Source organism: Camellia sinensis, chromosome 12 (assembly GCF_055761805.1).
Source record: "Camellia sinensis isolate YWXY chromosome 12, ASM5576180v1, whole genome shotgun sequence".
Lineage (NCBI taxonomy): Eukaryota > Viridiplantae > Streptophyta > Magnoliopsida > Ericales > Theaceae > Camellia > Camellia sinensis.
In genome coordinates this window covers 156,702,408-156,774,496 of record NC_138972.1, presented here as the reverse complement: position 1 = coordinate 156,774,496, position 72,089 = coordinate 156,702,408, and the positions used below count along the sequence as shown (strand labels likewise).

Here is a 72,089-nt window from a genome sequence, read left to right as displayed (position 1 = left end):
ATAGAGGGTTTTCCAAGGATATGTTTGTACTGTGCACCTCCTTATCATCTCAAAATATCAAAGGAGTGGCACTCTTGGATCCAAAACCACCAATCAAGCATTTTCAATGCATGATGGCCAAAGATCCAACTTTTACACTTTCAATAAATGCACAAAAACAAGACTCTAGACCACTACCTTGTCATGGATGATCAAAGGCAATGGAGACAAAGGAAATTGGCTCATTTCATCACTTTGAGTGTGACATGGACCAATCTACCTTGTGTTCAATATAACGTCCGATTGAACACATGCAATGCAAACACAACATGCTTAACTTGCTCAAGTTTTACTTGTCATGTTTTATTTACACATTTTAATTACCGATCCATGCTTTAACCGGTTAGTCCAAGATGAGTGTCCTCTAATGAGAGAGGGGTCAACCAAAGGATGATTTAAGACATGAGAGAGATCATGCCGTTGGTTAGTAGAAACTCTCAAAAGAGGATTAAAACCATTAAGCACAAGCTCTATCTCAAGCTTAAACACAACCTTAAGGTTAACCAACCCTCAAAGAAAATGGAAAAGTGAAGAAATGAGGGGGGTTGCAGATATTTCAGTGCTAAAATGATATGCAAAATGATGCTACAACATGCAAGCAAACTCATGCACAACATGTTCAAAAGCCAAAAATACCAAACTAGTGAAAAGCACTGCACTATAGGCATGCAATACAAAGCTCAAAAGGGACAAACAGTCCAAAACAGTCTTAAAACAGCTTAAAAGGAGTCCTAACACATGCTTGAAGTAAGCTAAAAAGAGCTAGAATGAGAGGCTAATACATAACACAAACTAAACTAGCAAGCACAATTGCACTACAAGCATATAAAGGAAGCCTCAAGTGACTTGACCAGCCCCAAACAGAGGTAAAACAAGTCAAAAAAGTAGCAAAAACATGTTGAGATCAAGTCATACAATGGTATAAAAACATGCTCACATGTTAGGCTATTTACACATGCAAATAAGACACAAGGAGGGGAGGCTACCCCCTCCCATTTTGGACCTCAAAACAAAGTTTTTACCACTGAAAAACCTCTGAGTTTCAGTGGTTAAAAGGCCAAAAGAGTTGGTTTGAAAGGTGATGAAAGATGGCATAAAAAGCTTCACAAGCCAAAGAGCCAAAAGGGGGGGACAGCCCCCTAACTCACAAAGGCTCAAACCACCATTTTTAGGACTGAAAAATAGAGGTTTTTATAGTTGAAAACCAGGAGAAAAACAGTTTGCAAAAGTGGCAAAACAAGTGTGCAAAACAAGCACAAAGGGAGAGAGGTATACCTCTTGAAGCACAACACAATTTTAGGGAACAAAACCAAGCAAAATCACTTTCAAGAGCTCCAAGAAGACCTTCTAGAACCTCATCTCAAAGATAACCAACCTTGGTCAAGGATGTATAGGCAAAGGAGAAGTGTATCTACACTTGTATGCACTTATGCACAAAGGTTCAAGAGAGAGAGAAATGTAGAGAGAGAGGCTCCCAAAATTTTTCTTCCTCAAATGTTCTAACCTTGAAAAAAATAGAGAAGGCTCTCTATATATAGAAGAATCAGGCTTCAGGTCGAAAATATCCCAAAATGGACAGCTGGAACACAAATATCTGTAAAAATCTGACCTTTTCCATCAATGGCCGGCAAGCCATCATTGATGGCCGGCACATGTCCATTTCTAGCCGGCAAGGGTCACTCTTGGACGGCAGGTGGCTGGCAAAGGCCATTCATGGCTGACAGATGGCCAGAAAAGCCCATCCATGGCCAGTAATGTCACGACCCCAAACCGCCCCTAGTAGTTTGGTGCCGTGATGGCTAGTAATTCGAGATTACTGAAGGCCAGTTTACAAGATTCACACACATTCAGAGTATAAGTAATTGGGGGCTCACTAGTGCGGAAGCAAAAGTTTAAAATACAAGGGGCCCGTAAGAGCTGTGCTTAAGTCAAATGAGCTAGCAACCATTTGCATAAGGGTTGTAACTTAATTACAAACAAAGCAAAGTGCAAGTTACATTTTTCGTATTAGCAAGGGCTCTACAAGCCGACATAAACAAACTGTACAAATTACAGGTCTAAGAATACAATCTGCCAGGTTGCCGACATCTTCCTTGCCGACATAACAATCATACAAAAACATATATCTTGATCAAAAGGCTTCTCAGCCGACGTGTTCGAAGCACAAATATTACAAGTCGAGAAGCATGATTTTCAAGATTGTCGTTATGAATGCAGGTTAGGCCGACATAATTAAAACCCAAAACAAGCTCCAGAAATCACATCTAGGCGTCACCGCCTTCTTGTTCATCACCTACATATATATAGAGAGGGTGAGCTTGGATACTCAGTGAATGGTATAAATAATAAAGGGGTTTACATGAATAATAGCCGAAATCCTTTCAAAATAATTCAGGACAAACTCCATATATATATATGACAAGGAATGGACCTCGTCCATCTAACAGATCTTCAAAGTTTCATGGGATGCTTACTAGCATCACATATTACAACCAATAACATTCCGGCAAACATATCCACGCGGTAAACCGTCCGTGGCAAAGCAAGATAGGCATTTCAAACGAGGGTGCTACAAAAGTTTAGAGTCCTCTAGCACAAGGGACTTTCAAGACAAGATGTGCTGCGAAAGTTTAGAGTCCTCCAGCACAAGGGACTTTCAAAACAAGATGTACTGCGAAAGTTTAGAGTCCTCTAGCACAAGGGACTTTCAAGACAAGATGTGCTGCGAAAGTTTAGAGTCCTCCAGCACAAGGGACTTTCAAAACAAGATGTGCTGTGAAAGTTTAGAGTCCTCTAGCACAAGGGACTTTCAAGACAAGATGTGCTGCGAAAGTTTAGAGTCCTCCAGCACAAGGGACTTTCAAAACAAGATGTGCTGCGAAAGTTTAGAGTCCTCCAGCACGAGGGACTTTCAAAACAAGATGTGCTGCGAAAGTTTAGAGTCCTCCAGCACGAGGGACTTTCAAGAGAAGGTCATTCAAACAAATATGATACCAGATACGAAACTGAGGACAATCATTCATAGATCAACAAATATCTTTCAAGACAAGCAAAGCGAAGTTCTTCGAAACACTGATAACATAACTTTATCAGAAATACCACTCACCTTGTTCTTCAAACGTCGGGGTCAAGGCAAGTCCCAGTCCTACAACACATGGCAAAGTCTATTGAACGCATCACTCAAGACAAGTCTAGCTTACATGCAAATGACCTCGGCATTCTTCAAAAACTAAGTTAAATCGAATCAAAACACAGTTCCTTATCTTTGGAAAAACACGCTGGGCAACTACCAGGTCCAGGCCGAGGTCCCACACCTCCTCGCCGAGGTGCAGCCTCGATGGCCACTATCAAAAGCGAAGTCGGGAAAATCTGGGTTTCCCTCTTGACAAACATGAAGAACATGAGCATGAAGAACTTGAAGAACATGAACATGAGGAAGATAAATGCAAAAATCATAACTTGCTATTACAACAGCTGAGACCTCATGCTATGAATTCAAAAACTTGGACCTGGGTTCCCACACTCAAGAATCTTATCAAAACAAACACAAAAACATGAGCTTTAATGCAAACTTTTCGGATCAAACAAGGCTTTTCTTCAAAATGCATGAAAACCGTTTTCTCTTTCTAAACCAACTTTAAATCGATGAATGGCGTGTAGAACAGGTTTGATCGAGCAATGCAGCTAGATGATCAACAAGAACAACAAGAATAGGTTAAGATTCTAACCTCAAAACTCGAATCTAACGGTTCAAGCTCCAACGATCAAGCTTGAAAGTCGCCCTCTCTAGCTTAAACTTCTCCTCCTTCTAACTGAGCTTCTCTCTCTAAAAGGCAAGATTGATACCAAATGATGTGCCTCACACGACAAACACTGACTTAAACCTTCTAACGGGACACGTGGCATCGGCTGATTCGCTCAACTCAAAAAGGTGACTGACTTGACAAGACAAGACCAAGACAAAGCGTACACAGCAAGCTAGGCGACACAAACACACCGGCAAGAAACGACATCGGCTAACATCAAGACTCCGGCAATCAAGGGGTAAGGACATCGGCTTGGAAGGACAACACTTGACTAAACTGTGCCACACCTCGGCCTAGGTCACCATTCCAGGAACAAAATCACTCATGCAAGGATCAAGGATTCTAGAACGCCTAGATATTAACATCTCGGCCCAGATGATGCACTTCTCGGCCTAGGCGACGCGCATCTCGGCCTAGATGGTGACGTCTCGGCCAATATGCCAGAGTGAAGATGGATGTCAACCAACGGGGTTCCAAGATAGTTCTAAGCAACAAAAGTTTCAAAGGTGTCTAGGCTTAAGATGACCTCGGCAACACACCAGGCATGAACAAAGCGTGCAAGTAATCATTCAAGTAAGACAAGACAAGATTCGCAAAATGTTCATATTAAAACAAGTTCATCCCCAAATGTATGCAAGTAAGTCAAAATGAGGGTTGTTACAAGTAACCTCCACCTCTGGTTGGCCAGAAAAATATGCTTTTTGGGCCCAACTTCAAATGAGAATATCTCCTTCATCTGGACTCCTTTGCAGGTCATTCTTGAGCCTAAATTGAATCCCTTGAAGTCTTCTTTCCAATGGTGGAAGCCTCACATCAAAACTCCAAGTATGCAAAAATATATGCCTCTTTTAGTGAAGACTGCTCAGTTTTGATCCTACCCAGATTCATGCCGAACTTCTCCTCAACTAGTTTTCTTCTCTCCTCTCCCATTTTCTTTAACTTCAAACCCCTAAATAAGGTGTTTTGAAAGACTTTTCAAAGAGTTCACCTCTCTTTCATTCATTTCCACTTTGTCCTTGCTCGGTTTACCGAAAAGTGCAACATTTAACGAATGGCGAGCCACAGAACATCGTAGAATCATTTTTCAAAAATATTTTGAAAGAGAGGGTTTTAAGTCTAAAAAAACATTTTAGTCAAAAGGCTTTGGTCCAAAAAGAGGTGTGAAGTTGGGATTTGAATCTCCTCTTGCCGAAGAAATCAAATCTTTGCACTGCACATCTTTCATCACCAAGTAAATGATCAATGGCACCTAAGTCTTAAGGGTGGTAAAAAATGAGGTGTCTACAATGCATGAATTCGAAGTTTCACCCGAAAATGACTCTACTTTGCTCCTAGAACCATTCTGTTTTGTAGCCAAAAGAAAAGGTCTGTATTAGCCCCCAACCTCAGCTCTGTTCTGCCAAAACAAGGACACCACTGGTCTAAAATAAGTGGTTAGCCGTCCAAAAGAAGATGGTCGACTGACCACTTGTAGACGTCCCCGAACGCCCCGGGAGGATGAGTCCCCCCGTTCTGTTCATTTTGGGCTCACTACAGTTCGGACTCTCAATTTGTCACGGTTCTAAATCTGAACCAAAGAGTCCAAATCCGGCAAATCGTTTTGAGAAAACAGATTTTTTAGAAAGAAGTGCCAAACATGGACTGCTTTGCTAGATACAGAGTCGCTACCTAAATGTGTGGACGTCCCCCGAACACCCCGGGAGGGTTAGTCCCGTTCTGTTCATTTGGGGTTACCACAGTTCGGACTCGATTTATGTCACGGTTTTTAATCTGAACCAAAGAGTCCAAATCTGGCAAATCGTTTTGAGAAACGGATTTTTTTGAAAAAGTAGTGCCAAACATGGACTGCTTTGCCAGATACAGAGTCGCCACCTAAATATTTTTAAAATGGGAAATTTAGGAAACCCTGACTCGGTGCCGAAGGCCACATGTCCGTCATCACCGGAGTTGTCTCAGCTCGGGAGCTTGGGTACGATCGGGGAAGGTCAGCTATGAGCACCCCCTCTCGCCTGGTCCGAAGACCAGCCTCTACTAACCGTGATATCCAGTTTTGAAAACGTTATGTGTTCTTATTCCAATTATTAGCCTAGAATTACTACGTTATGCGCGCAGCAAACAAGTATAGACCAAATTGCCCAAATTGGAACAAAACATTCGATGCTCGTTTTGAAAATGGTTTGCTACTCGCAAGTAGGCTAAAAATGCAGATTTTGCCACCCTCAAGTGGGTTTTTGGAAAAGACGGTTTTACCACTATCTAGTGGGCTTTAAAACAAATATAGTTTTAACGCATTATCCCAATTTAAGCAATTTGACCTCCACCCACAGGCATTCAAGCAATTTATCTCATGTAAACACTTAGCCGCATGGCAAGCATACTATTATGGCAACATTCACACGCATGTTGGATGCTAAAGCATAACCACTTACATTGTACTCCGTGCCAAAACAATAAACTAGTTAGCAAATGTGCGTGTCCTAGTTCATGTTATTTTGCCTAATGCGACGCATACAAGATGCAATTTTAGTTAGGCTCGGTTAACCTAAATATGGCATACGATATGCAACCAACTGATTCACGTATTCAATTTTGGGATTTGAAAATACGAATGCGGTTAGTATGATGTACCGAGCCCGGTGCATGTCAACAGATGCATGAATGCACGCATGCATATCATAAGGTATGCTAATTTCAAAAATGCCCTGATCTACCATCATAAGCAGGTAAATAAAAGGGAAGAAAGAAATGGGGATTGGAAGACATACACACACTCACCCACACTTATTACATGTTTACCCTCACTCAGAGGGTCCGAATTAATATTACAGTCCCAAATAATAAACAAATAAAATATTACAAAATTTCCTAATTAATTAAAAGAAATGAAGCAAAAGAAAGAAGAGGGTGGCCACGGCCTCTGCCTCGGGGTGCACAGATGATGCATGCTCGGAACTTGGCTTGCCCGAAAAACCCGTACCGTACCCCTGCCTCCTCTGTTTGTACTGCCTCGTCTTTCTGAAAATTGCCAAAGCACTGGAGCAAGTTCCCTGCATCCAGCAGAGCACCACCGGCCAGACAGAATTACCACCGGCACTTCTCAATTACCATCGGCACTTTATTGGATTCATCGGCACTCCAGATAGTGCCGGTCGGCACTAAATTCTGCTGGTCGGCAGAAACTTCCTGCAGAAGACAATTTGACAGCAAACAGAGAACAGACAGTGCATGGTATGGAGTTCTTGGACACATGTAAGCATGGTCCTACTTCTTATCATATTTTGAACTCAAAGAAGCATGACCTTCGACCTTTGAGCCATCAATGGTGCATGATGACTCAAGGGATCAAATTTGCCACTTAATGTAAGGATGTATGCAACAAACAACATGAAAACCGAGGCCTTATCAAGTTGGAGTCAAAGGTCCCGATGACCGGGAATCGAGGCACATTGCATCACTTGAAGAATGAATGGTCCTTGATTCCCAAACTTAGTTTGACACCCCAAACCAAGTAAATGCAATGCATGTAATGCTCAACAAGGCTCAAATGTATCATGCCACCAAGATATAAAGCACAATAAGCATTATGCAACCAACATGACAAATGTACAATGCTAAGCATACAAGGTACAAAAATGGTGCAAACATGGACCAATTTGACCATGGGATTGATAAGCTACAAGGCTTAATGGAACAACTATGCAACAAACATGGAGCAAGCATGCAAGAGGGCTTAAAATGGCAAAGGGGCAGGCCCTCACCCTTCTCAAAACAGTGGCCAAAAGTGCTCAAAATGATGAACAATCAACTCATGGTAGCAAGTAAGCTCATGGTCCCAAAGTTAAGGCACAAAAGGAGACAACTCCCCCCCACTAACATGACCTCTCATGGCATGATCAAAACAAGTAAAAACAGAGTTTTTGCATGCAAAATAGGACCCCAAAAACTCCTAATATGGCAGCTAAAGTATCCCCCATGAAACGAATGCGCTAAGGCTCACTCCTAGGCATAAGAGGACACACCCTCAAGGTATGAAAGAGGCCATGCATGCACACATACAAGCATGATTCTTGGACTAAAATGTGGTCCTTAGATGATGTTAAACCATGAGGATAATCACAAACATACATGTTAGAGGTCAACATGCTCAAAGCTTTTAAGCTAAAATACATAACCAATAAACCTTAAGCATGGAAAAACATCACTAAGAACTTCATGGAACTAAACCAACTCTCACAAGAATCATGGCCTAATCATGAGATTTATTTCTAAGCAAGATGGAGCAATACAAAGCAAGTATTACAAGCATACAAGGAGGCCCAAATCCGACCAAAAACAGAGGTCATATATGACCTAAGATGCCTAAAAAAATACTGAAATGAAGCCAAGAAACAACAAGCACACATGCTATCCTTTTGAGCCCAAAAAGCAAGGAAACAAAACCATAAAGGGAGAGGGGTGTCCCTCCCCTATGCAAGACTTCAAACCAACTTTTTTGACACTAAAATACACTGATTTTTAGTGATGAAAAGATCAAAATGCTGAAGTGAACAAAACCTTATCAAAGAGGCACCAAAATAGACCAAACAAGGCCTATGAGGGTGAGTTTGCACTCAAACCACAAAATGACCTTAATGAAAGTGCTAGAGCAGGAAAATTTAAGCCTTTTTCATGTTATACACAAGAGCTAAAACAGTAAACAAAATAGGTAGAAAACCAATGCAAGTTTGGGGAATAAAAAAGAAGATGCTCACCCTTGAAGAACCCTTGAAGAACAAATGGTCTAGCCTCCTTCTTTGGATCAAAACCAGTCCAAAACTCAAGAAACAACTCCTCCAAGTCCCTCAATCTCGGAGTAAGGTGTAATGGTGTGTGTAATGGTGCAAAAGTAAGGTAAAACACACCTTTTGAGCTAAAAAACACACACAAAGGAGGAGAGAGGGGGAGGTATAGAGATAATATGTATCTATATTGCTAAGGGCTGGTTTTTGCTTCTGTTTTTCTAACCTAGAACCAAGAGGAAAGCCCCTCTCTTATAGGACTCCCTCTTGCAAAGCTTATACAACAAGCTTGGCTAGAGGGAAATCCCTCCATACACGTGTATGGAGGGGGGAAGAGTTGGTGCCAGCTATCACAGCTGGCACAAAATATCTCCATAAAGTGGATGAACAGTGGTCGGCTGCCCAAAAATGCTATTTCGGCAAAAAACAGTGCCGACCGGCAACATATTATGCTGACCGGCAATAAAGTGTGCCGATCGGCAAACAAAAGTGCCGATGGAAGAAAAAGACCATCCGGTGGCCTCCAGCCACTGCCGGTGGTGCGTGGGGATGCCTTACATGGCATTCCCTGCCTCTCAAAGGCAAGATGCAAGTGTTTGGTGCAAAACCAGACACTAAACGGTTGAGTTCAGAGATTCTGAGGCAGGGCACGCGAGCCGAGACCTCCGGGAACTCCAAACGAACACGATCATGGATGATCACCGAGTGTTCAAACGGTAACGTCCAAGTCTTGAGGACGGTCAAAAATGGGGTGTCTACAAAATGTTTTATTTTGGGGGAATTTAGGAAACCCTGACTCGTTGCCTAAGGCCACGTGTCCGTCATCACCAAAGTTGCCTCGACTCGGGAACTTGGGTACGATTGGGGAAGGTCACTTCGTGAGCACCCTCGCTCGCCCGATCAAAGATCGGCCTCTACTAACCATGATATCTAGTTTTGAAAACATTATGTGTTCTTATTCCGGTTATTAGCCTAGATTTACTATGTGATGCGCACAACATACAAGTATAGACTGGATCACCTGAATTGGAACAAAACATTTCATGTTTGTTTGCTTGAAAATGGTTTGATGGTGCTACCCGCAAGTAGGCTAAGACGTGGATTTGCCACCCTCAGGTGGGCTTAGAAAAACATGATTTTGCCACTATCTAGTGGGCTTAAAACACACATTTTAACGAATTGCTCCAACTCAAATAACCCAACCTTCACCCACAGGTAATCAGGCAGTTATATCACATAAGCACATAGCCTCATGGTAAGCATGCTATCATGGCAGTCACTCACACGCATGCAAGGATGCTAAAGCATAAAACTTACCGAGTACTCCAAGCCAAAACAGAAGCTAGGTTAGAAATCCATGCATGATCCTAACTATACGGAAATGCCTAATGCAACACATGCAAAAATGCAACTATAGTAGGCTCGGCTATTCTAAACATGGCATATGAAATGTTACTGCTAACATGTATTCAACTTGGAATTGAAAATACGATGCAGTTAGTATGATGCGCCGAGCCCGGTGCATGCAAAACAGATGAATGAATGCAAACATGCTATCATACTGTATGATAATTGAAACATGCCCTAATCTAACCATCATAAGCGGGTAAATAAAAGGGAGAAAGACGTGGGGTTGGAAGACATACATCGCACACATGCACACTTATTACAATATTGTGCCCTCGCTCGAAGGGTCCGAATAAATAATATACAGTCCCGAATAAATATTACAGTCCAAATATGTACAAAAACCTAATTAATTAACAAATTAAATTAGGAAAGCAATAAATTGGCATGCAAGCCAGGGACTGCCTCAACTCCGCTCCGGATGATGGATGATGCATGCTTGAGTTGCCTTGTGCGGAGAATCCCTCGCGATGCCCCGGTTTGCCTCTGTTTGCAATTGTTCTCGAAATACGTGCCAAGCTCCGGAAGGCTGCTGATTTCTGATTTGCTGTAACAGAGAGCAATAAAGGGGCATGGCAAAGTATTTTCACATATGTATGCATGACTACTCTTCAGGGAGTGTAGTCCTCGATCCTCGTGCCACCAATCACTCATCTCGATGCATGATGGCCGTGGAATCGATTTGCACGACTCGATATGAAATGAATGCACATATAAACATAACAAGACCGAGACTGCATCATGGATAATCCGGAGTGTCGGCGACCAGGAATTGAGACACGTTCCGTCACTCGGAGTACGAAACGTACCTCGTTTCCCGTGCTTGGGCTAACCCCTATCCCAAGCACAATGCAATATGCATGACATGCATGAATGCAACTAATATACAACCTAGCATGCACAATGCTATGAGATGGCATACACAATGCACGATGTAACATGGCATACACGATGCTCTAACATACAACCTAGCATACGCAATGCTATGAATTGAAATGGCATACGCAATGCATAATGGACTTACACTAACATGTGTGGACCTCAGCCACACTCACATCAGTAGCCATTAGATGAAAATGAGACACTCGAGATGCGTGCACGCATGCGCGCAAACCGAGGACCGATCCTAAGGCACGAATGCCACTCTACCAAAGCATGGCAAGGCATGAAACATGGTATGCAAACATGCAAATTTCAGTGCTGAAATATGATGCAAAACAGCCCCGAAACATGGAAACATGGCACCCGATGCATGGAATGAACCCGAAACACAAAACTAGGCATATGCATTGGCCTATAGCTATACAAAACATGCATTATTTGATCATGAAATATGAATACAGAAGCAATACAGTCCCAAAACATGCATATTTCCAGTTTATAACAAGTCCCAAAAATGAACGCAAATAGGGCTAATCTATCATGCAAAAAAGGCCCCAAAATAGAGATTAAACAAAAAGGGACAGCAGCTGGCCCCAAATGGCAAAGAGACCTTCAACAAAGTTGAAGAGGGGCTCAAAAAAAGGTATTTTACAGTTTACATCAAGCCACGAAAATGATCACAAATAAGGCCAAACTATCATGCAAGAAAAGGCCTAAAAGAGGGGTAAAGAGACAAGTGGTAGCTTCCGGCCTCAAACAGAGGAGATCCATTCAACAAAGTTGAAGAGGGGCTCAAAAAAAGATATTTCACAGTTTATGGCAGAGTCCAAAACAGCTTAAAAATGAGCCTAAACTACCATACAAAAATTGGCCCAAAAGAGAGATAAAGTGGCAAGTGGCAGTAGGGGACCTCAAACAGAGAAGAGCCCTTCAACAATGTTGAAGAGGGGCTCAAAATAATACTATTTACAGTTTGGCTCGGAGCCCAAAAATGATAAAAAAACAAGGCTAATATATCATGCAAGATTAGGCCCTAAGAGAGATAAAGAAGCAAGTGGTAGTAGGAGACCTCAAACAGCAGGAGGTCCTTAATCAAACATGAAAAGAGGCTCAAAATATGACTATTTACAGTTAGGTTCGGAACCCAAAAAGGAAAGCAACTTTTGAGTTGTCTATTCAGAAATAGATTATGCTTCCGCATAAAAGGTAACCAAATTTCAAAGTTATAACAAAGGAATATAAAATGGCTATACTCCACACAAGAATATATTTTCTCGAACCATCCCCAGATTGATAAAGCAAATAACAAAGAGAAATGTGTAGAAATATCGGGGTTTCAGCAAAAAAAAAATCATGAACATTGCTCCAAATAAAAGGTGTCACAGCTTCATACTGCAAGGCTGAACTCAGGTGCCCTTTTATAAATATTATCACTTGTATTTTTTTTCCTATCTCAATTACTAGAATCTAGCATTTCTTATGAACTCCCTTCACCAACTAACCATTAAACCTTTTCTGATGTGTTTCTAGTATTAATTGACCTTTATTAAAACTTAGAGAAAATCTAGCAATATTGTGCTACCATCATTTAACAAACCCCATGACAAAACAATGATTTGTCAAAAACCCAAGTGAAAAAATAAAGGCCAATGATAATATAAAAGTTAGAGAAAAACAAGGCCATTAATGTTTCATAAAAGCAATACCAATTCCTTGCCAAGCAATACCAATTAAGTGAGGTCACAAGTGACAAAATAGGTATCCAGCAAGGAGGGTGGGGGGACAGAATAGGTGAAATACACGTGTATGATGATGCAACTTCCTGTTTAAGAACAATCTTAGAATCTTAGCGTGCAGTACTTCTCTGAATTTGATCTTTTTAGCACATAATGTCACTACCTTCTAAACATTACCATTAGCCAAGACAGGGCTATGCTTGTATTGAAAGAGCTGATTCAACAAGCACCAGCTTAATCATATGTTCAATCATCAAAATTAACTAAAAAATTGATATAACAAAATGCAAACACAGAAAAATGTAAATAACATAATACAAAATGACACAACAACAATCTAACATAGCAGCTTCAAAAGGACAACGTATTCAGCACTTCCAAAGGTAAGCACAAACAAAACAAAAGGATACCCCAAAATCCTTTTATGAGACCTTGCCACAAACACCTCCACTACATAATTGGAAACTTGTAGCCTTAAGAGCCAAAACTGTAGCAAAACAAAAATCATGATTCGTGGATCATGAAGCAAACAGATGGAGATAGGATTATATTCGAAGACGAAGATTTCGTTGAAATGAATGGAAGTTATTGATGAAAACAAAACAAGAGAATTGAAAACGAAATTGAAAGAAATCTAAATCTAAATCTTAATCTATTTCAAAATTAGCTACTTAGAAATTGAAAACAAAGAGAAAAGGAACAATATCAACATATAGAAAACAACATCAACAATCTTGAATTGATCATATTATCTAAACTTAGAAACTTTAAGAACAAAATGAAAGAAATTAATTAATAGTTTAAAGATGAATACAAAAATTAACCACACCATACATATAAAAATGAAATTAACCCTATTGAAAAATGTAAGGGGGTGGGAGGAATCACCTTCTCTGAAACTACTATTGAATCTACGAGGGACGTTGTGGAGGTACCTCATACGACCTGTCCCAGTCGTCTTCCTTCGGATCGCCTTCACACTCCAGTGATCTGAAAATATGCCCACATCAGATAATACAACCAACCAGTATATATATATATATAGAGAGAGAGAGAGGGCTTGCATGTCCTCTTACGGGCAGCAGGGAAAACACAAGCAGAGCATCGGCTCTTCTGGAGATGAAAGCTGCGCGGCCACACCTCACACAGAGGGTGTGGGTCGTGTTCCTTCTCTTACCAAAACTCCATGTTCCTTTCCCCTGTTTCCATTCATCCACTTCTATAAGCCCTTACGCATATATTTGTATGTATAGATATATATATATATATATATAGAGAGAGAGAGAGAGAGAGAGAAAGAGAGAGAGAGGTTACCATTGTTGAGCAGCTGCAAGAAACCCTAGACCTGTGAGAGCTGTTTTGGAGAAGAAGATAAATATATATGGTGAATGAGGTGAATGTGTGTGAGTTGAGAGCTTTAGGGTTGGCTAAGTTGAATCTTGCTGAGCGTCCAGACGGGCTTCAGCCCAGTTTCACTGAAAATGTGGTGAAGGGAAATGGGGAAATAGAGAAACAGAGAACGAGAGGGACAAAGATAAAGAGAAGAAGAGAAATGGAGAGAGGAATGGGAAAACCTCAATGTTGAAGCAAAGCGATACGAGCGGCAGTGGCGATGGAATGATGCGCCACGGTGGAAGATCGAGGGTGAGCGATGGTGGAAGACCGACGGTGACTGAACGGCGAATCAACAATGGCGAGTCTGTGAGAGAGAGAGAGAGAGAGAGAGAGAACTGATAGAAAAATATGAAAACAATAAAATAAAATAAATCATAATTACTAATTGAGCAGTAACGTGAGAGTATTCCCACCACCAAAAAAAAAAAAAAAAACTTAATTTGTCATAAATTAAAAAAAGTTAAAAAGTTAAAAGTCACTATTCTATTTAAGTTACATTATCTTATTTAAGTTACATCATCTCTCTATCACATCAGTTCAAACCCAATTCATACCCAACCAACATTTCATAAAAAGTCAAAAAGTACACGTATTTAGAGCATCCTAATCAACCCCAGTGTGTTTTGAAATTGTTTAATTTTATCGCCGACTAATTGTTTTTTGGTCACTAAAAACAAGTATTTGCCAACCACATTTTTGGTCAGCAAAGATCAAAAGTAAAAAAAAAAATTATTAATATTTGGCGACTAAAATTTTTTAGTAAGCAAAAATTGGTATATAAGAATTTACTAATTCATAGGAAAATTTATTAATTTATACAACTAAACTATTTTGTAGCTAAATCTTAGGTAACGGTGACTAAAATGTTAGCTGCCAAAAGTACCAATTTGGCGACTAAATTTTTTTTTTTTGGTCGGGCAAAATGAGTATATGATGACTAATTTTTTTTTTTTTTTTATCTGCGACCAAAATAGTTCAATAACAATTAAAACGGCATAGTTTTATTATATGTGACGAAAATATTTTAGTCTCTAAAATTTTTTTCATTCCCAATTTTATTTTTTTTTTGGCCCTCGCTCTTCGACTTTTGCTGACCAAATTTCAATTTTGATCGCAAAAAATTATATTTTAACAATTAAAAAATATTAGTCGGCAAAACTCCAAACCTCTGGTTACCAAATTTTTATTTTCCAAATACAAACTTTTTGCGACCAAATAAAAGTTAGTCGGCAAAATTGGTCAGAAAAAATGTAAATTCCTGTACTGGTGGCACTTATATCCTATTAGGGATTTTAGGATTTTTTTTTTTTTGGTTTGAAAAAAAAAATTTATTACAAAAAAAATAGGAGATCAATTATAGTTGTCCCGTAAAGTCCATAATAAAAAGTGTACAAAAATAAATAAATAATAACAACAGAAAAGTTTTAAAGATTTACTTTTCAAGAAGAAAACTTTCGTTTAAAAAAGCATAATAATTCAACACTAAAATGTCTATTTTCATTGCTAAAAACATAAAAATTACACTTTTGATAATTAAGATATTTCGTACACAAAAAGTGATTGTTCTTAAATTTTTGTCAATAAACCATAATTTGTTAAGTTTAGTTGCAAAGATTAACCCATTACTCACATATATAAGAAATTATTTACAAGCATGAAAAATATTATATCAAAACAATCATGGTTCAACATTACAAAAGTATAACAACCAACTGAACAAATTGCGTTCATAATGAGAATGAAATAAAGAACACAACAGATAGGTCAACAACTAACTAAAAAAGTCAAAAAGTCTAACAACCAACTGAACAAATTGTCATAACCTAAAAAATTCAAAAAGTTAAAAAGTCACTATTTTATTTAAGCCACAACATTTTATTCAAGTCATATCACCTCTCTACCGCATCACTTTAAACACAACCCATACCTAACCCAAATTTCATAAAAAGTCAAAAAATACACTCATTTAAATCATCCCAAACCACCCCTAAATGACATAGGCAGTGTCATTTGGTTGAGCTCAACAATTATAGGCCAATTCATAAAATGACCTATAATTGAGTTCCATAGTCAGTGTGTAGTGTACATTATTCATGCAGTATTCCCAATTACTGACATAGGTCCTGGTTGGTAAGTTGTTTTATTAGTTGTTTTGGCTAAAATAATTAATAAAGACAAAATATTTTAAATTAGTAAACAAGACAAAATATCACATTCAATCTATAATCATTTTATTTTTTTTTTCTTCAAACCATTAAATTAAAAAAAAAAACTATATTTCCAAATACAACTATTTTAGTCAAACTAAAATAGTCAATAAAGTTAAATTGTCAATTAAAATAACCAACTTCCCAAATAAGGCCATAGTAAAATTTGGATAAATTATAAATATTTATTTTGAGATTTGTTTTAAGTTTATACCGCCCATTTAAGTTTCTAATTGCACATCAAATTACACTGCTGGAAATAAAGGTTTTAGAGGCGTTTAAAAAACGCCGCTATAGGTTCTAAAAACGCCGTCAAATCCTTTTGTGACGTTTAACACTAAACGCCGAAGATGCGGCCGTCGCTATAACTCTATGGCGCTTTAAAAACGTCGCTATATTACTATAGGCGGCGTTTTTAAATGCCGCTAAAAGTTCTACTAACGGTAACGTGACGTCACCATGCTATTTAGCGACGTTTATAAAAAGCCGCCGTATCTCTTTTTCCAAACAAAAATCCAACCATTATGCTATTTAGCGACGTTTTTAGAAACGCCGTCATAGCCCTTTTTTTAAAAAAAAATACTTATAATAAAACAAAAAAATAACACTAATATAAAATAACTCCCATTCATATAGTAAAATCTAATCAAATGATAGTCCACAATCATTGTGCAAAAAAAAAAACATTCACACACAAATCAAACAGTGTATATTACATAATTTAAAGAGATTAATAATTCTAAAATTGATAGTTGTAAAATGTTCATCTTGTCTAATTTAATTTACTCAGTCAAACAAACATATTCTAAGGTTCTTAACATTCAGTTTATTCAGAATGAATTATCATCCATATATATATATATATATATGAGTAAAAAAGTTCACCAGCTAAACTCAACTCAACTTAATAAATTTGTTCTAATTACTTGATTTTCTTTTTTAAGAAACGGAAAACTTTAGCGCACAAGGGTCAAATTTACAGTTAGCATCTTGATGGCCCTTTACCTACATGCTCTTCAAATTGTTTCATATTTCTCACACCCTAGAAATCTTGTTCATCAGCATTCTTCTTTAGATCTGCCAATTTGACGACACTAACAAAAGCAATCTTGCATATCACCACACTCATTCTGGATCAGAAGAACCACCAGGGACAAGTTGCATTATGCACAAAATGTTAGAATTGTAGAATACAAAATCAATAGGACTCAGCTTCTCAAACAAATTGTACAAGTCTAACAAGGCAGTAACAAAAGTGCTGCAATGTCCAAGTCTAATGATTTTTTTAATTGAGCGACAGATTTAAGCGATATTCAATGATAGCCGAAGAGATATCCATGAAATTAATCCAAAATATTATGTTCTAATATAGTGATTTGATGATAGAGACAGAGAGTAAGGTGCATTTCCAAACAGGTTATTTATAAACGAAAGCATTCATTTTCTTGCTAACAATAGATAACTAAAATGATTTGGCACAACTCAAAGTTACCTATTTGATATCATTTTCTTGTTGACAATCGATAACTGAAATAATTTGGCACCACTGAAAGTTACCTATTTGATACCACAGTGAGAGGACCACAATTGAACGACACAAGAAAAGGAAATCCAAGGTAAGCAAAGCCAATGACTATTTTCCACAAGTAATTATTGTAAAATTATAACTTTGAAAGGAAAACTATGAAAATAACCTATGAATTATAAGTTCTGTCAGGTAACATGAGGTAATGACTAAAATCCATGTTTTATGTCAACAACCTATGAAAAGAAACATGTAACATTTCAATAATAATGAAGAAACTACAAAAACTAAAGATCACAGTCTAGATAACAAAATTTTGGGAAGTGACTACTGTCAGATGCAAAATACACATTCATAGTACATAGAAAACTGACTGAAATATGGAAAACACAGACACCATGCAAAAGAAATTTAGGAATTCAAACGGCTATTTTGGCAAAAAATCAGCACAAGATCTTGAACTTCCATCACAACATAAAAGCAGAATCATAGTACCTTTGAAGCTTGCTGAAATAAGAAGTTGGTTTGCTCCATCCCACTAATCTAGAGAAACGCAAGGAAATTAATATTCCAGCATGTATATAAAACATATCGTACTAAATAATCCAACGCAACAGATAACTAACTAAATCAATAAAAGCAATGCTAAAGACTACCCTAAATAAAAGTATAAAAGCAGATGACCGCTAGCCAATAACTCATGAACAATGGCAACTTCATGCACCCTCCACTACAAGAAAAGTGGCTTTATGAGACGGAACTATTTGCGACGGCACACTTGCCGTCTCAAAAAGTCACTTTTTGCGACGGCAAAAAATGCCGTCTCAAAAAAGCAGAGTATTTGCGACGGCACCATTTGCCGTCTCAAAAAAGCAAAGCATTTGCGACGGCACAATTTGCCGTCTCAAAAAATGAGAGTATTTGCGACGGCAGAAAATACCGTCGCAAATACTCTTATTTTTTGAGACGGCAAATTGTGCCGTCGCAAATGTTCTGCTTTTTTGAGACGGCATTTTCTGCCGTCGCAAAAAGTGACTTTTGTGTTTTTTTTTTGTTTTTAGTAAATATTTTTAAATTTTTAAATATTTTTTTTAGATACACCTTACTTAGATGTATCTAAAAAAAAATTATGAAAAATATTTTTAAAAATTAATAAATATATAAAAATACAAAAAAAATGTATTGAATTGGTATTTAGTGAATTTTAAAAAAAAAAATTACAATTTTTAAAATTTTTAGGTGTATTTATGTTAGGTGTGTCTAAAAATTAAAAAAAAAATACTTAAAATATTAAAAAAATTCAGTAAAAACAATATAACACGGAAAACAAGAAAGTATAATTTTCTCAAAAGATTTTTTGGAAAACTCTAACCTAGCATAGTGATTGTGGTTTTGAGACAGCTTCATATATATACAGTCACAAAATGGTTTGAATAAATTCTAGTACTTTTTTCTATCGCAAAAAAAATTAAAAAAAAACAATATCGTCTTACTCTTTTGATATAACATTTCTCTTTTCATTCATTTTTTCATCTTCTTGTCTCTCTGTCTCTATCTCTATCTCTTATCTTTATCTTTTTCACTCATCATTCTTTTTTCTCTGTCTGTCTGTTTCTCTCTCTCATTTTCTCTCTGTGTCTCTCGTCTATCTCTCTTCTCTCTATCTCTCACATCTGTTTTCTCTCGCTCATCTTTATTCTCTCTATCTCTCTCATTTCTTTTCTCTCTCTCTTATCTTTCTATCTCTCTCTATCTCTCTCGCTCATTTCTCTTCTCTCTCTGTCTCTCTCTTTTTCTGTGTCTCTCTCTCGCTCATCTCTTTTCATTCTATTTCTCTATCTTTTTGTCTATTTCTCGCTCATCTCTTGTTTCTCTCTCTTTTTCTATCGTTCTCTGTCTCTCTCTCACTCATCACTCTTCTCTCTCTCTCTGTCTACTTGTCTATTTGTCTATTTCTCCCTCATTATGTTCGTCTTGCTCGTTCTCTTACTCCCATCTTCTCTATTTATCGAGCTCATTCTCGATTTATCGGTCTACTATAAACGACGTCGCCTTACTCGTTTGAACATTTCTCTTTTCACCTATTTTTTCATCTTCCTATCTCTCTGTCTCTGTCTCTTTTCTCTTTCCCTTTCTTACTCATCACTCTTCTCTATCTGTCTGTCTCTTCCTTTCTCTATGTGTCTCTGTCTCTCTTTTATATCTCTCTCTGTCTCTCTCTGTCTCTCTCTCTCTCACTCATCACTCTTCTCTGTCTGTCCGTCTCTCTCTTTCTCTCTGTGTCTCTGTCACTCTTCTCTTTCTCTCTCTCACTCATCACTCTTCTCTGTCTGTCTGTCTCTCTCTTTTCTCTGTGTCTCTCGTCCAACTCTCTTCTCTCTATCTCTTTTATCTCTCTCTCTGTGTGTCTCTCACTCATCTTTTTCTCTTATCGCTCATCTCCTCTACCACCTTCACCACTACTACAAACGCCATTTCACTACCACCACTACTACCACGGTCGCCATTTCACCTTTACGACTACCATTATTACTACCATCGCCACCACTCCACTACCACCACTACCACTATTGCCACTATTACTACCATTACCTCTCTTTCACCACTGTCACTCCATCTATTCTACTACTACCACAACTTCACCACTAATCTCCTTCGCCATCACCACTACCACCATCGTCTCTTATCCACCACCTTCACCACTACTGCCGCTTCCTCTCCTCTACCACAAAATATTACCTCTCCTCTATCCCTCTTATCTCTCTATCTCTCTTCTCTCTCGCTTATTTATCTTCTCTTTATTTCTCTCTCTGTCTCTCTCGCTCATCTTTCTTCTCTCTCCGTCTCTCTTTTTCTATGTCTTTCTCTCGATCATCTTTTTTCGCTCTATTTCTCTCTCTCTTTGTCCATCTCTCGCTCATATCTTGTTTCTCTCTATTTTTCTATGTCTCTCTCTCTATCTCTTTCTCTCTCTGTCTCCCTGTCTCTCTCTCTCTATATCTCTTTCTCTCATTGGCCACAAAAAATTAACTTTATTTTAATGGAAAATATTATCCCTACTTCTACCAAATAAAAAAATAATAATAATTTTATATTCATTAAAATAAATATGAAACAAATAAATTTTTAACCTTACTAAATGAAAAAATAAAAATAAAAATAAAAATTCATTAACTATAAAAAAATTATTTTAATAAAAAATAATTTTTTTTAGCAATGGCATCCTCCGTTGCGAAAAAAAAATCTTTTTATTATTTAAATATTCATTTGTAATGAAAATAAAAAAAAAAATTCAAAAAAATTAAATTTCATAAAAAAATCAAAAAAAAAATAAAATTTTTTTTTCCCCCCTTTCAAATCTAACCGTCCATCTCTCACTCACCATCTCACTCACCTATAACAAACAAAACAAAAGAAAAAAAAACCCTAATCTATAATCGGCTCCCTCACTCTCTCTCTCTCGCGCTCTCTCTGAGTCTCACCATTACTCACTCACCATCTCACAGTCTCTCTTTCTCACTCTCTCGTTTCTGGCAGCCGATCGTTCAAACATGGAAACTTTCTGCACCGATCACTCTCTTTCTCATCTCATCGCTCCGATCATCATCGCACAGCCGATCAATCTACTTCACAGGTAAACTCTCTCAATCTCTGTCTCTCTCTCTCCCGATCGTTGATTTTTTTTGTTTTATATATATATATATATATATCAGATATATATATATCTCTGATCTGATCTGATCTGTCTCCCTCACTCTCTCATCTCATCAGTCTCACACTCACTCTCTGGTTTTGCATCTCTGCACCGATCGACTCACACACAGGTAAGCGTGATCTGATTTTTATGATCTTAGTTCGAAATATTTATGAACTTTGGTTTTTGGTATCTGTATTCTTTAGCTGATTTTTGAAAGAATCGAATCGATGGTGGAAAAGGTCCTTGGAACCGCACTCGGAGACTCACTGGTCCTTCGCCGTGAATGGGTGGAAGGTTCAGTCATGAATCAATTGGGAGGTGGGTTTTGAATGATTACCTCTTCACACAGTTGAGATGCGAAAGCTCGCCCAAAGCCCAATTCCTGTATTACATACTTGTAATACACTATATAGAATATCTGCCTAACCTAATCTCAGTTTCTGCAAGGTGAGTTATGAACATTCACCTACTGCTAAGAGGTAATTACTGTTTGATTTGTTGTCAGACTTGGGAACAAATTATTTTAGTTACTTTTTGATTTTTTACGAAAAGATATGCAGAAAAGTAGAGAGAGATGTGACAATTTATAGTGATTTTTAACTTTTAAACTAAAATATGTAGTCCCCAAATGAGACATAATCTGTGGTTATATAAACAAATATTCCTCATAGGTATGATTTTACTGATGCTATGTTTCTTACATTCAATCGCATTGTTGATGCAGGCATTTGCAGATGCTTACTCTGCTCTAGAGAATGAGCTTACATGTCTTTCGAATAATGGCGAATCAAGTACAAGGGCTGTATATAATCTACTTCCAAAAATTATTCCAAGCATTGGTCTTTTATAGGACTTCCAATTAGCTGAAGAATCTCTATATGTTCGGAAGGTACTTACAAAAGCTCATATAGATATATTCCTTTCATTTATTTTTCTGTTTTTTGAGTGCTATACAAATTATCTACTTATTGAAGTCTCAAAGATCTTTCTTTCCTAATTTGGAACTTAAAAAAAAAAATTGGGTTGGATTTTCTGCCTTTGGTCCAAATAATAAATTTGAAGGCTTTAAGTCTTGAATTTTTAAAGGAAAGGCTCTGTTTTAATTTAAGAGACTACCATTTTAAATATTAAACATGCTTCATGATATATTTTTTTTCATAACAAGGTAGAAGTTATCATAAGTACAATAAGAAAAATAAGAAGAATTTATTCATCTTTGAAAATTTTCCTCTTGAAAAGTAAAATGAATGTTTTCGGTTCCCTTTTGTAGGTTTTAGAAGTGGTGTGCACATAATATTTAGAGGGGGGGGGGTGGGGATTATGATATGTCTTCGTGTTGACCATATGTTGAACGACATTATACTAAGGCTGGATATGGCATCAACATGTGTGGAATGGATCCCAGATCTGCACTTGTCGGTAAAAATAAAAAAAAGGATCCAACATTTGAAGCAAATATATGCTTTGAACACCAATGCATTTTCTTAGAGGATAATTGATGTATGTTTTGCGTTTGCATGTAAATAAGAGTGGGTTTGTTTACCAAGAGGTTATAATATTTCATACCTTCTTCCCTTTCCCCCTCGCCCACTGGTGATCAATCATGTGTTCTTTTAATCATACAAGGAACCCTAGTAATCAACTATAAGTTCTAGTAATCAACAAGAAGTTCTAGTGATCAAGGGAAGAAATTACATGCATTCTAATCATCTTTTTTTTTTTTTGAATATACATATATTTTTTTATAGACATTCTAGTAATCTATTGGCCTCTTGCCCTTTCCCAAGGATCTTACCCTTCTCACTTTTACACCAGACTAGTCTATTTGCTTTTTTGGGTAGCCATATGGGCAGAATGATTGTCATTGCAAACGTTGTTTGGACATTATGGAAGTCTCCATTGTTTTTCATCTTCCCTTTTGCCTAACAAATTGCTTTAGTTGATAGTGGACTCTCCTTAAATCTTGTCTTGGAATTTAAGAGATCCACTTAAATCTGTTACGAAACAGGCAGGCATGCATTCTGAAAACTTAAGAGATCCACTTAAACTTCATGGTTTTTTGCCAATACATAGTAATATGATTTTCTATTTGGTGCTTTGTGGCTGTCAATTGGTTTTTCAACCAAACTAATTGCTAGAGGTAAAATGAGATTGCCCCTGATATTACAGGGGGATGCTTTTTGTCTAGATTTTATATTTCTTACACGATCAATATGCAGAGTTCATGGTTTGCAATTCTGTAGTACATAATTTAGTTAGCATGATAATGATTGTAAGCACATAATTATATTTCACTTCGTAATTTTATGCTAATAAGAACTGACATGTCTTTAACATATGATCATGTAGATGGTACTGTGTAAATGTCATCACTATTTATGGATCTCATTACTAATTCCCTGTATGTAAATCTTGTTGAGTCTCACTTGAGTTTTCTCATGTTCGAGTGCAAAGTCTTTGATGACATGAAATTAGTACTAGGGCAAGCAGTGGCCTTCTGTTTGCAAAATTCTTAGGGAAAGGTTGGGTGCTAACTTGCAAATTTAAGCTGCTATTGTAGAATCACTGATCTTTGGGATGCTGTCTGGAATACTTATTGCTCACTTATTGGAAGGAAGCATATCTCAGTTGGAGCTAAGATATTGTGTTTGGTTAAACATATAGTTTTGGTTTGTCTGTATATTATATTTTTCTTTAATTATTATTTCAAATTATGACTATTAAGTTCAGTTTCACCTATACATATTTACTCAGCTTGGAGATTTTGTTTTGGTGCAGCAAAGAAAGGGATAATGGTTTTTGCTCTGCATGAGGAGCCTGATCTCACAGAGCTAGATTGGGATTTCAAAGTTCATATTCAGATCACCAAAGGAGACTTTCAATGGTATACCAGCTAGACTCTTTCCAATCCATAACCGACAACACCACCACCAAAATTAGCTCCACCTTCAGTTTGTTCTTCATTTTTTTAAACCAATAAGCTTTCCACTTCGCTCATGATGGGACCTGAGCTTTGTTCCTAAATATCCAATGTGCTGATTGGTGAATTTTAGATTTTATTTTATTATTATTATTTTTTTTTTAAGATTTGGGTGAATTTTATAATTTAAATATGTTTTTATGAACATGTACAGTTTAATTGTTCTTTGTAAAATATTGAATTTGATGGTTTGATCAATTTTTATTTTTGTTTTCTGTTATGATGTTTTTGTGAATAGAATGTAAATAATCAGCTTTGAGAGAGAGAGACACGGCACCACCGGAAAAAGTAGAAAATTTTAATATTTTTATTAATTTTGTTACAGGTTTTATTTTTTGTGACGACATTATACTGTCGCAAAAAGTAGAAATTTTATTATTTAAAATAGAAATTTTAATATTTTTTAATATTTTTTGCGACGGCATTACATTGTCGCAAAAAATAAAAAATTTCATATTTTTTATACTTTCTGCGACGGCACTACACCGTCGCAAAAAAGTGTTTTTTTTAAAAAAAAAAGATTATTGGCGACGGCAATTTTTTGCCGTCTCAAATAACATTTTTAGCGACGGTAAAATTGGGCCGTCGCAAAAAAGTCAAGAAATTTCAAACGTTATTAGCGACTGCACGGTGCCGTCGCAAAAAGGCAAAAAATGCCGTCGCAAAACATTAGCGACGGCACTTACCGTTGCAAAAACTCTTTTGCAACCCCTGCAGTTGCGACCCCTCTTGCCGTCGCAAAAAGTCATTTTGCCGTCGCAAAAAGTATTAGCGACGGCATTAGGAGTATTAGCGACGGTATTTTACCGTCGCAAAAAGTCAATTTTTTTGTAGTGCTCAAAACTATAAAATGCTTGCATTTAAACTAACACCATTAGAATTGGAACAAATAGCATGCAATTTGTCATGCATGCTGTGTAGGAAGATATTTCCTTCGATAATTGAATATTGCATCCTTCTCGTTTACATCAACACTGCCATGGAATTGAAGTTCCACCTGGTCATCAATTTAGTAGAGTCAAATAAAAAGATCCATTAGTTTAGAGTGACAACACTTCTTTGAGAAGTTCCACCTGGTCATCAATTTACTAGACCTTCATAAAGTGCAATTAAATCAAGAATGTGACCATGGTCAGATGTGTATGCATGAGAAGATTACATCAACCCAAAATCTTACAATGATTTCCTCCTCCCATGTTCTCGAAGATCAACCCTGCAATTGTTCGTCCTTTGCCCACACCAGCTCCATCTCCGATAGAACAACTACCCTGGCACCATCTGGAAGGTGCTGGACATGTCTCTGTCATGGAAACGACTACATTATATCACAAATGATGATGTACAAAATTAGTATCCAAAGTCCAGTTGTAAAAACAACCTGACAAGCATAAACCACTATCTCAATCTGCAAGCATGACAATGCTTGTGAACTTTCTAGGTCATCTTTGATCATAAGATCATAAGTTGATTCAGGTGGCTGCACTGCGGATGAAGAAGATGTCTCATATAACCAAAATTATAGAAATACTGTACAAATATTCAAATACATCAATCACACTGATAGAATTTCACATCACCTTAATGAAATATAAAATGTCATGGAATATTTTGGTTGCACAATGCCATCAGAAACTCAATACCATCAAAAAACTATATTCCCTGATTACATCACATTGCATACATACAAATAAACATGCACTTGTACCCATATTCACTATCATAGGGACAGGTATGCATATGGTGCTGAGGTGGATTCAATTTGTTGAATCCCTATATGTTACAAAATGGCAACACGTCTAAAATAATCCCCATGGTTAGGTCCATTCATCATTAGTTTAAGGCATCATCTATGTTACATGGACTCTTCTATTTCCCCCAAAGTACTTGTGTCCATTTGATATGACAAGGGTATGGAATATCTGTCCTAAACCCATACACAATTTAGAAACTTGGATTGTAATAACCCGACCCTCGTACATGTTCTCTGTTATATTTTCGGATCCGATTTTGTGATTTTGAATGCTTACTGTGAAATCCTATGGGAAATTAAAATTAAGTAAGTGAACCATATGTTTAAGGATGTCTATCTGTTCAACAAGAAAAGTATCTGTTACATTAGAAGGTTTGAATCGAAATTGGAGGCCTTAAGGGCTTAATTGTCTGAAATTTATTTTATATATGTGATCAGCATAATTTTTAGGTAATATTAAGCATTTTTGGAAAATTTCAATTTCGGATGTTTAAACGATTACTTTTTGTCCTTATTCAATCAATATATCTATATATATCTATAAGCTTCTCATAGAGCTAAAGACTTAAGACCTACCTCATAAAATGTTCTCTGGGAGTAAAGTGTTGAGAGGAAGAACAAGGAAGCCTTGAGAGGGATTGAAGCTAAGGTAAGTTCAATTTCCCCTAGTCCAATCCTCTTCTCCAAAGTGAAATAGGAAGTTTTGATATAGAATGATCTAAATTGTGATAGAGGTCTTGGATGTGTGTGTGTGTGTGTGTTGAAATTTTGGTATGTTAATCCTATCATCATGTGTTTCCTTCATTATCAAGTTGGTATTCATTATTATGAGCATGATTTTGTGTATCTATGTTATGTTATGTGCATGTGAAGCTAAGAACCTCAAGACATGGAAGTGTGTTTATGAGTTTCAACTTTTGGTCCATTGAATTGAGTTGTGTGCATGGATTTAATTCAAGCTAGAGTGTTGTATATTGTACCTTAAATTTCATGCTTTTTGAACCATAATTTGGCAACGAAAAGATCCATTTTAGAGCCTTGCAAACACTCCCAAAAGAATGGGATTTTGATGCAAATTTCGGACCAAAACAGGGGAATCGCCGCACGTGCGGGAGTCACTGCCGCACGTGCGGCAAATGCTGAAAATTTTGGGTTTGGTTCTGCTTAAAAGGCACGTGCGGGGGCATTCTGCCGCACGTGCGGGGGAGTTTGCCGCACGTACGGGGCTTACAGCCGCACGTGCGGCCCTTGCTGAAAAACGTGGATCGCTCCGTTTTGCGTGTAGAACCCTCTAATGTTGTCGGAATATGTATTTGATGCCTTTTAATATGTATAAATTCCTTCGAAGTTAAACGAAACAGAAAATAATTTGATATGAAAATGAAACTAAATTGAAAGGGTTGAATGTGTGCAGGGCACACTCCGGGAGGAACAAGCAGATTATCGCAACACTGTGAGTAGTAGTATCATTATCCGCTTTACATATGGCTAATGATTTTCATTAGCATTTCGTTTACGCAACTATGTTAATGTTTCAAGTATGCAACTATGTTAATGTTTCAAGTATGTATGTTAATGTTTCAAGTAATGTTTCAAGTATGTAAATAAAGAAATGGGAAAGATAAAATACCTTCCTTCTATAAGACTCTAGGCCTACGGCCATTCAATATAAGTTGTTATGATATGAAACAAAGTGCTACACGGAACTAAGTGCTACGACGTGAGCCACCTCTAGAATCCGTGTGAGACACCTCTTGAGTTCGTATAAGTATATTCAAGGGCTTAATGCCAAATTATCCAAGGGCGTAATGCCACTCTGTTTAAGGTCTTTGTGCCACCATGTTTAAGGGCATCATGCCACCATGTTCAAGGGCATTATGCCACCATGTTCAAGGGCTTCAAGCCATTATGATTTAAGATGTGATATGTCAAGCTGTTATGTTCAAGACTGGGCCTAAGGCCGTTATAAGATGAACACAGAATCAAGCTAACTATGTGACCTCTGCACTTCCATATGTATTGATATATGTCATGTTTCAAGTTGAGCATTGTTTCATTTATGTATTACTATTCACTGAGCCCGGCTCACTCTCTGTTATGTCTGTTTCTGTAGGCAACCAACCAGGTGGTCAATCCTAACCCATGACGCCCGGTTTCTTTTGTCAACCTTCGTGTATCCAGGCACTTACGAGGCCACTTATTTTGTGAAGTTTATTAAGATAATTGGCTTACTTCTTGACTATCCTTCCAAGGTTGAATGTATATAACTTCAATAGTTTTATACATGCTCGATTATAGGGCTGGGTTTGTATATGTGTTTGTGTATAAGTACTGCTAAGGAATATTTTTGGACTTTATCGGCCTATCGTGGTGCATGTGATGTATGAGATCCTGGCATATTAGAAATAGCTCAATGGAGTTTGTTTGGTTTAGTATTCTTTTAATATTTTGTGCTTCCGATAAGGCCCCATATGCTATATATACCAGGTTATATGTCTGTTTTTGAATGGGTCATGCCCGAACTTTTAGGGGCAAGTTTGGGGCGTGACATGGATCCTCCAACCTTGTACAATATTTGAAGAATAAGAAACTCACATTTGCTAGAAAATGAACATTTATAACCTCTTTCATAGATGAGAGACAAAAATTCCACATTTTTTCTATATCTTATTTAATCTCAAGTACATTTTTACATAATTTACATCATCTCATCTAAGAATATTACATTATATGTAATGTGTGTGTGTGTGTGTCCATAATGAGTTCACATACCCATATCCTAATTTGGATAATATCCGAATATCCTAAGATTTAAGTTTATGAAGGTCTAACACTTAGAGACACACCCATACACGATACTCATACTCAATTCCACATCACATGGGGTATCACGAAGTTTCTAAGCAATGGATTCGAAGGCATGAATATCTACACTTATGAAAAATAAATATAACGGGAGGTAAAATCTTAGAAGATATTCAATAAAACCCATACTGAACTATCAAATAAGGCTGTATTCCATAGTGGAAAGTGCCCTCTCACTCCCCATGTCTATATATATAACATCATCATGCAACAAGGGAAAAAGACCATCCTTCAGTGCTACACGTCACTAACGGAGGCTACTAGGAAAGATACTATGCATACATACCTAACCTTAACTATTAACAGGAAGTGACTGACTTCCCTCAAGCTTCAACCATTGCACCAGGCAGAGCACATTGCCAATAAGGGTACACAAAGATTTGAAGTATCCCTACATCACTATCATGAAACCGAAATACATACATATATTTCAATTTTTACTGAATTTATAAAATGCAATTTCCAGAATTACTATCAAGTACTAAACACTCATTTCCATTGCAACATTATTTGACATGTTATTATTGCAAACAAACTCTCACAACTGTTATTCTCCCACATGCAGTACTCCATTCACCGGCTATTTCCTTCCTAAACTGTTATACAGTTAGCTGCCATTTACAATTTTAAATTCCCAAACTGAGTATATAACTTTTTACCAACAGTTCTAGAAATAGCAGTACTATATGGGCAATGACGGCATTATTAGTAAAAAATTAACAATAGTATAATAGAAACGCCATATCACGTCTTTCCTTTGAAACTTCCCAGTTCCCACATAAATGGACGTTAATGTAAAATACCACCTAATACCTTTCCATTTCAATATTTCAGTAGCATAATCATGGTTTACTATGTGAATTCAGAATTTTATAATTCTCCATCCACAGATATTCCTGTTCATTTGTGTAATCAGAATTCTTCTGCACAATTTTTCCTGTTGCTCTACTAGTACTGTTAGATTCCACACTCATTTTCCATCACTTCTAGAGCTACAAGGTTTCCTTGCTTTATATCTCTTACATAAGAAGAAAAGCAACTCCGTGCTCTCTATTACAGATTCCAGTGGAAGAACAGTTTAGTCACATTCAATTCACCCACTCAGAGAATTTAATCAATATAGCACCCAAAATGCATAGAGTAATTATTTTTTCTTTATTCCCCAACCAACCCCCCCTCCCCCCGGCGTTGTGATAAGATTGATAAGTTTAAAGTTATGTAGCAAATATTGTTAGGATAATACAGAGAATATGATATAATTACAACCCTTTGCCAAATGATGATTTAGTCATACCTTTCCAGCACTACTTCCAACAGCCATGAAATAGCCTCCTTCTCCATCAAACTCTATTGCAGTAACCTCCTACGAATCCATAGATATTGTTAGAGCATATTCTTAGTCACAGAAATTCATTATTGAAACCTAAAGCTTCCTCCTCCTCCACATGGTGGAAGATGGTTTCAAAAAAAAAAAAAAAAGAGAGAACTCCAGCTTCCTTTCATTTGTTTTTTCAAAATTAATGAGGATGAAGACAAGATTAGGACATGCCAGAGGAAATTTAAATAAATGAACACTGATATCATAGTAAGACAATCGATACAACTTTAGCTTAAAGAACATGCCATCCATACAAGTACCCAGCAAGTGGTCAATAACATAGCATTCTTGAAAATATAAGCAACAAATTCAACTTCATCAAATTTGACCCTCAGGCATCTTGTATTTATGAAAACAATTTCACATGACAATGTATTGCCCCATTTCCACAGATATCACTGAAATTTTTGTATGAATGCTACCTAGTCAATATCACAAGCAGGCGCAACAGCATTTATCCTACCAACTGAAGATCTCACTCTCATGTCAAAGCATTCCACAGCACCATCATCGCCACCACAAGCAACTAAACCATGAACCTTGCTGAATTAGAAAATAAGACTGTCTCAAAGCTGGACAAGTGAAGGGAATCCCCAAAGCAATTAAACATCTGATGACTTAGCACTACAGAAGGCATAAGTTACACCAATCTTCGAGTGACTATATTTAGGCTGGGGACTGTGTGTTAAATGATGTGAGGAAACATCCCTATGAAATAAAATTTCAAAGTTTTTAATCTCAAACATACAATAGCTAATAAATCTGATTTAGAAATCAAATGGATTCTAAGCGTTCCTACAACATACAAATATCAATGGAAAAAATATTAAGCATTCCAAAATTGAATCTTATGTAACGATAGAAGGTGAGGATAATGACTCCTCCTGCTATGGATATCCTGGCTATGACTCCACCAGATAATCCTGCTTATATAAATAGCGAAACATTTTTAAATATCAGTAAAGACCCATATTTATCATCTCACATTTGCATCTGAGCCAGGAAATTAAAAGTCAACTTTGAACCAATAGCAAAGAAAGCGAGACACCTGTGCTGCAAAAAGAAAAATAATAAATTGGTATTAGATGTTAAAAATTTATAAAAGGTGGCAAAAATGGCAACAAGTAACATGAATCTAGTATATCTAAACATCATAGTTACAAAAGTTACCTGGAGTTCAAGGATGGATATTTTCCATTTTTATCTGCAAAGAATTGGGACATCTATGGACAAAGTCAATAGCATCAGATTTCAGAGATGCCTCAAAAGATCAGCTTCAGGTCATGTAGATCTAAATCTTTTGATTGGAGATCAAGTCCATCATCTCATTTGAATCAATCTCGCATAAATCTGAATCATGGATAAGATTTCAGCAACTACAAAGGACAGAGTATGTCTGATCATGGTGGATTCAGAAATCTACTGGGTCATAACAGATACCTGTCTCAAGCTTAGGTCTCTTAATAAGTTCAGAAATTTAATGAGCAATTGAAGATTGACCAACAGATAGAGATGTGATTTCCCGAAAACAAAAATTTAAAACCAGGAATTAAAAGTCATGATGTGCTGTTGTGTTGAAGAGAAGCGAGTTTCAAGAAATCGATACCTCGCTGGTGCAGATGGCGGTGGCGGTGGTGGTGGCGGTGCAGATGGTGGTAGCGGTGGAGCTTCGAAATCGAAATCAAAATCGAAATCAGAGATTCAGATGAAATCGAAATCAGAGAAATCGAGCCGGTGCAGACGGTGGTGGCGGTGGAGCTTCGAAATCGAAATCGCTCTGAATCTCAAAGATGAATCTGTGAGAATGATCACGGTTTAGAGAGGGTTGAGAGAGACGAGATTTGAAGGAATGAGGATTCCAAATAACGGTTTACAAAGGGCTTTAACAATTATTCTCATATTCAAAATAAGCTTTGAAATTGAGAGAGAGAATCACCGAAACATTAAATTTCGAAATCGAAATATAGAGAGAACTTCGAAATCAAAATCAAAATCGAAATCGCCAAGATGAATCACCGAGATTGTATCATTCTGAGATGAATCAGTGAGAGATGAATCGATCCATTGAGAGGGTCTAGAGAAAGAGAGAGAGTGAACGAGAGACTGAAAGAGATTAGGGCTTCAGAGTGCCCATTTAAGGGAGAGAGAGGGGACATTCGAAGGCGCTTTTAAACGCTTGAAACGGTGCCATTTTGATTTTTTAAAACAGCGACGTTTAAGAAACGTCGTTAAATATTATAAAATGTGACGTTTAACAAAACGCCGTTAAATAAACGTCGCCAAAACTCATTTTCCCTGTAGTGTTACTTATTTCATTAATAAATTATCAAGTTAATTAATGTTGGAAATTTATTCCAATTAATAATTTAGGTAATTTTATCATTGTATAGGGAAGAGTTAGGAATTTCAATTTTTCAGTTAATTTTGTTAAATAAAAAAATATGACAATGAGGTATTTGTAATTTCCCAAATCACAATAACAAATGTGTATTTTAAGCAAATTTCAAAGAGTGTAATTATAATTTTCTCCACCACAATCTAATAAGTTTTTGTTTTGAAGAGGAAATTCTAATGTACACGCCTCTTGAAAGGGTTGCATCATAAGCAATGTTAGTTATGTCATTTTTTTTTAGTTATGACATTACTCTAATTATGACTCATGAGATCTTTAATTATATCTCATATTATATTTGATTATAACATTTTTTTTATTATGATTTAAAAAGTATGAATTATTTTATTATTTTTTTAATTTAAGTGTACTATAATATTTTCTATTATGAAAGACTAGCCCAACTATAAAAATGACTTTTTGCCATTTTTTTTTGGGTGTCGGCCACTAATTAATGCATATAATCAATTTTTTTTTTTTTTTTTTTTTTTTTTTTTTTTTTTTTTTTTTTTTTTTTGTGGTGGGACAACCAGTATATGTTTCTTTATATTCTTTACTCACCTTTACTTTTTTTACTAATTTTTAGTTTCATTTCATTAAATCTATTTTGATATATATTTAATTTGTTTATCTATCGCATCAATTAGAATCTGGTATAATTGAATTTGTAGTTAGTTTTGAAATATATGTTACATTAATTTTGTTGAGTTAATGGCTTTAACCTCATACCACTTGATTTCCCATTGCATTAGTTTTCAATATGTCAGAAGGTACGAGCAAAGTGGCAGGACTCTTTAGAGATCAATCGTGTTACACGCACCAATTGATATACCAAATCAATTAGTGTACCAATATATGCAATTGCATTGCAACCTCAAAACTTTAGACTCTACCTAATATACAAGCTATAAAAATTCAAAGCCAATAGAACTATGCTACATCATCAATTAGTACACTAATTGACGTATCAATTGGTATGTATAGCTTTATTGTTTAGAGATAAGGGGATAGCTTTCAGAAAATTGAATTTAGAAAATTAGAACCAAACAATTCGAGAATTAAAAAATCTGTGTTTTTCACCAATTAACAAATAAATTAATTTCCATAAGGTAATTATGGTCGTAAGAATATTGACTCACTGAAAAGTCAAAATAAAAAAAAGTACTGAGAACTTGGGAAACAAAACAAAAAAGTGAATTAATAAAGTGCCTTACTAACTAGTGTGTTAAAGATATAAATTAGTAAAATGTAAAATGATATTCTAATGCATATTTTGATGAACAATATACAATCGTTTCAAACTTTTAAATCCAATAACAAATGAAAGGATGTACATTAGAAATAATTCACAAGTGCAATGCAATTGATGGATTGGTAGTTAGAGCTGCTAGACACGTTGGGCTTTTTAAAACAGAGTACTAGCAAGATTTATGAAGCATTATAGCAGATAGTTACATATCCACAAACACAATTGGAAACATATATAGTTGTCGACTTTAAGTCTTGGCAAATATTCATTGTTTCTCTTACTTTTTTCTTGTTTCTTTTTCATTGTCTTTATTGTTGATCTCAATAAAATAAATCTTAAAATTTTCATACAGCATTTAATGAAGAAATCCACAAAAAAAAGTCAAAAAAGCAAAAAAAAAATGAAACCATGTATGGTGTTGTTTCTTCACACCTTCATTTCTATGAGGTAAAATAAAAAAACAGAAGTAACAATTCCCTCAAACCCTTGATTTTCCCACTATTGGGGGAATATTGTGTGCTTTTTCATATCATCATCACACATCAAGAGCACAACATACTCTTTCTTCCTCTCACCCATGTTTGGCAATTCTTCTGTCTCCATATCGGTTATAAGGGTTTTGCATCATTTGCACATCCATGGCACCAAAAACCCCAGCACTACTTTCATCATAAGGAGAACCACCACCATTTTCATCATCACTAGCCTGGTCTTTTGCCATTAAGCCTTCCTCATATCTGATACTTTCAATTCTCAGTTGCATTTCCTCGCTTCTCGGATCATACCTGTGGAAAAGTGGTTTGGAAATAATCTTTAGATCATGGGGGACGCTCGTAATCCTCAAATAGACACCTGAACAGAAATGAAGACTCTGGTCGGGGAGTGCCGAAATTAGCACTCTGACAGACAAGTCAGTCTCTACTCTCTCTGGATTACTTGTATTTTAAGTTAAGCATACTAGTTCTTACATATCTTTTCCCTTACTGATGATCCTGTATTTATATTACTCTCTTTCTTGGGCCTCGGGACTGGGCCCGTTTTCAATTTGCCATATAATTATTTATTCGGCTTCATTTGCAGCAAAACGCTTCTCACTCGGCCCCTTACTCAATCGGCTATCTGGCCGAATAGGGCAGGGTTTAAATTACGGCACGGGGTCGAATGAAATATATTTGTTTCGACCCAAGTCCAACCATTCGGCCTCTTTATAACTCCCAATATTCGGCCCCCATAATTGCCCCACAAGCACTTCACTTATGACAGTTAGCTGGAGTGTTTGGTTTTGGACTTCGAAAGGTCAGAGCCGAAATTCGGCGGCTAACCTCATTTCAACGCGGATGTCAGAGCACACACCTCTCGGTTATCATTTCAACTTCCTGCCCCTTCGTACACCTCCATTTATTATGATTTAAAATCTTGTCGTCTTCTCGAACACGCACATTTTGGACGCTTAAAGTTTTTGAACTGCCTTCCGACTCGTCTCTGCAACTCCCATTCGTCCTCCATTGTCTTCTCCGTCTCTTGTAAGTCTCCTTCCTCTCTACTTTCTCTCTGCTTTGATTCTTTTTTCCTGGTTAGCCCTTAGTTTAGCACACTCCTATAAGCTGATCGAAATGGCAAAGCATCTGAAAGACCTCCTCTCTGCAGATCGAATTTCTGGCTTTCGATGCCATTTTTCTATCCCTGATGATGTCCGTCTGTCGCTTGTGACAGACGACACTCTCAATATGTTGAGGGACGATGAAAGCACAATCGTTTTCCCTCTCTTATCGATTGCGGATGGTGGAATCCATTTCCCGCTTCATCCATTCCTTAGGGTTGTCCTTCACTATTGGGATCTAATCCCCTCTCAACCTATTGTCAATTTTTTTAGAATTGTAATGGGGATTATAGAGCTAAACCGTCGCCTTAGGATTAACCTCGGCATACCTGCTATTCGGCACTGTTACGCCTTGGCGAAGTCTTCTGGTCGGCATGGACGCTATTTCCTTAGGGCTAAGGACACCAACCATCAACTAGTGATTATGCTCTCCAGCTCTGGAAAGCGAATCGGTGACGTTATGGTTGTTGTCCAAGGCAATTGGGAATTCGGCGAAGGCGAGGATCACCTTGATCCTATTCCTAGACGGAGGGGCAAACCAGGTGTCCGTATAGCTTCTTGTGTTTATTTTTTGTTGTATTTATAAAGCTTCATTTTTTAGACCTCATGGTTTTGCTTGTGCAGGAAACGATTTGAAGAAAGTCCTTACATCAACCGATGACGCCGTTCTTTCAGAAATCAAAGTTGCACTCAAATACTTCGGCCATCTGAGTCTTCAGAAACAGGGGAGGGCGGCCCATGTTCTACTTCGCTACGAACCGACATATACGACTTTCTCGGTGGCAGAAAACATCCTTATTTCGAAGGGTGAAGAGTTTCTTACCGCTCTTATCTTGACCGACTTCAAAAACCTGTGGCAAGTTGGTTTCGAGGGGTCCGATTCAGAGCGGGCGGAAGTATCTGAGGTTGCTGAATGAGACCAGTCCGAAGAGGAAGTAGACGAAGCTTTAAAATTGGCCTTTGAGCAAGCCGGCCTCAACTCAGCCAACCCTCCGTGCACTTCAGGCCGAGGGGACCTGTTTGACGACATTTTTAATGATTTAGAGGACTTTCCCGGCACATTCCCCGTGGACATGGCTTTGTTAAGCCTCACGCAACTTGCAAAAAAGAGGAACGCAGAAAGGTTGGCTGCGTGGCGAAGAGCTGAGGCCATTCGATCTGAAGTGCCACCTACCGCCGAATCTCAGCCCTCCCTGCCTGTTGTCGAATCTCAGCCCCCCTTACCCGTTATTGAGGAAACGGGCCAAAACCGATCGGCTGAGTCCGAGGTGGTTGTTCAGGCTGATCGAGATGCCGAGCAAAGGGCAAACAAGCGTCCTGCCGAGGTCGAGGCCGGCTCAGAAGAAAACTGTGCCGACAAATGGCCTTGTTTAGAGGAATCGGATGTGATTGTGCCTTTTGTCATTCAACCGAAGATAAAGAACACGCTGATCTCCTCTGATCCTTCGGCAATTAAAGACCCTGCCGTCGCACTCAGCATGGCAGCGTCCATCGCATTGGCGGTTGACAAGGCGGTTTTCCGGGCAGAGCCTGATCTGCTGGCGATAGCACTAGCCGCTCAATCGACTCTCCTGGTATATACCTTGACCTTGTCTTTCTCTTTTATGCAAATATTGTTTTGGTTTTAATTTCCTGTTTCACAGACGGTCGGGAGAATAGCCGAGATAGGTCGTCGCCAGCACGACGCCGTCGAACGACTTGGTCGTTTACAAATGGAAGTAGAGGGCCAAAGGAGCAGGGCCGAATTCGAGGCGGCGAGGGCGAAAATGGAAAGCGCCAGGGCCGAGGCCGAGATGGAGAGGGCGTGTAATGCGAATCAACTGAGATCGACCGCCGAGAAGAGGATAGACGCGAGCGAAGACAGGCTCAAGTTGGCCCAAGAGGCGAACTCCAAACTGGAGGCTGAGTTAGAAGAAATAAAGAAGGTGAAGGAAGCAGCCAACTCGGAGGCTTCCAAGGCATTCGAGGCTGGGAAAAGTGCTTCTTTCGCCGACTATGTGGAAGAAGTCCCCAAATTTGAAAATTGGGGATTCAAACACGGCTGGCTCAAAGCCCTTGCTACTGCTGATGTGACGTTGGCTATGCTGATTCCATACGAGCAAGTGGATCTTGAGCCGCTGGAGTTTGACTCCGATGACTAATTTGGGCGACACTTGTTTTTGTTTTAGGATTTCGAATGTATTTTTACAGCTTTTCATTTAGTAGTTTTCATGTATTACTACAGTCATAGTTTTTTTGCTAGGCATTTTTATGCGAACTTATAGCTTTTTGTTTAGTAGTTTTCGTATGTAAAATGGCTACAATTTGTGCCCAATTTACTAATGAAAATTTCCTCTTTACTTTGCTATTATTTGTGCTAAATTTATTGATGAATGGTATTGCTTTCAATTGTAAAATGGCTACCTTTTGTTTTCAATACCAAGTATCATAATTCATGGAATGGTTGCGGCATAAATCGATCGGCATTCGGTTTAGGTACTTGGCCGATCAGATTAATAAATCTGCCCTTGCCCCAGCTAGTGCATGAGATTCAGAAGCCGAATAGGACTAGTTCATGGAATGGCTGCGGCATAAATCGATCGGCATTGGGTTTAGATACTTGGCCAATCAAATTAATAAATCTGCCCTTGCCCCAGCCAGTGCATGAGCTTCAGAAGCCGAATAGGACTAGTTCATGGAATGGCTACGGCATAAGTCGATCGGCATTGGGTTTAGATACTTGGCCGATCAGATTAATAAATCTGCCCTTGCCCCAGCCAGTGCATGAGCTTCAGAAGCCGAATAGGACTAGTTCATGGAATGGCTACGGCATAAATTGATCGGCATTGGGTTTAGATACTTGGCTAATCAGATTAATAAATCTGCCCTTGCCCCAGCCAGTGCATGAGCTTCAGAAGCCGAATAGGACTGGTTCATAGAATGGCTGCAGCATAAGTCGATTGGCATTGGGTTTAGATACTTGGCCGATCAGATTAATAAATCTGCCCTTGCCCCAGCCAGTGCATGAGCTTCAGAAGCCGAATAGGACTAGTTCATGAAATGATCCGATCGACATCTGGCTTTTGACGTTTAGCATTAATGACATCGCCTCGGGGGCGCTGCATACATTAAGAATAAATAGGGTGAGTTCGTGCCAGTGATGCCACTTATTCTTATTCAGACTCGATTTAAACTAGCCTGTGATAAGTGCGAATGTCAAACAGACTATTCTTCAACAGCAGAGGAGAAGGACGAACATTGGCTGAGCTAGACACTGTAATGAATCACAGCAGCGAGCCTATACGCACGGGAGGAACGACATCCAAGGAACGGGAAAAACATCCGTCCCCAGGTCGTCGAAGCAGATCACTCCGAAAAGAAAAACAGCAACGGGGAAGCTCCCCACGACGGCAACCGAGAAACGAGCCCGGCGCGACGCCATAGCCATTGAGTTTTCAGTTTTTGTGGGGAATAAATCGATGACAGAGGCGGATTCCATCGTTAACGATCCAGGTGTAGCAGTCGAGTTCGCTCGACAGATCTTTCCACCAGAAGTCCAGCAGTCGATGGTTGGACGACAAGATTTCGAAGTATTTCGAGAAGGCATCCATGGGGCGGTGAAGGGGTTGTACACCGCTTATAAAGTCAGCATGCGTCTGCGTGCCGCGCGACAGGAAATAGAGAAGAAAGACGAACGAATCTGTAATTTGGAGGCTCGCGCGGAGAAGGCCGAGCGTAAGCTTAGGGAGCTTACAAAGGCTCAAGCCACCAGGCCGCATGCGGCGGATCAATCTAACCCGGTCATGGAGGAGAGAGTGACCCAACAACTGTTAAGTCACACCATTGCCGACTGAGATACCGCAAGCATGTTTGTCGTAGAAAATGCGAGGACCATGGGTTATGAACAAGGCTTCCATGCGGGCCGGAAGGTCGGGATCGACAAAGCCAAAGAGAAACTTGCAGAGGAGGTCTGCCGATGCGAGAACCAGGGCTTTAGGCACGGTTGAATCAAGGCACTTCAAGCCACGGAGGCTCTTCGAGCAGAGGGTATTGATTCGGCGTTGCCGCTGTACCAACGCGGTTACTTTCCCTTTTCCGCCTTTGAAGTCGAAAAGAGTGACGATGAGGGAGATGCCATATAAAAGTAGACATTGTGGGCATTGTAATGCAAAATTTATGTAATTTTTAGCTAATTGAATAATAGTACATTTTCTATTTCAAGTGTTTTCAAGTGTTAGCATACTTTTTGATTGTATTAGTATACTCCATTTCAATCGACTGATCTAAGGATACATTTATTTTGAATGTTCACATGTTTCAACCTGCGTTTATACGACATGTTTTATTTTATTTTGAATGTTTGATGTCTCAGTCTTCGTTTATAGGGCTTCCCCCATTTTACGTTTATATGGTGTCACGCACTAATCGTGATATTCACGAAGGGCGCTCCAAATCTGGAGACTTAATCGGCCCAAAGGTCTTGCGCCGATGGGGCTCCAAATCCAGAGACTGGCTAATCGTGATATCCACGAAGGGCGCTCCGAATCTGGAGGTTTTATCTGCCCAAAGGCGTCATGCACCAATGGGGCTCCGAATTCGGAGACTTAGTTCGGCCAATCGTGATATCTACGAAGGGCGCTCCGAATCTGGAGGCTTTATCAGCCCATAGGCGTCATGTGCCGATGGGGCTTCGAATTTGGAGACTTAGTTCGGCCAATCGTGATATCCACGAAGGGCACTTCGAATCCGGAGGCTTTATCAGCCCAAAGGCGTCATGCGCCGATGGGGTTCCGAATTCGGAGACTTAGTTCGGCCAATCGTGATATGCATGAAGGGTGCTCCGAATTTGGTGGCTTTATTGGCCCAAAGGCGTTATGTGTCGATGGGCCTCTGAATTCGGAGACTTAGTTTGGCCAATCGTGATATCTACGAAGGGCGCTCCAAATCCGGAGGCTTTATCAGCCCAAAAGCGACATGCGTCGATGGGGCTCCGAATTCGGATACTTAGTTTGGCCAATCATGATATCCAAGAAGGGGGCTCCGAATCTGGTGGCTTTATTAGCCCAAAGGCATCATGCGCCGATACGGCTCCAAATTCGGAAACATAGTTTGGCCAATCATGATATCCACAAAGGATGCTCAGAATCTGGAGGCTTTATCGGCCCAAAGGCAACATGCGCCGATGGGGCTCCAAATTCGGAGACTTAGTTTGGCCAATCGTGATATCCACAAAGGGCGCTCTGAATCTGGAGGCTTTATCGGAACACTATTGAACTGATTTTGGCCCCGTTTGGTAAAGCTGTGGGTGATTATAACTTATAGCCTAACAGCTTATAGCTGTGAACTTAAGCTGATTTTTGACTTATAAATTAAGTTTCTCCTCCCATACTCAAAGAATAAGTTGATTTTTAACTTACAAAAAGCTATAAGCTGTATTGTTAAGCTGAACCAAACACATCAAAATAACTTAAATTAAGCTAAAAGCTGAAATAAGCTAGAAATAAACCCTACCAAACAGGGCCTTTGTAGTAAGTAAACAGGGATCTTTACATTACAAAAGTAGAGAGTGTACATGGTGAACCATTCAAAACTAGTATCATTCCCCACAAGTCGGGTTCAATGATAGAATTTACGTAAGTGCGTTGAATTTCAAGGCCGCGGCAGACTCCTTCCGGACATGTCTTTGAGCCAATATGCCCCTACTTCTACGATCAAATCGACCTGATAGGGGCCGTCCCAGTTAGGACCCAATTTTCCATCAGCCAGTTTCCTGACAGCTGGAAGTACTTTCTTCAGGACCAATTCTCCTGGTGTGTAGTGGCGCAGCTGAACGCGTTGATTGAACGACTTCGCAAGATGTTGTTGGTATCATGCCATGGACGCAAGGGCGCGGTCTCTTCGTTCTTCGATCAGAATCAGATCCAAAGCCAACATCATGTCGTTTCGACCTATATCAAAAACTTGCGATTTCAGGGTTGGATGACCGATCTCTAGGGGTATGATCGCATGGGTTCCAAAGCATAAAGCAAACGACGTTTCTCCAGTAGATCGCCTCGGCGTAGTTCGATGAGCCCATAATACACTCGACAATTCTTCGACCCATTTTCCTTTAGCTTTCTCCAGCCTCTTCTTGATGCCATCCAAGATATATTTGTTCGAGGCTTCGGCTTGACCATTTCTTTGGGGGTAAGCCGGCGTGGAAAAGTAAGGCCGGATACCATACTTGCTGCACAGCTCTCGGTAGACGCCACAATCAAACTGGGTGCCGTTGTCTGAGATAAGAGCTCTTGGAATGCCGAATCATGTTATGATATTTCTCCATACAAAGTGCTTAACATTAGCATCTCGAATGTGCATTAATGCCTCCGCTTCGACCCATTTTACGAAGTAATCTGTCGCGACGATCAAGTATCGCTTGTTCCCTAGGGCCCTCGGCAATGGTCCTACGATATCAAGTCCCCACTAGGCGAACAACCAGGGACTGGTAATAGAGCTTAACTCTTCAGCAGGCAAATGGGTTAACGAGGAGAACTTCTGGCACTGTTCACCTTTTTTCACATAGCATTCAGCATCAGATCTCATTGTCGGCCAATAATACCCCTGTGTTATAGCTCGATGGGCCAAAGAGCGCCTGCCAAAATGTGCGCCACAACTGCCTTCATGTATTTCAGTCAGAAGCTCTTCGACTTTGTCCGGATGCACGCATTCTAGGTATGGACCAGAAAGGGATTTTTTTATAAAGCTTTCCTTGCGGATCCAAGTAGTAACGCAGGGCTTTGTTTCGCAGCTTGTGCGCTTCTTTCTTGTCCTCTGGGAGCCATTCAGAAGACAGGAATGTAGCAATGGGATCCATCCAACTCGGTCCAGATTCTATGACATTTACCTGGATTTCCTCTGAAGGACCAATGCTTGGCTCCGGGATGAAACCCACCTCGATGGTCCGTTTAATCTCTGAGTTAATGGCGGAGGCTAGGCAAGCCAGGGCATCTGTGTGTGTGTTCTGATCACGCGTTATCTGATTCAATTCATGATGGTCAAATTTTGCCAGCAGGGAGTTAGCCATTTTCATGTAAGCCGCCATACGACTATTTCTTGCCGTGTACTCCCCTTTTAGCTGATTGATCACCAATTTTGAATCGCAAAATACAAGCAGATGTTGAGCACCCAGAAGATGTGCATTCCGCAAACCGGTTAGAAGGGTTTCATATTCGGCTTCGTTGTTTGACGCTTCGAAGCCAAGTTTGACGGCCTGCTCAATTATTACGCCGTCGGGAGCCATGATTACTACTCCGGCTCCACTACCCCGCTGATTCGACGATCTATCACAGTACAGTTGCCAAATGTCCCCAACAAAAATTCTCTAGTTCGGCTTAGGTCGAATTTCATCAGACTTAAAGTCGGCAAGACCCCCGGTGAATTCGGCAACAAAATCAGCAAGCACCTGTCCCTTGATTGAGGTTCTAGGTAGAAACTGAATGTCGTACTGGTCGAGTTCAAGAGCCCACTTTGAGACGTGTCCCAATGCTTCTGCACTACGTAGTACTGATCGGAGGGGGTAATTTGTTAGCACCCCGATGTTGTGCCCCTGGAAATAATGCATTAGCTTTCTTGCCACCATGACTAGGGCTAGGATGAGTTTTTCTAGCGGAAGGTAGTGTGTTTTGGCGTCAACCATTACCTTGCTTACATAGTATACTGGCTGCTGCTCCCCCAGCTCTTCCTTTATCAGTACGACACTGATGGCCCGGTCAGAAACTGCCAGATACAAAATGAGCGGGTCACCTGCCGAAGGTGTTGTCAAGAGTGGCACTGATTGGAGGTAGGTCTTAAGGCCGTTGAAAGCGGTTTCGCACTCGGAGGACCATTCGAAAGCCTTGCCCTGCTGTAGTGTATGAAAGAATTGTCAGCAGCGATTTGTGGACCGACTGATGAACCTGTTGAGTGGGGCGGCCATCCCCATCAACTTTTGAACCTCTTTCACTGAACAAGGGGAGCCGAGTTCCAAGATTGTTGTGATTTGCCTCGGGTTAGCTTCGATTCCTCGATGGTTGACAATGTAACCCAAGAATTTGCCAGAGTCAATCCCAAACGCACATTTTGAAGCGTTCAGCTTCATTTTGTATTTGCGTAAAATGCCGAATGTCTCCTCCAGATCGGCTAGATGGGTTTGCTCTTCTTTGGACTTGACCACCATGTCATCAATGTACACTTCCATAGTCTGGACGAGTTGCTCCTTGAACATGGCAGTGACCAGTCTTTGGTAAGTTGCCCCTGCATTCTTCAGCCCAAAAGGCATAACCTTATAGTAGTAGGTTCCTCTTGGGGTAAGGAATGCAGTTTTGTCTTGGTCATCCAGATGCATGGCGATTTGATGGTAACCTCTGTAAGCATCGAGGAAGCTCATACGGTGATGGCGTGCCGTCGCATCTACAAGTTGGTCAATTCTGGGTAGGGGAAAACAATCCTTGGGGCAGGCTTTGTTTAGGTCTGTGAAATCAACGCACACTCGCCAAGTCCCATTTTTGTTCTTCACAACCATAGTATTGGAGAGCCACATAGGGTAGGTAACTTCCCTGATTGCCCCGGTGTCAAGCAACCTGTCAACCTCTTCAACAACGGCGGCAATGTGCTCCGCGGCTAACCGCCGGCTTTTCAGAATGATCGGCTTGCATTTGGGGTCAACATTCAAACGGTGCTGCGAAACAGATGGATCTATACCCAGCATCTCATACGGAGTCCATGCAAAGACATCAAGGTTGCTGAGTATGAAGGAAATCAACTGCTGTCTGTCGGCTTGATTCAGGGAAGCGCCGACCATGAAGAACCCGTCTGGGTTTCCGTTGATTTTAACTCGATCTAGGGCTTCTGTGGCTTTTTCACTTGGGAGCCGCCCAACATCATCGAAGCTCTCCTGATCCGGCACCTCAATAGAATTCACTTGAAACTCTTTTGGCGTCTTTCCAGCAAGGAGATAGCATGCTTGTGCCGACTTCTGTGAGCCACAGATCTGCTCAATGTCGCGCTCTGTCAGGAAGCGTAGCAGCTAATGATAGGTGCTTGGCATGGCCTGCATAGAATGCAACCAAGTTCACCCCATGATGAGATTATACGGTGATGGTAGCTTGACGACCAAGAATTCCACATCCACTGTTCGGGAGCCCGCTCGAACGGGTAGTGTGATTTTCCCCAACAGATATTCTGGATTGGCGTTGAAGCCGAATAGTGGATAGGGAGCCAGAGAGAGGTCCAATTCAGAGAGGCCTAGTTTGGTGAATGTCTTATAATACATAACTTCCGATGTGCTCCCTGGGTCAATGAGTACGCGCTCAACGGTGAATCGGTTTACATGCAACTTAATTACTAAGGGATCAATGTGGAGAAGTGTCACTCTGGCCAAATCTGAATCATCAAAACTAATGCTTGCAGCTTCATGGGGCCGTTTTGCCGGAGTGAGTTGATTTTGAGGGTTGGGATTCGACTAAATCGCATGCACTGCAGATGACATTAGCAGGCTGTATATCATGTGGATCACGCCGAGCGGAGGGGAATCATGTCTTAAAGTTATTGCTTTGGTTGAGTTGCCTTTTTGGACGTACTGTTGTAGCCTACCATCTTGTACCAATTCCTCTAGGTAATCCTTCAATGCATAACAACTCTCAGTATCATGGTCGTGGTCTTTGTGATACTCGCACTGTCCATGTGTCAAGAGGTCCCACCATTTTGGACGGCCATTTGAAGAACGGAAGGTGTTGGACTTTGGACATAACCGCACTGATTGGTTCTGTCAACTCCATATATTTCTTGTTGGCACACCTTGTGTGCCTGCTATCAACTTGTAGCTGTTCATTTGCTCGGTGGGAGCATTGGTCGCTTGATCGGCGAGAATCCCGTCTCTTATCTCGTTTAGCCTGATGCCATGGTTCAGGGCTTTGAGGTGGTACAGAATTTAACGGCTGAGCAATTTCAGTAGGAGCCGTCTTGTTGGTCACATTTCCGGCTTTTACCCGCAAGGCATCATCCTCCACTTTACAGTATTCTTCAACTTTCTCCATCAACGATCAGACTGTTTTGAGGGGCCGTCTGGTCAAAGAGCCGCGGAGGGCTCTGTCGGAATGCAGCCCTATCTTGAAGGCGGTAATGGCCATGGAGTCATTGCAAGCATCATCTACCAGATTAAAACATTCCCAATACCGCGACGAATACGCATGAAGGGTTTCCCCTGGTTGAATCTGCATTGTCCAGAGGGAATCGACTTACTTTGGCTGGACTTCATTAGTTATAAACCTTGCCCTGAAGGATTTTTGGAGTCGGTGGAAGCTCTTGATCGAAGCTGGCTCCAGTTTATAATATCACCTGACAACTAGTGGTCCTAAACTGCTCGAAAATATTCTGCACATGAGAGCCTTGTCGTCTACATGCAACGTCATGGCTTGCTTGTAATGGCGGATGTGATCAGTAAGGTATGATTTACAGTCGTACAAGATGAATGACGATGCTTTAAATTTCTTGGGTAGCACTGCCCTTGCAATCCGTCGTATAAAGGGATTGTGCCGGCCTTCTTCGTCTGAACTGTTTCTTCTTCACTTATGCCTTATACGTGGATTCTCTTCAAAGGAACTGCTGGTTTTGGATCGTCCTTTCTCCTTGGGCTCCAGGGATAATGAGTCGGAGTCGCTATCAGTGTCTTGTTGTCGGGCTCGAGGTCGTCAACCACCTGCCCTCAGAGGTCGTTCCGGTTCTGGGCGGACAACTTGTTTGGACTTTCCCACTTCCAAGGCCAAATCTTGACGGAGACGTTCATTCTCAACGATCATGTTCTCCAACCTCTGTTCGTTTTGCTTTGCTTGTTCCATGATTGCTTGCATTGTCTCATGCTCTGAAGTCGAGGGTGAGGCGAAGTTCAAGGCGCGTTTGGCGGTGATAGTCTCCGGTCCAAGCATGTTTGTTGGAGTGAGGTCGTCTCTCTGTGTGGTTTCGTCAATGACTATCGGAGGGTCTTCTGTTACGCCCGTATGGATGTATTTGAGTATTCCCACATACGGCGCCAATTGTGGAGAAGTGGTTTGGAAATACTCTTCAGATCCTAGGAGACGCTCGTAATCCTCAAATAGACACTTGAAAGAAATGAACACTCCGGTCGGGGGTGCCAGAATTAGCACTCCGACAGACAAGTCAGTCTCTACTCTCTCTGGATTACTTGTATTTTAAGTTAAGCATACTAGTTCTTACATACCTTTTCCCTGACCGATGATCATGTATTTATATTACTCTCTTTCTTAGGCCTCGGGACTGGGCCCGCTTTCAATTTGCCGTATAATTATTTATTCGGCTTCGTTTGCAGCAAACCGCTTCTCACTCAGCCCCTTACTCAATCGGCTATCTGGCCGAATAGGGCAGGGTTTAAATTGCGAGATGGGGTTGAATGAAATATTTATGTTTCGACCCAAGTCCAACCATTCAGCCTCTTTATGACTCCCAATATTCGGCCCCCACAATACCCTTTCAAAAGTCCAACCATTTCTTTCATGGTAGGCCTCTTCTCAGCCTCACTTTGCACGTATAGCGCAGCCACATGAATCCCTTGTTTCAGTTGGTTTTCATCAAAATTTCCTCGAAGCTTCGGATCAACAAGTTCTTTAAACCTCCCTTTAAGTATCTGTGGCTCAGCCCATTTGGTTATTGTCCTCTTAACACCACCAGTGAGCTTTTCTATGGGCTTCCTTCCTATGAGAATCTCCAATTGAAGAATTCCAAAACTATAAACATCACAACTCTCTGAAACCTTTCCCCACATAGCATATTCTGGTGCTAGATATCCTAAGGTGCCCTTAACATAGGTAGTCATGTGGCTAACACCCTCCAGAATTAGCTTTGCAAGCCCAAAATCTGCAACAAGTGGTTCAAAATTTGAATCCAATAGCACATTACTAGCCTTTATGTCTCTGTGAATGATGTGAGGTGTCACTTCATGGTGCAAATACCTAACATATCAGATCAGATAGAAAGCATTATGTTAAATTTTAAAAACATTTCAGATTTCTACAGCTGCTTGCCCACCATGATAAAAACAAATATTTGGCACTAGTTAATAAGCTAAAAAAAGGATTATGTCATATGGCATGCTCATTTCTAGCTAAAAAGTCTACTTTAGCCACTCTAAATAGCTAATAGAAAAGCTAAAAAAATTATGAATATACCAAACAAACTAACTAATTTATTCTAGCACTAACTTTTTTATTAGTTCATTTTTAATAGATTCCCAAAGGAAGAAATATATATATATATATATGTATGTATTATTTATTATTTGTTTTCATTTCAATTTACAGTTGCTAAGATCTTGAAAAAGCTTCATGTAAACTATGGGCTCAGGAGGGAAAAACAAATCAATTGTATTTTAACAAAATGCCGTGAACTATTTTAAGTTATTTGCAAACTATATTATATATATATATATATATATATATATATATGCAGTAGACCTGTCTAAAGTTAACCGAAAATAAAATTATCATGCATGTGACTTTTATTACCAGAGAAAAAAAGTTTATTCTTCTTCTTCTTCTTCTTCTTCTTCTTCTTCTTCTTCTTCTTCTTATGTATCCAAAATATTTATGATTGTTGTTTGTCTATCTTCTTGTGTATCCAAAATATTTATGATTGTTGTTTGTCTATGAACATTAATTATTATAGGAGGAAATGGCCTTACAGAAGGCCTTGTGCAGAGCCAATAACGATATTCATTCTTCTTTTCCAATCTAAGTGGACTTGGCCAGCAAATTGGCCATGGAGATGAGAAAGCAAGCTGAGATTTGGTATGTAATCATACACAATGGGGCGTTGTTCAGCACCACCTGCACAATAACCCCTCAGCCCCAACAGGATCTTGTGCCTTGCCCTTCCTAGAACTTCAACTTCCACTGCAAATTCCATCTTTGCTTTTGAATTCATTGATTTCAACTTCTTTACTGCTATCTGCATCATGTTCATAATAAAACAAAAAAAAAAAAAAAAACACCCAATAATGATCAATAAAAGAAAATTTTATTTGCCAGGTGCGAGTTCTATTAGGTAAAATCAATGGCCAGATGATCAAGAAAATGTCTAGGAATACATAAATCGATCACAAAACACAACTCTTTCGCATGAAGTGGGTCCCACCTTTTTTGGGTCCCATATCTACATGAGGGAAAATTATTAGGTAGTTCAGGAGTATCATGGAGTGTTGTGTACGTGGTGCTCCTGACAAATGTGAGACCACACCCGGTACTTACTAAGTGAGTCATCTTTTCTCTTTCAAGTTCCAACTATCTAAAAATGGTGAGTCACCATGTCCTACCTGTAAGATTTCATGCTATGTCATTGATTTCGACCACCACGAGGGCAATGCACCATATGGTACTCTGAGAGTATCTAATAATTACACCTATGTTAGAGGATTGTATCTAATTTTGTGATTGGTTTTTGTGCAAGTAAAAGAACATAATGAGAAATGCATAGATGAATAAATATGTGAAAATCCTAAGTGATTCGTGATTAAATTAAGATTTAATTACTCCAATTCCCAATCATTCAAAACACACAATCTAAATCATCAATCCCTTACGAAAGTGATTTAGATTGCTGTTTTTGAAAAATAATAAATTGACTCAAACGATTTTTACGTGGAAAAATCACAATTGAAGCACCTTCAATTGTGATCCAAAAATCACGGGCGAAACACCACTAATCAATCCACTACGGAAGAAAGAAAGATTACAAAGATAACAAACAAATTACCTAAACACTTCCAATTTGTCTTCAAATCTTCTGTATATCTTTCACCGTAACCTTCGTCTCGGAATTGATTAGACTGAAATTGAATCTACAACTTCTATTGCCGAATCAACGACTACTCAGGGTATCAAACTCCTTTGAAACACCACGCTTGAATCTCTGGATTCCACTGAAGACAAACACTCTTGAATATAACCAATCAACCTCCTTGATATGTGCTTATCAAAACAGAAGTTTAATACTCACTTAAATCATTAAGGAAAACTCACAAAAAACTCTCAAAGAAAACCTCAGAAGAAACCGTAAGACCCTTAAAGAATATCTAGGAAAAGAAACCCTAGAGTTGAACCAACACGCGAATATATAGAAACAGAGATCGCGCGGTCCGCTCGAGCATGAGAATGAATGCTCGAGCGAGGACTTTATATCGCATGTTCCAAACCAAGGTTCACGCTCGAGCGGAAGATCACATGCTCGAGCGTACAAACACATCACCTAGTATTTTTGCAGACAGACCAAATACTGTGAGAGTGAAAACTCCGCTCGAGCGTCACTTTTCACGCTCGAGCAGGAAGACTAAAACTGAAAAATTACAACTCGATTACAAACTTAGTTTTCCATGGATTTAGATGAACAAAGGTCCTAACAATCTCCCCCATTGTCAAATCCCGAACAAAACCATTCTAAACAATTTTCCTAACAAAACCACCACAAAACCACCACCAAAGACCATGCAATTCTTGAACAATTTCTTTGAACAATCCACCTGAAAAAACAACCACACAAACCAACTAAAACTGTGGAACTGTATAAATAACCAAATATAAATAGAAGATATCTGAAAAACATAATACCCATCCATCAATAATAATGCATGCAACAAGTGTACCATCCAAAATCCTAAAATATTCCCAAAACATTCCTAAATCCACAAATAATATCCAATATGCATGCAACAAGTATAAAAGCCAAACTTACCCAAAAAAAGTATAAAAGCCAAAATTCTAACAATAATTCTGACAATATACTTATATCCACTCCCCCTTTCTGTCCGGGAGAGAACAAAAAACAAGATAAATAGTAATCCAATAAAAGAGATATGTGCAAGAAAAGAACTAGCTAAAAGCATGTCTGGGCATCAATGATCACTGAGCGAGCGGCTGAGACTGTGACGAGGACTGCATCTGAAGAAAAGATAGGATTTGAGACAAATGAGTAGAAGACTGTCCAACGAACTCCTCAATGCGCCTGGAAGAGGCCTCCAACGCAGTGAGCCGAGCATTGGCAGTAGTCTCCAGATCTGTGAGCCTGGCCTTGAAAATATCCATCCGGCCTTCAAGTCGATCAAAACGAGAAACAACAGACTGCTCAGAATGGTGGAGCTGGCCACGAATAATACGGACTGGAGGTGGCTACTTCCCCTCACCAACAGCCTCACCAGTAGCAACGGCATCAAACTCAGCCTCCTTTGCCATAGTAGCATCACCTGTACCTAGAACGTAACGACCCACACCAGTAGAAACCCCTCGAACATGAGACTGACTCTGGATGACAGTCATTTTGGTAAAAGGCCGGGAAGGTGATGCAAACTCATCCTCATCAAACGGGGGAACCTCAAACTTGGCGAGAAGCCGGTTAATAAGGCACCCGTAAGGTAGACCAAGGTTGTTACGCTCATACGCAGCAACCATCTTTTAAATGATCAAAGTGGCAACATCAATGGAGCGATGTTGAGCAATGCACTGAAGAACAAACCCTTGTTCTTGGTTGATTTCTGAGCTATGGGTGGTCACGATAATGTTGGCACACACAATGAGGTTAAGTAACCGAAACTGGGATAGGAGCTCATTTTGCTTGATTAATGAACCAGAAAGCCAAGGACGAGATGTACCACATAAAGCAGTGGCCACCTCATTGAAATCGCAAGTGGGTCTCACATGAAAAGGATAGAAGATAGGGAAGACTTTACTAATCCCTAAAAGCTCTCTAATGAGATCAGTGGTGACTGTGATTGACTTGTACTGGACCCAAGTCTTGAATGACGGACCAATGTCATCAAGACTCTCCATGTTACAATAAAATTCTCAAACCCAACTGAGATTTTGAGGACTCAAGAAAGAGAGTACCAAATCCCCACCCAAGGGATCAAAAAAGGGACGGATATGGATAGATTCAAAGGTGGTAGGTTGAACATTTCATTCGAGATGAATGGTTCGGGATGGATAGGACTCTCAAAACAATTTAGCTTTCTCAACCGAGGGAAGCTGATCGAAGTGAAAGGAAGGTCGAGAGGCAGTGGACTTCTTTCTCTTGAAAGTAGACATGACTAAACCAAGTAAAAGCCAAAAGAATAAACACACAACCCCTAATCCAAGGAAAAAAATAAACCAAAAGAGGAAAACAAAACATTAGTAGCATAGTCAAATCTATCAACATGAGTCAGGCAAAAAATGCTATAAAGCAATATGGTCAATGCATAGTAATCCAAAAAAAAATGCATCAGAGATAAGTCATGGTGAACAAGGCAGGCATAGCCAAAGAAACAAATAGACTCAATGGAAATCAGTGAAACATCCGACAGTAATAGATCTGAATCCATCTCAGTATGCCAAATACTCAATAAAACAGGACAAGATATACACTTCCAAAGAGACCCAACCAGTATGAACATGAGTAAAGGAGGAAACAAGAGTGAAAGAGAAAAAAAATACAAAAATAGACAGAAAAACAGAGGAAAAATCAAAGAGAGACATACTTTAGGTGGACAAAGACACAAAAATCACCAAAGACTACACCAAGGAAGAGCAATGTACTAAATCGCCAAGAAGCCCTAGGAGAGAGGATGACTTTTGGGGAAAAAAATGAACTGAAGAAACGAGGGAGGGAGTTTTAAACCAAACCAGTCCGCTTGAGCGGGAGTTTGAACGCTCAAGTGGGATCCAAAGCACGCGTGGATGCGCTCGAGCTCGAAAAAGGATGCTCGAGCATTAAACACACCTTCACAGAACTGCAAAACCATGCACCAAATGCTGAAAGACAGAAATTCACGCTCGAGCGTGATAGATTCCGCTCGAGCGGGGACAAAACACCACCAAATCCCAAACAAAAACATGAAGCCTGTAAACAGCGGGGAGTATAACTGGAAGACTGTAACACTGAGATGAGATTATCCATCAACTATGAAGCCTGTAAACTTGTACAGTTAAAAAAAATATATATGAACCACAAGATCATGAACAAGTCATATAAAATTTAATCAATGATCATAAGCAACAAGAGAATGCATAACACAAAAACAAACATGAGAGCTCACAAAAAAAATGTGAGTGTTTGCAATCCTTGAGAGGCCACAAAGCTAGAGTTAATCCTCGTAGTGATCAGATGGCTGGACCTTCGGCAAGTGTAACTGAACATCACAGAGAAAAGTCAAACCACTTGAAATCACAGGGTATTTGTTGAGCAAAAGCGGAGGCTCCCCCTAAATCAATGTGTCCCCTTTTTTTATCATTTTTTTTTAACTTTTCTTTCTTGTGAGAACTTACTAGTGTCATGCACGCTCAAGAGTATGGAGACCAAACCAGAGAAGAATGAAATCAAAATGATGGCCTAGTTGGTGCCTCTAAGGTAGCCTTTTCCTAATGCTCGGACTTCAATGAACTGAGGAAGAAACCATGGAAGTGAAAAATGATGGTAGATGGTTAAGAGACTCAACATCACCCATGATATACTAGTGTAGGTCAATTCCTCCAATAATGAAACAGATACACTGTTAGTGGTCCATAGAGAACTTTGATCACTTGTGCGGAAACCCCTGTAACAGTTTATCTCAAGAATGTGTTCAGAATGAGATCATGAAGTTAATGAGTATGGGCATTTAGAATGAGCTATGAACAAAGAAGAATGAGATCTTGTAAGCAGCATGAGCAGTGTTCATATAAATTTAGATGCACAGATGACAGAAATCAATGATAATGAAATTATAGCATCCAAGCACACAATAATCCAAGCACTCACACCCACTCAAAGAGCAGGTAATACCTTAGTGACTAAGCACTACACCCAAGGTCTTTCTAAGGAACTCAAACCGAAGAAGATCAAGGGGTTTTGTAAAAACGTCATCTTTTTGATGCTCAGTGGGTACATGTTCAAAAACAACAAGGCCCTCTTCTACTAACTCTCGAATAAAATGATGACGAATGTCAATGGGTTTGGTGCAAGAGTGTTGGACAGGATTTTTTGAAATGTTTATGGCACTTGTGTTATCACAGAAAAGAGTGAGAGTGCTCTGATATGTCCCATAATCATGAAGCATTTGCTTCATCCACAGCATTTGTGTACAACAACTCCCTGCAATAATGTACTCAGCCTCAACAGTCGAAAGGGAGATGGCATTTTGCTTTTTGCTATGCCAGGCAACCAAATTATTCCCAAGGTAAAAACAACCCCCGGATGTACTATTCCTATCATCAGCACACCCTGTCCAGTCGGCATCAGAAAAACCAGTAATTTCAGCTGTAGTATCAGTAGAAAACCAAACCCCATACCCCAATGTCCCATTAATATATTCAATGATGCGTTTGACCACAAGAAGATGAGACTCTTTAGGACTGGCTTGGTAACAGGCACAAGCATCTACACTGAAAGCAATATCAGGACGACTGGCTATGAGGTAAAGAAAACTCCCTATCATACTCCTATAAAGAGTAGGATCAACATCAGTACCAGAGGAATCTTTGGAAAGGTGAAGACTGGTGCTCATAGGAGTGCGTACATGTTTGGCAGACTCAAGAGTGAGCTTTGACACAAGATTTTTGGCATACTTGGTCTATGAAACAAACATACCAGAAGGAGACTATTTAATTTGAAGACCCAAGAAATAAGACAACTCTCCCATCATGCTCATCTCAAACTCATGTGTCATGTAATCCGAAAAATATTTCATAAGATGATCAGCAGTGGATCCAAACACAATATCATCAACATAAATCTGAGCAACAAGAATATGAGACTTAGTATGTTTCACAAATAAAGTCTTGTCCACACTACCACTTTGAAAGTTATTATCAAGAAGAAATGTAGTAAGTCTATCATACACAGCCCGAGGGGCTTGTTTCAACCCACACAAAGCCTTGTCTAACTTGTAGACATGGTTTGGACATTTAGGGTCCTCAAACCCTTTTGGTTGCTCAACATAAGCCTCTTCTTTCAAGTACCCATTTAAAAAGGCACTTTTCACATCCATTTGAAACAATTTGAAACCAAAAAAACATGCAACACCAAGTAAAATACGAATAGATTCGAGACGTGCAACTGGGGTAGCCTTGAGCAACCAACCTGGCTTTATTTCTAACCACAGTACCATTCTCATCAGATTTATTTTTAAAGATCCACTTGGTACCTATCATATTCATGTCGCTAGGTCTGGGAACTAGAGTCCAAACATTGTTACATTCAAATTGACATAATTCTTTATGCATAGTATTGACCCAACTATCATCTAGTAAGGCCTCTTTAATATTCTTAGGTTTAATGAATGAAACATAACACATATGAGATACCTCATCCCGAATTTGTCTTCGGGTTTTCATTCGTCTGATACACTTCCAATCAGCTGTTGAGATAGATGATTCAGTTTCACCCTTGCTAATGGTTTGAACTCAGGACTTGTGGTGACAGAAGCATCAGAAGTGGTATCACTCTATGCACTCTTTGGACTCTGACTTTCCTGAGAAGATGGTGCTATCTCAACTTCTTGTGCTTGAACCTCAGCTTCTCTCTGACTTTGTGGTTCAGTATTCAGGATTGGAGACTCACCATTTTCATCTTCATTTGTTGCTGGAGTTGGGGAACCTGTGTCATCTATAACCACATTGATCGATTCCATTAAAGAAGAAGTTCACAGGTTATAGACTCGAAAAGCCCTACTAGTGGTTGAATACCCTAGAAAAATACCTCCATCACTTCGGGAGTCAAATTCGCCCAAAGGCTCTCTATCTTTGAAAATGTAACACTTACTCCCAAAAGTTTTGAAGTATTTTACATTGGGTTTCAATACCTTCCACAATTCATATGAAGTTTGTAAAGTGTCGGGCCTTAAATACACGCGATTTATGACATAAACAATCGTATTTAGGGCTTTAGCCCAAAACTTTGGAGGAAGTTTCTTATTAAGGAGCATGACCTGAGCTATCTCATGAACAACCTTGTTCTTCCTCTCAACCACTCCATTTTGTTGTGGAGTAATAGGTGCAGAAAATTCATGCTTAATTCCATGCATATCACAAAAATTCAAAAATGAACTGTTTTCAAACTCACGACCATGATTAGTTCGGATTCTTATGATACGCCCAATGGAAACACCCTGTTCATTTTGGATTTTAAGGACTAAGGCCTGGAAAAGAATCAAACGTATCAGATTTTTTCCTTAAAAAATTTACTTACGAAAATCCAATAAAATCATCAACTGTTAAAAAAATGTATCTTTTACCTCCAATACTTTCAGTGTGAGTGGGTCCCATAAGATCCATATGAACCAATTCAAGAGGATGTTTGGTTGTAAAGCTGTTCACGTTTTTATGAGAGGCACGGGTTTGCTTCCCAAGTTGACATGGTCCACACACATAATTCAGATTCTTTCTCAATTTAGGTACTCCTCTTACAAGCTCTTTGTTGGCTATCTTAGTTAGGTCTCTGACATTCATGTGACCTAATCTTTGATGCCAAAAATCAATGTTACTTATGATGGCTGAGTGGCAAGTGAGATCATTAATAGTAACAATGCCATAGCAGTTATCAGATGTGCGAACCCTATGCAAGACATTATTTCCCTTTTTATCCAAAATTTCACATTTATTTTTTGAAAACAATACTTCATGGTGGGAATCACACATTTGACTGATGCTCAAAAGATTTGCTTTAAGACCATCAACAAGTAAAGCATTTTCAAGCTTAGGAAGACCGGCTACACTTATGGAGCCCTTACCAATGACTCTAGAAGTGCCACCATCTCCAAAGGTAACAATTCCACCTTCATATTTTTCAAGGGAGGTGAAATAGGATTTGTCACCTGACATGCGACGAGAGCACCCACTATCAAGATACCACATGTGTGAGTCACGTGCTTTTAGAGCAGTGTGAACAACTAAACAAGTCAAATAATCTTTTCTTACCCAAATCTTTTTGGTTTTAACAAAATCAGGTCTGGCGGTCTTGGTAAATGTCTTGGCGTTGTGAACACCCTCATGTATCTTGGTGTTCCGCCTAGACATGTAAGGTTGTCTTGTAACCCAAAAAGTATTCGAATTTCTACCCTTTTGAGACACCTTACCAAACAATTCAAAGCAATAAGAACGAATGTGGCCATACCTACCACAATGATGACAAATAAAAACAGGTTTTACCTCCCTTTTGTTGATCTTACCCCCTTTAGGTAGATGAAGAGAGGGATCACCCTGGTGTACCTTCAGCCTTCCCTTTGCTTGAGTCTTCAGGTCATGTGATGTAGAGGCCTGTCCCTTGTGAGCTGTCGCATTACCATAGCCTAGCCCGCTTTTGTCATAACCCATTTGTTGAGACCCGAGGATGTATTCTAATGATTTGGAACCTTTGTTCCACATGGCAATTGTGGCTCTAGCAACTCGGAGTTCTTCATCTTTATGACAAACCAACTCGTCCAATGTAGCTTGTGACATCTCAAGACTTTCAAGCTTATCTTCATATGTGGAATACACTTTCAGGAGTTCATTCCTTTCAGTTTCACAAGATAAAAGTTTCCCACATAGGTCTTGCCTGTCACTAGAATCTTGATGACATTCTACTTTGCTGTTTCAAGTTCTTCTTTTAGCTTGACATTCTCACTTTCACATGCTTTGAGCTTAAGAGTGAGTTTGTCATTGATCTTGGACAAATTCAAAGATTCATCGTAAAGCTTTTCGTAAGCTTGTTGTAGGTCATCTCCATTAATCTCGTCATTGTCTTCTGATGTTTCATCATCTTCTTTTTGCTCCTCATTCTCCTTGACCTCATCCAGTCAAGCAACTAAGGCAGGAAAGGTGATAGATGGTGGTGAAGATGAATCTCCTCTTTCATGAAATTGGCTCAGAATGTCTCATGCATCTTTAGCCTTTGTGCAATGAGCAATCCTTTGTTATTCTTCATCAGAAATTACTTCACGAATAGTAATCAGAACTCTCTGATTGCTCGGATTATTAGCACTTTCAACATCCTCTTCAATGGCTTGCCAACCTTCCAAGTCGAAAGCTCTCAGAAACGCCCGTATTCTGATCTTCCAATACAAGTAGTTACTCCCATCAAAGGTAGGAGCACGATGCAGATTCTGACCATGAGCAAATTCCACTGGCTTCGGAAGAGGTTGAGTAAACGTGGACCAAAATGCCATGAAAGCACTATCCCCGTCTTCACCGGATTTAGTTTCTTCGGGTTCTTGCTCCGACCGCTTTAATCATCCCTAGTCACTATATATACTTTCTTTCAATTCTTTTTCGATGGACATTCAAGAGCTATATGTCCAAACCCTTGGCATTCATAATACTTGACCCCTTGCCCCTTTACAATCTTCTTTTCAGTCTTTGGAGCAAGTTTTGGTGGAAAAATTTTAGGTTTATCATTACTCTTATCCTTTGAAATAGGGTCTCTGAAATTAGGCTTCTTTTTCTTTAAAAATTTCTTGAACTGTTTAGTAAACAAAGTCGTCATCTCGAACTGTAGATCAAACTCAGTTTCAGGAGTTTTTGCAGTCTCATAAGCACTAGTGAAAGCCACACTATCTTTTTGTTTTTTCTTGGAAATCTGGTGGGCTTCATAAGTCTGCAAGTTTCCAACCAACTGATCAAGCTTGACGGTATCAACATCCTGAGCCTCCTTAATAGCTGTCATTTTTTATTAGAACCTCTCAGGTAAAGACCTCAAAATCTTTTCAACAACCTTAGCTTCAGGGATTTTTTCACCGAGACGTTGAAGTTTTGACCTTTTAACAGTAGTAGTGCCCTCGTGAATTGTTTCAAGAATGTCCCAAGCCTCTTTTGCTACCTCACACGTGCAGATTTGATGAAACTCTTCAGGTGTGATGGAGCAAAAGAGGGAATTGAGAGCCTTACTGTTCCAACTCGAGTTTTGATAATCGAATGCGTCCCATTTATCAAGGGGTTTGGAAATATCGACACCATCAATGGTAACAATAGGTTCACTCCACCCATAGATCACACAGTGCCAAACTTTCTCATCGATAGATTTTAAAAATGCTCTTATATGAGCTTTCCAATAAGAATAGTTTGTACCATCAAGTAACGGAGGTCTATGGGTCGAGTTACCTTTACGAATTGAATCCATATTACCAATCACACAAAATCACACTCCTATAGTTTTGATAAAAACAACGAGTGACCTGCTCTAATACCAATTGAAAATTTTAAGTGATTTGTGATTAGATCAAGATTTAATTGCTCCAATTCCTAATCATTCAAAACACACAATCTAAATCATCAAGCACTTATGAAAGTGATTTAAATTGTTGTTTTCGAAAAATAATAAATCAACTCAAATGATTTTTACATGAAAAAATCACAATTGAAGCACCTTCAATTGTGATAAAAAAAACCATAGGTGAAACGTCACTAATCAATCCACTACTGAAGAAAGAAAGATTACAAAGATAACAAACAAATTACCCAGACGCTTCCAATTTGTCTTCAAATCTTCTGTATATCTTTCATCGCAGCCTTCGTCTCGGAATTGATTAGACTGGAGTTGAATCCACAACTTCTATTGTCGAATCAACGACTACGCAGAATATCAAACTCCTTTGAAACACCATGCTTGAATATCCGAATTCCACCGAAGGCAAACACTCTTGAATATAACCAATCAACCTCCTTGATATGTGCTTATCAAAACAGAAGTTTAACACTCACTCAATCATCAAGGAAAACTGACAAAAAAACTCTCAAAGAAAACCTCAGAAGAAACCCTAAGACCCTTAAAGAAGATCTAGGAAAAGTAACCCTAGAGTTGGACTAACACGCGAATATATAGAAACAGAGATCGCGCGGTCCGCTCGAGCGTGGGAATAGACGCTCGAGTGGGGACTCTATATCGTGTGTTCCAAACCAGGGTTCACGCTCGAGTGGAAGATCCCACGCTCGAGCGTACAAACACATCACCTAGTATTTTTGCAGACAGACCAAATACTGTGAGACTGAAAACTCCGCTCGAGCGTCACTTTTCACGCTCGAGCGGAAAGACTAAAACTGGAAAATTACAACTCGATTAGAAACTTACTTTTTCCATGGATTTAGACAAACAAAGGTTCTAACAATATGGAAACAGGATACGCAGATGAGATGAGCAGAGTAAAGAGAGCACTAACCTAAAGGCCATCCGAAGTTGTACCCCAGTAGACACTTCCAACGCGTCCTTCACCAGGTTTGTTATCCTCGCTAAATCCATTGGTAGCTACTTGCAACTCCTTGTATGTAAATATCCTCCATGTACTAGTACTGTGCACCAATTGTCATCCTATACACCAAAGATTTCCTCTTAAATTTTTAGCATGATTTAGATACATAGGTAAACATAATTAAACTCAAAAATAAATATACAGAAACAAGCAGTAGTTTTAGTATTCATGAGATTCACATACCCTTTATCGACCTTCTCAGAACCATAGCAGCTGAATGATGATCCCATAAATCCCTTACTACACCACCCCACACCACCCCACCGACCCTATGGGATTCCAATATTCAGTTTTGGCTTTTTCTTATGGGATTCCCACTCTTTAAACATGAGATCAATGTTTGCCTCTCATTTTGGTCCATTAAAATTTCACATTCATTTTAATCACAACCGACCTTGGCCGGCTTTTCTCTATATATATATATGAATTTATTAAATAGGAAAAATTAAGGGGGACGCAGTCATTAATTAATTAAAGTGAAATAATAGTAATATTAGAAGAAGGTAACAATGATTGGTTGCCTCTTGACTGCCAACCTAGTTGTGAATCATTGGGTTAACAATGATGCACTAGTTTTCTCTGCCTTGCTTTGCTTACTATGTTCTCTTTTTTTTCTTTTTTTTTATAAATAAAATTTATTCTTTGCTTATATATATATATATATCAAAGATTATTTAATTATTTGTTAAGTCCGTCGTAAAAGACCATACAATCCCACAACGGTAACTTTTCCATGGCCAGTCTCTCAAGTCTCAAATTCAATGTGAAATGTATTAATATAACGTGTGTGTATATACATATATTTTAGAGATTGGTAATACCTAAATTATATTTGAGAAGTTTTCTAGATGAGTAAGTGGAATTATAATAAATTATGTCCCACAAAAAATTACTTAACCCATTTTATGTCATGCTTTTGTTTTAGGTCTTCTTATTCATGTAATTTCATTGTACAACTTATACTATTCTTTTTATCAATAAATCTTTTATTTTTCCATTTAAAAAAAAAATCTATAAAGTTCTATGAATCAGCCTATTTAACCGTAATACTCTTATTTTATTAAAATGTGTGATTTGTGCAAAACAACCAAATTAATGTGTAAAGTAATTATTTTGACACTTTTTTAGGGTGAGATTGAGGAAAGGGTCATAACAAAGGAAACAATAATTTTGATGAAATATGTGCTATGATAGTGATGAAAAGAAGAGGGGATACGTGCTCCGCAATTATAGGAGGGTAATGTTCCCAATAAGGAAAGAAGTCGGGCCACGCCGACGGATTCTTTTCCTCGACGGCCGGTCGTTTGAGTTTGAGGAGGCGTCTGAGAGAATGGATGGGAAGTGCCAATTATCGATTGTTGAGAGGGGGAAGGGGTTATGACGGGCAGTGGTACTGAATGGCTTGGAAGCTCGCTGGATGGGGGCTAGAATGAGGTTAGCCTCTATGGAACCCAGTAGCCTAAAGTTTTGGGGCTGTCCCAGTGGGGGTAATCGGACTATAGCGGTCTGGGTACAAGGTGAGGAAAGAGAGGGGACATCGTTTCAAGTAGTGGTCGCCACAAGGAAGCAACGAAAATAAGTTTACATACATGTGTCTGCATTTGGTGATGGCTGGAAAGGGGTGGTGTTGGTTGTCGATGGCTTTGGGCTGAGCGATGCAAAGGTCTCCCGACCCATTGGATTTAGGAAGGTACCGTCCACTTCTAGGACTATGTTTTCTGCCACCGAATGTGATTCCGTAGGGGCTGTTAGCTCTGAGGTGGAGGTACATTGGTTTCAGATCTTGGATAGGTCGCTACTGGACAAGATAGGGGGGTTTGGACGGTAAAGGCTTGAGTTTCGTGACTATGTCTGACTGAGTTGGATAGTGGTGGAAGCCTTTGGAGAAGGTGGAGGTACGACTATTCGGAGACAAAGCTTTCTTATTCATTTTGTCAACCAAAAGTGAGGCGGAAGCATTGCTGTGACAGGGGTGGATAGCGGAGGGGTGTGATTTACTATTGGAGTGGTGGTCACCACTGGCTCTTTGTACTTCTGAAAAGACATCGCGACCTGAGAAGAGTATGTCGATTCGGGTGATAGGTCTGCCTATTCATCTCCGTGGGGAGGCGATGTTTCATTTTATCAACAATCAGTATGGTGGCTTTATCGAGGCAGATGAGTCGTCAGTGGATCTAGGTTCTATTCGGATTTGTGTGCGATGCTCAGAGTTTACGCCTTCGCGACTCTCCTTCCGGTGGGGGATGTGGCAATTTTTGCTGCTAGTATGGGTAGAGGCCAATCCAGTTATGGAATTGTGGGGGCCGGTGATCGAGAAAGATGGGGTTTCTGGGCCGTATATGGCAATGAAGGATTTTGCGCAAGTAGGGAAGGGTTTTCAGTCAAGAATGGGGGTGAATGAATATTTGCACAGATTTAGGAGAGAGACGAGATCCATGGGTTTTTGGGGCAATATTACCCAGCCTGTGGGGGCAGCGGTGGGCCATTTAAGGGGGACTAAGGAAGGGCAGTTGGGCTGGAGACAGGCCCAAGTACCTTGCAATAGAGAAGTGGGCCAACGTAGGTGGGCAGTGGTCAAGAATAAGGGGACTCAACTGGGGGCCCAGGAAGTTAAGGGGGTGCGGTCTGTGGCCTACCAGTCAAGCCCACCAAGGGTGGTAGTTATTCAAGCCCAACAAGGGGTGGTGATTTGGGCCTTTTTGGGTAGCCCAAAAGTCTTGCAGATCCTTTTGTGGGTTGGTTCGAGGATGGGATGGGTTGTAGGGCTTCATGCGACCTACATCCAGGCGAGTCGAGTCGGGTGGCTTCGACAAGGGCAGGTGTCCACCGACAAGGATCTGAGTTGCCCACTAACTGGTAGTGGCGTCGAAGAGTGGTACTTCACAGTCGGCGGCCTCGGAGTCAGATGAGCGACATTTCCAGCTGGAGATAGAGATGCCTCGTGATGCGCCTTGGGATGACTGAGGTGAGAAGGGGCACGATAGTGATGGAAAGTCACAGGCCTTGGAGCTGCAACCCTTAGCAGTGCTGGTTAGTGACTTGGTCTCTTGTCTGAAACAAAAATAGAGGGCGTTTGAGGATACTAGTGGATTATCGGGGGAGGAAATCCTTTCGGCTGAGGTTGTGTCCCAGTGGGTGTTGGACCGAATTAGTGAAGTTAGTCGTTGTTTGGGCCTATCATTTGAAGGCCACGAAGATGAGGCAATGCGACTTTTTATAGCGGTGGAGGCTTAATGGCGGCAAGGGACTCCCAGTCCAAGGGTGTCTCGGTCATTGGTGACCCCTTCTAAAGGTAATCGGGAGCTCAAAAATTTGGAATATGTTGTGAATTATGATCATGGTGTAAGGAACGTAGGATGTGGTGAAACGAGAGACCGGAGGGGCCCATTGTTGTCGAAATGAAATTCAAAATTGTATCGTGGAATGTAATGATAAGGACAAGAAGGTGACGGTGATGGTGACGGTGACAGCAGTGTTACGGAGTGCTCAAACGGACATTGTATGTTTACAAGAAGCGAAGATAGAAGTGGTGGGGGTGGAGCTGATTCGTGAAGTGTGGGGGGGAAGTTTGTGCAGTGGACCTTTTTGCCCTCTTTAGCCACGACAGGTGGGGTTCTTCTCTGTTGGGATAAGAGGGTAGTGGTGATGGAGAAGGAGGAGGTAGGAGGATTTTATGTATCATGTTTATTCCGTTGTGTGGAGGACAATTTCCAGTGGGGTTTTACTGGGCTCTATGGGCCTATGCAGAATTCAGAGCGAGGTCCATTCTTGGAGGAGATGGAGAACATAGCCTTTCGCTAGGATGTCCCCTAGTGTGTAGGGGGTGATTTTAATGTTGTTTGTTGGCCATCGAAGAAGGCGAGGAATGCGAGGAGCTCAGGGGCAATGCGGGCTTTCTATTTTTTCATTGATGATTTACAATTGGTTGATTTACCTATCCAGGGGGGAGCTTCACATAGTCAAATGGCCGGAGTTTGTCTCGAATTGATCGGTTCTTGGTTACTGTGGGCTGGAAGGAGCACTTTTCTGAGGTGGCTCAGATTCGTTTACCTCGACATGTGTTTGATCATTGGCCCATTTTGCTGGACAGTGGGGGGATCTGACGTGGTCCTATGCCATTTCGTTTTGAGAATATGTGGTTGCAACAACAGGGTTTTCTAGAGTTGGTTCATAGATAGTGGAATAACTATGTGGTTCGTGGTTCTCCTAGTTGTGTGTTGGCTCAAAAATTAAAGATGTTGAAAACGGCCTTAAAAACTTGGAATAAGGAGGTGTTTGGTCGGCTAGAGGGCCAAAAAGTTGCGGTGGTGTCTTTACTTCAATCCTTGGATGAGCTAGGGGTGCAAGATGGGCTGCCTACTTGTAGACTGCCTGAACTCGCTCCGCGCGCCCCCCTTTCGGAGAGGGCGCGAATTGGGTTCTAGCTACTACAGTTCAGACTCCTATCATGGTTCTGAATCTAATCTCACAAAGTGTAATGTAAGATTGATAAATCACCAAAGAGTCCAAATCCGGCAATTGGTTTTGAAAAAATCAATTTTGAATCAAAAGCGCCAAACATGGACTACTTTGCCAGATTTCAGAGTCGCCACCTAAATGTTTTATTTTGGGAAATTTAGGAAATCCTGACTCATGCCTAAGGCCACGTGTCCGTCATCACCAAAGTTTTCTCAACTCGGGAACTTGGGTATGAGGGGGGAAGGTCCTGAAATGAGCACCCCCGCTCGCCCAATCAAAGGATCGGCCTCTACTAAGCATGATATGTTGTTGTGTAAACACATGTGTTCTTGTTCCGGTTATTAATCTAACATTACTATGTGATGCACACAGCATACAAGTATAGACTAAATCACTCAATTTGGAACAAAACATCTCATGTTTGTTTTTCGAAAATGGTTTGAATTTGCTACCTTCAAGTAGGCTAAAGCGCGGATTTGCCACCCTCAAGTGGGCTTAAAACATGACGATTTGCCACTTCCAAAGTGGGCTTAAAACTCACATTTTGATTAATTGTTCCAATTCAAGTAATAAAGCCTCCATCCACAGGCATTCATGCAGTTAATCACTTAAGCAAATAGCCTCATGGCTATCATGGCAATCACTTACACACATGCAAGGATGCTAAAGTGTAAATACTTACAGTGTACTCCGTGCCAAAACAAAAGCTAGTTAGAAAATAATGCATGCTCCTAGCTATGTTAAGATGCCTAATGCAACACATGCAAAAATGCAACTAAGTAGGCTCGGCTATCTAATCATGACATATGAATGCGACAATTTGATACATGTATTCAAAGAAGTATTGAAATACGATACAGTTTGATGCAAACAAACAAGCATAAGGAATGCTAATTGAAAATGATTCCTAATCTAACCATCGAAAGCAGATAAATAAAAGGGAGAAAGACGTGGGGTTGGAAGACATGCACACACACACGCACACGCACCCTTATTACAACATTTGCCCTCTTGACGGAGGGTCCGAATAAATAGGCTAAGCTAATCTAAGCTAAGCTACTTATTACAAACCGATATTTAACTAACTATTCTAGCTAATTAAATATTACAAACCAAATTGAATAACTCGCTAATCTAAGCTAATTAAAATATTACAAAGTGAATCAAACTAATTAATTACATCACGTGTATTTAATTAACTACAACTAGCTAGCAAAGCAATAAAGTGGCCTCGCAAGCGAGGGAGACATGCATGCTCGGTTGCGTCCTCCCGGAAATCCTTCACTTTGCCACCGGTTGCCTCTGTTTGCATTCACCTTGATTCCTAAACACCGAACTAATGTCCAGGCTGTTTCTGCTCCAGAACCAGAATAACTTTGGACCACCTCTGAGCCTGAGAACTGTCGGCCACTTAAGGAGGCTGTAGGCCACTTCCACTGGCGGTCGGCCACTTGCTCCTACACACTCCAATTTTGCTGCAAATAGAGTACAACAGAGGCAAAGCAAGGTATTTGCAGGGTATGTGTGTACAACCACCCTCCTTATCATTTCTCAAGCTCAAAGGAGTGTGGTACTCGACTCTCGAGCCATCAACCAAGCATCGCAATGCATGATGGCCGAGAAGCCAAGTGTGTGCACGTTAATGAATGCACAAGTAAGACTCGATGACCCTCCACCCTATCATGCACAATCAAGGATGTCGGTGACTAAGAAATGAGGCACATTTCATCACTTCAAGTATGAAACGCCCCTCGTTTCTTGTGTTTGGATTAATGTCTGATCCAAACACATGCAATACAACACAAACATGTTATCTTGGCATGTTTTACTTTGATTCATTTTGTTTTACTCGTTTTAGATTACCGATTAATCCTTTAACCGGTTAAGTCCAATGGTGAGAAGTCCTCTCATGGGAAAGATGGACCAAGCCACAAGCGTCTTGCGCATGAAAAAAGCATCATGCCGTTGGTTAGTAGAAACCCTCAAGAGAAGGCTAAAACCATTAGGCATGAACGCCTCAATTTCGTGCTCAAACCAACAAGGGGCTTAAGACTTCTTTCAAAGTGATATAACAAACAAAGAATGGGATGAAATGGCCCATATTCCAGCACTGAAATAGGATGCTAAATGACATCAAATCATAAAAATGATGCATGCAACACATGCTTGGAGTCGAAAGCATTGAAGCAAGAAAAGAGCATAATACTAAAGGCATGCAATACCAAGCACAAATGACCAAACCAACCCCGGACAAAGGTTAAACATGCCAAAATAGTGGCCTAATCATGTTGAAACTTAGACACAAGAAGTAAGAGAAGCATGCTCATGTGTTGGCCTATGAGCAAGGCGTAATACACAACCCTCAAAAGCTATGAAGAAGTGAAGTAAATGAGAGTGTGACTACACCAAATGCACTGAAATTACATGTCAAATGGTGCCATATCATACAAACATTACATGCACAACATGTTAAAGACCCCAAAACTCAAAGCTAGTCAAGGCCTTTTACACTACAACCATACTAAGAAATGCTCAAATGACCTTAACCATTCAAAACAGACCTAAGGTAGGTCGCAATAGTAACAAAAACATGCTAGACTCATAGCATAGATGGTAAGAAAAATATGCTCAAGCATTGGCCCACAAACAAGGCATGATGCTCAACTTCTCAAAATCATTAAAAGAGCGATACATATGAGAGTATGACACTGAAACATGCTCTGAAATCATATATCAAATGATGTCATATCATACAAACAACCCAAGCAAAGCATGCTAGTGGACTCAAAACACAAGACTATGAAAGCCTATCATGCTATAGCCATACAAGACAAGCCATACATGACCAAGACCTCTTGGAACAGAGTTTAAGCATGCTAAATCATGGCCAAAAGCATTCTGAAATATCTAAAACAAGCTAGAACAATAGGCCAAAACACTAAGCATGCAAGGATAATGAGCGAGATTGCACTACAAGTGCAAAGAGCAAGCAACCAATGATCAAACAAGCCAAAAATAGAGTTATGAAAGGTCTAAAAAGTCACAAAAATATGCTTGAACAAAGCCACAAAGAAGTAGAAACACATGCTCATTTGGTAGGCCATCAACACATGCAAACAAGGTACAAAGGAGGGGGACCACCCCCACCTATTTTGGGTCCCAAAACACACTTTCCACCACTGAAATTCCTCTAGAATTCAGTGGTGAAAAGGCCAAACAAAGGTGACCTCAAAGGCTTTAAAAGATAGCACAAAGCAAAGCAAAATAAGCCACAAAAGGGAGTAGACCAACCCTAACTCAAACAAGGCCTTAGACAACCATTTTTAACACTTAAAAACAAAATTTTTTGTAGTTGCAAGTTAGGCCTAAAACAGCATGCAAGGATGGCCAAATAAGCAATGAAAATAAAGCTTTAAAGAGGATATGGGACTCACCCTTGAAGCACAGGAATAATAGCAACTTCTTTGAGCCAAAACCAACTTTTAGAACTCAAATAAGGCTTCCAAGTACCTCAGCAACAAGGTAGTCCAATTTGGATAGGAGGTTGTGTGCAAAAATGTGAAGAAAATCGTCTGCGAGAATTTTTATCGACTGTGGTGTCTAAATCTCAAAATGCGTTTGTTAGGGGGAGGCAGATCCTAGATGCAGCATTGGTTACTAATGAATGTGTGGATTCTCGGATTCGTCGGGGCGCCCTGGTTTGATTTGCAAATTGGGTATTGAGAAGGTGTATGCCAATGTTAATTGAGAGTTTCTGTTGCATGTACTGGATCGTATGGGCTTTGGGGCAACTTGGTGTCTGTGGATCAAGTTCTGTATCTCGACTGTGCGGATGTCGGTGTTGATTAATGGGACTCCGGTGGGTTTCTTTTGGACACATCGAGGTCTTCGGCAGGGGGAACCTTTGTTTCCCCTACTATTTCTCTTAGTGATAGAGGCGTTGAGTAGATTGTTGGATAAAGCTATGCGAGAAGGTCGATTGGAAGGTTTTGTTGTGGGTTCATTGGCGGGGACTCTTTTGGAGGTTTCGCATTTGTTATATGCGGATGATGCTTTGATTTTCTATGGTGCGGAAGTAGTGCATGTTGGCTATCTGCGATGTGTTTTGCTTTGTTTTGAGATGATTTCGAGCCTTCGGGTTAACTTACGGAAGTCAGAACTTATTCTAGTTAGGACAGTGGCTAGGTTACCTGTTATGGCAGCAGTGTTGGGGTGTAAGGTCTCGATTTTGCCAGTGTCCTATTTGGGTTTGCCGTTAGGGGCTTCTTTTAAGGCAAAAGGGGTGTGGGACGGAGTTGTGGAACGGGTCCAACGTCGATTGGCAAGTTGGAAGTGCCAATATCTTTTGAAAGGCGGCCGATTGACTATGTTTAAGAATGTGTTGAGTAGTATCCCCACTTATTTCATGTCGGTCCATGTTATTCCAGTGTTAGTGGCGCATTGGTTGGAGAAGCTTCAGAGGGACTTCTTGTGGGGAAGCGGTGGTGATAATTTTCAGTATCATTTGGTTGATTGGGGATAGGTTTGTCAACCCAAGCAAGTTGGAGGGCTGGGGGTGCGGCGGTTGGTGACTTTTAATCGAGCCTTGTTAGGGAAGTGGCTCTAGCATTTTTCTTTAGAGCTTCACAGATTGTGGCAGCAAGTGGTGGCATCTAAATATGGGCTGGGCAGAGGGGGTTAGGTTTCTGGGTCTGTGTCCTGTACTTATAGGTGTGGGTTATGGAAAGCGATTTAGTTGGAGAGAGTGGAGTTTTGGAAGTGGATAGGGTTTAAGGTGAGGGAGGGGAGCAGAGTGCGGTTCTGGAAAGATAAGTGGTGTGGGGAGTTTGTGTTGGAGACTCGTTTCCCTTTGATTTTTAATATTGCGACAGATCAAGATGCATTGGTGGCTTCCTATTTGGATGGTGGGGGTGTGGTGGTTTGGGATATTCAATTACGGTGGGAGGTTCATGATTGGGAAGTCGTTCAGTTGGTAGAGTTGTGGGGCTTTTATATGGTTTGGGGACGGTCAGGGTGGGCCCAGATGTCTTGGTGCTGACTGGGCTGGAGGCAAAGGGTCGGTTCACAGTAGCATCATTTTATTGGGGGTTGATAGGGGATGATGGTCGGGTCTTTCCTTGGACAAGTGTTTGGGTTCCAGGGGTTCCGACTAAGGTTGTCTTTTTCATGTGGACGGTAGCATTAGGTCGGAATCTTACTTTGGATAATTTGATGTAGCGGGAGCACATCCTAGTGAATCGGTGTTATATGGGTTGTGAGGATGCGGAGACAGTGAATCATTTGTTTCTCCATTGCTCGGTGGCTTCGTGTTTGTGGGGCTTTGTTTGTTCACTTTTTGGGCTTGCTTGGGTTCAACTGCAGGGGGTGTTGGATTTCCTTTGGGCTTGGTGGGGCGTTCGTCTTGGCCGACGGTGGCGACGAGCTTGGTTATTGACTCCGTTCTGTTTGATGTGGTTGCTTTGGTTGGAGCGGAATAGACGTACCTTCTTAGAGGTTTCTCATAGTGTTTCTTGGTTACAAAGTCGTCTTCTTCTAGTTTTGTATAGTTGGTTGGAGGGTAGGGTAGATCCGAATTTATTTGTGTTTTTAGATTTTTTAGATGAGGTGATTGGTTAACCCTTGTTTTATTGGTTCCCCTTTCTGGGTTAGTTTTCTTGTATTGGTTGCATCATCTTGATGCTTTCTTAATAATATTTGCTTACTTATCCAAAAAAAAAAGTGTAAAGTAATTATTTTATTTTTTTATTGTTTCAAAACTTCAAAATTTCATTACTTTTGTTTTAGACATCTGATTTTCATAAAAATTATGTTTACAAAATGTATCTGAAGAGATCTATAAAACAAAATCTATATTCAATATCAAATTTAATTTCCCTCTCTTAGGGTTAGATTGATATCTCTCTCTCCCTCTAAGATGACTTGATTTATTAGAATTGTTTATGTATGTGAAATTTGAGTAAGAAGAAATGCCAAATTAATATTCAAATTATCCGACTATATGCAATGGACAAATAGGCAAAACTTCCCAATCCGTTATTATTAATTTGTTTACTTAAAAAAGAAATGATAATTGAACCCCTAAACTTACTTAAGCTCTCTTCTTCTCAGATGCCATTTCAATACCTCCATGTGCATATAGTTATATATATTGCCCATTTTATTACCAACTTGTTTAACATAGTGTCTTATGATGCCACGTGGATCAGTTGCAAGCATTGACTAATATGTGATATTGATTTTTGATCCAAATAGCAAAAAGACATTGCAAGTGTGAGATAACACTTCTCTATGTGAACCTCTTCCTAGTTTGTTTAGAGAGTGAGAGGGCCTTTTGTTTGAATGCTATAGTTGACTTCATTTTTAATCAACCTAAATTAAGATTTGTGTTCAAATCAAGTGAAATGGGTTATATGAATATCTTTTTGACATTCTGCTTTGCTAAAGTTATATATGTTCAGTTAAATTAAATATATATATTTGGTACCTACCACCTAATCTTTAACTTGACTTCTAAAATTTTAAATGACCCCCCCCTTTTTTCTCTCTCCCGAGAGGGTCCAACATTTTACCCTGACTACTCTCTTAAGTATCTGTAATCTTGCCATCTTGTCGCACATATGTTTAATAATTATTGAGTTTAAGTCTTAAGAAAGACCTCAAGAGAGAGTGAGAAATAATGGGTATGTTTGGTTTGTGTTTGAGAGATGTGTTTTAGAGATAAAAAGTACGAAAAGTTGTTTGGTTTGGTTTTTTTCAAAAAATGTTTTGAAAAATTATTTTGAGAGAGAGTTTTGAAAAAAGTGATTGATTTGATGTGTGTGAAAGAGAGATTTGTTTGGAAAACTTGTTTGGTTTACAAGTTTTGAGAAATTTTTTTGAGAAAATTTGTTTAGTTTGATTACTTTTAAAAACTTATTTGTAGAGAATTTCTCAAAAAATTTTCACAAATACAAACCAAACGAACCCAATTTCTTTCTTTCTTTTATTTATTTGTTTTACATGACTTCCTATATTTAAAATGCGTAACTGCACCAATTTTCACATCTCTGTATGGTATTGCCCTTTGAATCTTGAGTGTCTTTGATTTTGAAAAAAATATTTAGTTAATATCATTACAGTTTAGCTGCTTAAAGCCAAAAGAAAATTTTGGGAGGAGAGAACAACTAGTGTTGTACTCTCCACAGATGGCACAACATGATTGTTTATATAATAAGTCCAGAGATGCAATAAATAATAGCCTATCGAATGAATATAAATCCCCTTCATTCAAGTAAAGTCTGGTTGTGCCAAGTTATTATATACTATAATAAGAAACCAAAGAATATGGGGAAAAAAATGTTTCCTCCATTTGGCAATTTTAAGAACTGTTTAAAGGAATGTAGGGATATTAGAATTTGGAGTAATTTTGTTTGTTTCATGAAGCGGAACCGAGTTTGTCCATTGACCAAGATTCTCTGCATCTTTTTATATATTTTTACTTTTGTGTGGATTTTTCTCCTTATATCCATTTGGAGTTTTTGCTGATTTGTTATATTTTTGTCACTATTTATTAATTTTTTTTATAGTTAAATATTTTGATGTATTTCTTATGATAATTGTATAATTTATCTCTCATTGATTGACAAAAATTAAAAATTAAAATAAAAAGAATCTATCCCCGTCGTAGAAAGGGAGATATTGGCCATTAACTAATTCCTAACTTCAACGATCCACTTC

At 39.5% G+C, this 72,089-nt stretch overlaps 1 long non-coding RNA gene and 1 pseudogene across 2 annotated transcripts; one reads left to right on the top strand and one right to left on the bottom strand.

Moving 5' to 3' along the window:
- Positions 1 to 21,091: 21,091 nt before the first annotated feature.
- On the top strand, positions 21,092 to 24,717 carry LOC145804874 (uncharacterized). 2 transcript variants are annotated; one of them, XR_014347568.1, is made up of 4 exons: positions 21,092 to 21,409; positions 21,547 to 21,599; positions 22,197 to 22,361; positions 24,033 to 24,717. It is a non-coding gene; the product is annotated as an uncharacterized LOC145804874 (long non-coding RNA). The 2 variants fall into 2 exon arrangements; XR_014347569.1 differs by having other exon boundaries at positions 21,111 to 21,409; positions 24,251 to 24,717.
- Positions 24,718 to 34,657: 9,940 nt separating this feature from the next.
- Positions 34,658 to 60,145, bottom strand: LOC114299343 (PTI1-like tyrosine-protein kinase At3g15890; annotated as a pseudogene).
- Between the last annotated feature and the right edge of the window lie 11,944 nt (positions 60,146 to 72,089).